General features: G+C 47.1%; 1 protein-coding gene across 1 annotated transcript; it reads right to left on the bottom strand.

Moving 5' to 3' along the window:
- Window positions 1-26,802: 26,802 nt before the first annotated feature.
- On the bottom strand, window positions 26,803-61,916 carry LOC123250909 (inner centromere protein). Its single transcript, XM_044680008.1, has 18 exons — window positions 61,846-61,916; window positions 55,855-55,999; window positions 53,009-53,122; window positions 51,621-52,390; window positions 39,497-39,545; window positions 37,800-37,842; window positions 37,502-37,610; window positions 37,228-37,279; window positions 36,538-36,658; window positions 36,315-36,449; window positions 32,583-32,692; window positions 31,952-32,069; window positions 31,695-31,817; window positions 30,529-30,710; window positions 28,025-28,103; window positions 27,774-27,890; window positions 27,398-27,548; window positions 26,803-27,306 (listed from the first exon to the last, which is right to left on the bottom strand). The coding sequence occupies exons 2-18, from the start codon at window positions 55,989-55,991 to the stop codon at window positions 27,092-27,094; spliced, it is 2,625 nt and encodes an 874-aa protein (XP_044535943.1). The 5' UTR covers window positions 55,992-55,999; window positions 61,846-61,916; the 3' UTR covers window positions 26,803-27,091.
- Between the last annotated feature and the right edge of the window lie 9,220 nt (window positions 61,917-71,136).

Here is a 71,136-nt window from a genome sequence, read left to right as displayed (position 1 = left end):
TTTTAGCCTCGTCATCTGGATTTTGGGGAACCCCAGGTTTGCCCGAGTCCCCTAAGAACTGCCCAGAGGGAAGTTCCAGACTCATCTGTTTCAGACTGAACAATAGACCTTAAAGTACTTCGTGATCCCAGTTTAGGTGGAACTCGTGGGCAGAATCAAACGTTAAATACCCTTTTTGTCTTAGAAGTTTGTCCCATGGTATCAGAGTCCTCCCAGGTAGCCCAGCCCTAGGCTGGACCCTTTCCTTTTGTATCCATGGTAAAGGATAATCCTACCTTGGACATCTCATTTCCTTGTAGCTATGGCAAAGCCAACCAATCATACTTCCCTTCCTTAGATCCCCAAAAGGTATATAAACCCCCAAGTTCTATTATTCTTTGGAGAATCGCCCAGCCCGTCGATCCTCTCAGAGACGCTGTCCCCAGAGCCCCAGGATTCGGTGCGTGGCTCTGTGCCACTATGGACCCGTCTCTTTCCTTTAGAACTACTTTAGTAGTTCTGTGTTCTTCCAGCCTCAAACCAAGAGGACCCGGAGGAGTTGGGCCAGGAACTAGAGCTAGGGCGGCCAGAACATTGCACTGTCCCCTTCCTCCGGTTTGACAATGAGGAACACAATGCACAGGTTCAGTGGCATCCCCATCCCACAGGCTATCGTGGAAAGGTCCTGGGTGGATCCTCCGGGCTTTAGAGAACAATTGAGTGGGATGCTGTCAGAGTCATGCAGATCTTCCACTCTCTCACCCTCTTGGTGATTTCTCGATTCCATTAACTCCCATCAAAGCTTAGACACGGTCAACCAAAAACGAGGACAGATTCAGGGATGAATTGCATTTGCTTTATTGAGGAGAAGCTTTGGAGGGGTCCCGAGGGTCACAGGCAACATGAGGGTCTACGTTCTACAGCGAGTGGGCCCTCGGTTGACAAGAAGGCCATTTGGCTCCAGGAACTTCCTAGCCATAGGCGAGAGAAGATTTTCCGATATTCTTCCATATTTCCTGAAAAAGAGAAATCTGTGAGTGCGGCCCTGCTCTTTATTGGGGAATTTAGTCAGTACAAACTCTTACATCCCTGGTGCTCTAGCCGGGCCACAGAAAATAGGGATTCCGGCAGCCAGCTCTGATCCAGGGAGAGAAGAAAGCGAGGAGAATTGGGCAAAATCCTTAAGCGTCGTGAGAATCCTCCGCCTCTTCTGGAAGCCCATTATGATGGCTACTCATCAGACAGGGAGAAAGAGGGGGCCAGGCTGAGCCCCGGCCCGGGAAGGGAACATGGCTCAGAAACCCAGTCTGAGGAGAGGAGCCGGGCTCAGGGCTCTTATCCCACTGCAGGAGAGAGCCTGGCTCAGCTGTGAATCCAAGCAAAGGAGCCTGGATCGGTTCTCTATACAAGACTGATCTAGGAGTCTGGGATATCTAGTTTTTTATTCCTGGGGCCTGAAGTGGGGCTCAAAATAACAGATAAGAAGATAACCCCAAGGGGACGCAGACGCTAAAGGATCACCCCAGTGCCAATATCAATAAGATGGAAATCGGTCTTGATCAATAACACGTGTAAAGGCCAGTGGAATTGCGCAGTGGCTACGGGAGGGGGGATAGGAGGAGGGGAGGGAAAGAGCATGAAGCATGTAACTGTGGGAAAATGTTCTTAATTAATTGAATACAATTTAAAAAAGAAAAGAACCCCAAGGGACTCAAGATAAAAAATGTTACCCCCAGCCAAAGGAGGAACTATTTATTAGTCTGATTATAGATCAAAACAGGTCATCTTCCACTGTCTTTTCTTCATGAGTTTTTAATTCTGTATGTCATCTGTGTCACAGCATGGGAATATGGAAATACTCACTGCATGAAAACACTGTATCAGACTATTTACCACCCCAGAGAGGGAGAAAGGAAGAAAATCTGAATCCCCCAAAATGTCAGAAAACAATTATCAGGGGGCAGCTGGGTAGCTCAGTGGATGGAGAGCCAGGCCTAGAGACGGGAGGTCCTGGGTTCAAATCTGGCCTCAGACACTTCCCAGCTGTGTGACCCTGGGCAAGTCACTTGACCCCCATGGCCCACCCTTACCACTCTTTCACTAAGGAGCCAATACACAGAAGTTAAGGGTTTAAAAAAAAAAAAGAAAAGAAAAGAAAACAATGACCAAAGTTTGTTTCTATGTGCAATTGAAAAAAAAATCTAAATCAAATAAAAAAAACAACAGATAAGTATGAGCAGAAAACATTTACCATGAACTCATTCAGGAATTTAATTTGTTCACCATTTAGTTGTTTCACACATTCCTTCTTTTCCAACACAACCCGAATTATTTCTTTCAGAAAAATAATGTTATCTATGATGAACTTCTTAAAGGGGTCCAGGGGAATAGCTAGAACACACAAAGAGAAAAGATGACAGAGAAAGGGTCTGCTTTGAATCATTGTATAACCTCTCGTTGCTGACTTCAAATCCTTTCCCCATCCTTGATAGAATTCCTGAGTGAAGACCCTCCAGCACAGAGACCAAAGGCTGAAGGAACTCGAAAGTATTTGGCACTTATTTTAGGAGTGGGTCTGCCTGGAGAGGCGAGGGAATAACGGACTACAGGGCTTCCTGTGGATTCTTCATGCCTTATGCTTTGAGGTCTTTGAAGCAGAGTGACCTGTAGCAGGAAATACCCCGAGATCTAAAGTGAATGGGTGATTTCTCTTCTCTGAGGGGTTTCCTGGTTCCAGGGGGACACGAGTGGGGAGCGTGGCTCTCCCCAGGAGGCAGAAGTTACTGGTCACTTACCTTCACACCAGAAAACCACCACAATAGCCAGCAGAAGAACAGCATGCAAAGGTCTCATGGTAGGAATGTTAGGTTCCAAGGCACTTGGCTTCAGGAAGCTGGGAATGCTTTAGGACTCTCAGATTTCACGGGGCTATTTGTGCCCTGCAAGGCTGCCCAGTCCCTCCCCAAGAAGGAATCATGTGATGTTATGATACAGCATTTCATACACCCCCATTCTACCTGCCCCAAATCTAACCCCTGACATCTTCCAATGAAATGCGCCCTTCAGACTCTCGGCTCCCTCGGGGCCTTCAGGCTAGCTTGGAACCTCTCCATCTCTTCTTCCAGAGACTTCCTCATTTGAGTGTGTCTCCTCTGGACTTGAAATCCAGGCGGAAATCAGTTCAAACCCAAGTTATTCCTTCCACTATGAGGAGTCCTGCAAATTTCTCTGGCTTGGAGGTTTGAGGAGCAGTGGGGCCTGACAAAGGGGGATTTGGGGGATCTGCCTATGCTGATACTTCAAGGTTTGGGACCCCTGAAGCAAAGAAGACTTCACTGGAGCAAACTAAAAGTCCCAATTTGTCCTGCTACTCCATTTACTAACTTTACTAACTTGCATTTGCAAAATGTCCTTAGACGCTCTCCACATTCAGAGGAAGAACTGTGGGAGTGGAAACACAGAAGAAAAACAACTGCTTGAACACATGGGTTGATGGGGATATTATTGGGGATGTAGACTCTAAATGACCACCCCAGTGCAACACTCAATAATATGGAAATAGATCTTGATCAATGATATGTGTAAAACCCGGTGGAATTGCACGTTGGCTATGGGGAGGGGAGAGGAGGCTTGGGGGAGAGTGAAAGAACATGAATCATGTAACCATGGAAAAATATTCTAAATTTGAAAAAATGTTTTTAAATGTCCTTAGAGACTTCTGAATCTCCATCCAACATGGTATTGAAGTTTAGTTCTTATTCCAAAAAAAAATATTCTTCTCCTTTGTGTCAGATTACCACAGATACCATAGCGATATCACAGTGGCAGATTACCAGGGATTTGCTCTCGATTACATATATTAGTGACTTTCTGGCTGATTCTTTTATTTAATGAGATTCAGAAAGACCTCACAGGATCCTGCCTCAAGTAGCATTCTTCATTGGGTACGTCGGTATCAAGAAATAACAAACGTGGTTATGCCTTCAACAGTGTTCGTAGGATCATATATCCAAGAGTTGGAAGAGGACCTAAAGAGTGTGAAATCCAATCCTCTAGTTCTAGGAACTAGCTCAATCAATTATTTTTTTCATGATTCTTTTAGTGTTTATAGGTACTTCGGGAGGAGTGGGACATCTCTTTTCCAGAATTCAGAGAACTGCACCTGCTCGATCTTTTCTTCTTCTTGAAAAGTCCCTAATCTTTTATCCAATTAGAAATCAGATTACCTATTGTATTGTTTCCTTTTGACTAATTGGCCATATTAGATGAATTGTTTTTCACTTGTAAAAGTCTGTCTCCCCCTATATTCAAAGTCCTGCTTGTAAGTTGAGGAAAGGGCTTAGTCCTGATTGGTCAAGCAATTGGCATTCATTGCTTAATAAATTGACATGCTCAAAAGATCAAACCTTTGTTTCATCAGCCATTTTATCTTTTGCTTTTCACAAAAGAAACTTCATCCTCAAGCTGCAGAGCATTGTGAGCATTCTTATAACCTCGTGTCCTGTTATGGTGGAAAGGAAGGAAGATAGGGACAAAGAATGAGGAAGAATGGAATAGATGGAAATGTACAGCTAGTAGCTATGACATTGAATGTAAATGGGATGAATTCACCCATGGGAAGAAAATGGATAGCAGAAAAGATTTAAAAACAAAAAACAAACAAACAAAAAAAAAAAAACAGGACCTGACAACTCATTGTTTACAAGAAACACACTGAAAATGAGAGCCACAAAGCTGATCCAGAAAAAGCAGGAAGAGCAGTCATGATCTCTTACAGAGTTGGGGCTAAAATGTATATAATTGGAGATGATAAAGAGATAACTGTATTATGTTGGGGATGGGGTATGGTACTATGGATAACAGAGTATTGTCAATATTGGGCCTGTGTGCACTGAGTATTATAGCATCCAAATCTTTAAAGAAAAAACTAAATGAGATACAGGTGGAAATAGAAAATAAAATAACAATAGCAGGGGACTTTAATTTTCCCTTCTTAGAACTTGATAAATCTAACCAAAAATAAATAAGAAAGAAGTTAAATAGATGAATAGAATTTTAAATAAGTTCATATAACAGATATCTAGAGAGTATCCACACACCTACATGAAGTTAGTAGTAGATCTAAGCCTAATCATATGCAATGTTTCTAGTGAGACAACAATAGTTTAGAGAGCATGAATATTCTGAAAACATCTTACTTTAACACTTAGTATTACCTAAGAATGTAATCCTGCATTCTTGGGGAATTATGGCATTGACACAACCATTCCACTGATTATGACCAAGTGGGAAAGACTTAGCTTTGGAAAAAGTATGCTTTGGCAACAGAATGTGTCTGCTGCCTAAGGATCTAAATATAATTAAATCTGATTTTGGTAATGTGTGGTAACTGAGAACCAGATGAGTTAAGTAATCAAATTAAGTGTTATTAGGAATGTGGAGAAATAGGACTAATATGACATTGCTAGAGAAGCTGTGAATTTTTTTTTTTTTTAGAAAACAAGATGAAAATATACATTAAGAGCTGTTAAGCTGTTCATGCTCATTGATCTAGGGATTCTATTTCTCGGATTAGGCCCTAAGGGCATTATCAAGAAGGTAAAAAGCTATGTATGCATGAAAATATTCATGGAAGCTTTGTAATGACAAAATAACTGGAAATAACACAAATGCAATGATGAGGATAAATGGCTTTATAGATTGCAATATTTGAACGTAAGGGGTTGTATTATGTTGTTAAAATGACAAATATTGGAAATGTAAAGAAAATAAGGGAAATGTATAAAAGATGAAAAGAGAACAAGAATAACATACATTAAAGAAAATAACATTCATAAAATCATAAGAAAAAATATCAAAGTAAAACAAATCTGAAGGGAATTCAAAAGGAGAGGATGTTTATATTAGCCCACAAGGAGAATTTACACGTTTTAGAACAAGTTGTAAACAATGTGGAATTTGTGGTCTAGCACATAATTTTTTTATGCATTTGGTTATTTAAATGTTTTTTGATGGTGGTGATGGTGGTGTTTATGAAGTATATAATTTGAAAATTTTGAAAAAAAAATTTAAATAATGTCATGTCACTCTTCTGGATTCCAAGACCCTGAGCTTAGGTTCTCAGATTCACCAAGCTTGCCTTCCTGACCCAATCTTCATACCTGGAGCCTATTGGCATCCAAGGCTTCCCTGTTCTCCCTTTCGGACAGTGGCTGATTTAATGTCTATGACACATTTCTCTCCAAACACCGAGGGTCTAAAGTTTTATTCCATTCAGACCAGGGGAGATGAGATCATAGATGCTTAGAGGTATGACTCTACATCTAGAAGGGATTCTTTGAGATTATTAAGTCCAATTCCTTCGTTTTACCAGAGAAGAAACCGAGACCTTGAGATGTTAAAGGATCCACATAAATCACAGTAATATTATGTTACAGAATTGGAATTTGAACCCTTTTCCTCTAAATTTAAATTCTTTCCACTATACCAATGGTTCTCAAACTTTTTTTGTCTCAGGATGCTATACACTAAAATTATTGAGGACTCCCCCAAAGAGCTTTTGTTTATATGAATTCTATCTACTGATATTTACTGCCTTAGAAATTAAAATGACAATATTATTATTAAAATAATCTTGACCTCAAGGAGTCACTGAAAGGGTCTTGGGAACGTTCAGGGGTCTCCAGATCACACTTTGAGCATCGTAGCACTGTATCAACACATAGAATTTTCTAACCTGACATCAGAATTGTCATCCAATAAATCAATGCCAGGCTCAGTGCTCTCAGCCCAGAAAAGGGTTCTGCCTCATCTTGCTAATCCTTAGCTGTCTGATGTCAGGTTAGAAAATTCTACTGTGTCTGACGCAGAGAAGGGATCCTGGTTCAGCTTGGTCCTTTAAAGCAAGGGATCTAATTCATCTCTCACTTAGTCAAGGGAGCTTCAGCCCTCTGACCCAGCCAAAGAACAAGAAGGCTGCTCCAGCAATGCAAGAAGTCCAGTTTTGGGGGTCTTGAGTTGAGCTAAAAAGTAAGATAACTAGGAGTGAAAGACTACTTAAAACAAAAACTTGAAAAGTAATGCAGAAACGTCACCCAGTTTTTCATTTGCTCTTTCACGCACTCTTCTCTTTATCCTAAGATGAAAGGCGTACTTCTGTGTATCATCACTGGATGTGGAGAACAAGCATTTATTATCTGGAATACACACAAAAGAAATACCACAAAGGGAGGGTCTGCTTTTGGATAAGTCCCACATGTTCCCCCTGGCCTCCTCCTTGGCATATTTCCCAAAGAAAAACACACAGAAAGAGAGGGGAGAGGAAGGAAGGGCCAAGGGGAGCAATAATGCTGTTTGGTGTGTTTCTGCCTCAGTAGTGGGGGAAGATGGGAAACCCCTTTTAAAGCAACGACTATGCACCAAGTACTATACTAAGCATTTCATAAATATCATCTCATCTCATTAGATCCTCACCACAACCCTAAGAAGTATTTATTATTATCCTATTTTACAATTGAAGAAACTGAGGCAAACAAAGGTGGAGTGACTGCCTCAGCATCACACAACTCATAAGAGTCTGAAGCCAAATTTGAACTCAAGGCTTCCTCACTCTAGTCTCAGACACCTACTAATTGTGTGACCCTGAGCCAGTTATTTATTTCACCTCTGTTTGCCTCAGTTTCCTTAAATGGAAAATGTTCCTTTCCTAGTATGGCTGCTGATATACCAAAGAATAACTCATTTAGAGAAGCATTTCCTACCCGATGTAGGTATCAAAATGGGTAAGAGAACTTGACCAATTCTTATTATTTTAAGGAAAAAGACATATGAAGTCAGCCATTCAGAGGGCTTTTTACCTGCCCTATGCGTCCATGCCTTAAGCTTTGAGCTCTTGGTCAGATGACAAGCTGCCTAGCCTCATGTTTCCTACTCTAATTTTCCCATTTCTTGGTGGAAATGGATGGATTCCTCACTCCTCCTCCCAAGGAGTCTCAGCCAGTGCAAGGCGGTCACCTACCCTCATAGCAGAAAGTGACCAGCAGAAGGGCAGCCAGTGGTGGAGATGGTTGGTTCCTGAGGTTCTTCGACTGCATTGGGACTAGTCAAGTCCACAGGGCTATTTGTGGCCCACAAGTTTTCCCAGTCCCTCCCCAAAAGTCAATCGAGTGATGTCATCACAAAACCTGGCACACCGTCCGCTCCTACCCTTGTCCCAAAATCCACCCTTGGCATCTCCCTACGAAACTCCTTTCTTTCCAGGGCCTCCAGGCTGGATTGGACTCCCTCCATGTTCCGTGGCACCTCTTCACAGGAGGTGTGTCTCCGTAAGGCACAGATGCTTGGCTAAAGTCCTCGGGAGCCCCACATCGGTGAGCTCCGACCCTTTCTTTCTCTTGGTGGTCTGCGGTGGTGGGGGGGAGGCAGGTGCCTCGGATGCTTCTTCAGAATCTGAGAGCCTGGAGGCAGAACGTGCCAGGGCTACGACAAGAGTTCTAGCTGCTGACTTCAGGTTCTAAGCACTTTACAAGGGACATTAACTGGGAGGGATCACCGCCTGCTCCAGCTCTTCTGACCCTACCAGCCCAGGCCATCTGAGCCGTCACTCTGGTACCTTCTGTCTGATCCTTCCATCCACAGAAATCACAGAAGGTTCTTGGGCAGGGCGGCTTTCTTTTGGGGATACACGAAGGTGGAAACCAAAAAGCATGGGCACAGCTGCCAGGGGATTCTCTTGAGAGACTAGGATGATTGAGAGGCATGATGGATAGAAGGGAGGACTTGCATTCAGGAGGGACATGGGTTTGAATGTCAATGCTAACATTAGCTATATAGGGATAACAATATATGGCTACCCCATGGAATTTTGGGGGGGGGATTCAAATGAGATAAGTACTTTCTAAATATTAAAGTACTATATAAAAGGACAGTTAGGTAGCACAATAGACAGAGTGCTAAGCCTGGAGTCAGAAAGATCTGAATTCCAATTTAGTCTCAGATACTCATTAGCTGTGTGATCCTGAGTAAGTCATTTAACCCTGTTTGCCTCAATTTTCTCATCTGTATAATGAGCTGGAGAAGGAAATGTCAAACCACTCTAGTATCTTTATCAAAAAGATTTTAAACAGGGTCACAAGAAGTCAAACCTAACTGAAAAATGATTGAACAATAACAAATGGTATAAACACCAGCCATTATTGTTGTTATCATTATTAGCTCCTTGTGCCATGGGCACCTTTATACCTACTTTGTCAAAAGGGAATCTGGGAGCAGCTAGATGGCTCAATGAATAGAGAGCCAGGCCTAGAGATGGGAGGTCCTGAGTTCAAATTTGGCCTCAAATCAGATTTCTTATCTGTGTGACCCTGGGCAAGTCACTTGATCCCAATTGCCTAGTCCTTATCCCCTCTTCTGCCTTGGAACCTATACTTAGGATTGATTCTAAAACAGAAGGTAAGGGTTTTTTTTTTAAAAAAGACAATCTGTTGTGTGACCCCCATTGCCCACCCTTACTACTCTTCCACCCATGAGACAATACACAGGGTTTAAACAAACAAACAAAAAGATAATCTGCAGGAATAGAGTTAAGGACTCAATCCCATTATACACCCTATAGGTCAAAGAATCCCCAACTCCCAAGTTTACAGTGTGAAATTTCATGCATTCCAGTGGTTTGAAAAAAATCAATGAGAAAGATAAAAATCTGGGGAAGAAAATCAATTAAAAAAACGTTTATTAAACATATATATATATATATATATATATTTATATACAAAGTGCCAGGCATTGTGCTAGTTGTACAAACACACAAAATATATCTGCCCTAAGGAACTTTCATTCTGTCAGGCATATACAAAATAGATACAAGATAATTTTTTTTTTGGAAGAAAAGTCCTAGCAGCCTACCAGGGTGAGGTGAGGAGGTGGAATGAGTAACTGTCTCATGTGTAAGGATGATTCTAGGCTGAAATTGGATTGCATCCTCTGGGACCTCTGGTGGGGGATGGGCAGTCTTCAGGTCAGCAGCTGTTAAGCTCTCACAAAAGGCTGGAGAGTCAGATCCTTACAGAGGGGACACAGTAGATGGTGTCACAGAGGGAAACTAATATAATCTCTTTCAACCTGATGGTTTGGTTGGGAGAAGGTATTCTTCCACTAGAAAGGATGTTACTGGCAAACAGGATGTGATTCCCTGACAAGGATATATATGGAAATCTATAGGATTCCCAATAATGAAGATCCCCCAACACTAACTGTCAATTCTTGGTGTGAAGGAAGGATTCTGTCAAGGTTAAGAGATGTTATGGCCTCTTCAATTATATAATCCAAAGGCTATTGAAACAGTAAAGAAACTTCTTTTAATTAATCAGGGAAGGTATATTGAATATATGATTGAAAGGTTGGGTAAGAGGGATGAAGGAATCTGTTAACTAATAAAGACGGACCAGAGGCTGGCCTCACCCCCAACAAGGCGAGGCCTCTTCACTGCATTCCTCTCTCTCTCTAACTTCTGCCTCAAGTATCAACTAAATAAATTAATGAACAAGGTTAGCAGGATGATATCAAATGTTGATTGAAGGTCTTCTGAAGTGATTTGGTGATGTTAATCTTGGTTTTTGGTGAATAGGATTTATAACTGCTGCAGAGATCAGGCTAATATGGGGACTGACTAAAACAGCTAGAATTAGAACAGCAAGAATAGGCTAAAGGTGCTCCTGATATGGATCAGTTAGGGTTCAATGGAGAATCTTGCCCAGACCTCCCACCACCCTTTGACCCAAACTCAGAATGAGCTTGGGGATCACTTCCTTATATAGTCCAGTTCTAATTGCCCCCCCAACTGCCTTCAGTTTCTTGGGGTTCCAAATCTGAACCCTCATTTGCTTCTCTCTTGCAGTAAAGCTTACACGTGACAAATGTTCTACTAGGACTGAGTCTTGGGGAAAGTGGGGAATCTGAGAATCTAATCTCTAGTTTCTGCCCCATATTCTGGCTTCAGTGACTAGGAGGGAAAGCTAGAAGGCATTTCCTTATAGACTGGGATAGTAGATAAAGCACTAGCCTTGGGGTCAGGGAAATTGCTGTTGAACCCATGCTCTCATGGCCAAGGACAACTAACTCAACAAGCACTGATTCATTATCTGTTACTTTCCAGGCACCCTACTAGCTTCTGGGGATACAAAGAGAAAAACAACCTAGTTCCTGCCTTCAAGAAGTTTACATTCTACTTGGCAGAAACAATATATACAAATAGATTTGTTCAGTTCTTCAGTCATGTCCAACTCTTCATGATCCCCATTTGGGGTTTTCTTGGCAAAGACACTGAAGCAGTTTTCCATTTCCTTCTCCAGCTCATTTTACACGTGAGGAAACTGAGGCAAGCAGGTTACAAATTCTAAATATATTCTTCATTTTAATCCAAGGTGAGAGAGAGAAGAGAGGAGAGGGAGAAAAGAGAAAGAGAAGAGAGGAGAGAGAGAGAGAGAGAGAGAGAGAGAGAGAGAGAGAGAGAGAGAGAGAGAGAGAGAGAGAGACAAGAAAAAGAGAAGAAAGATAGAGAGGAGAGGAAAGGAGAGAGAAAGAGCATATTAACAGTGGGGAGGGGTCATGTAGGGGGTGGCATCTAACCTTTATTTTGAAAGAATCTAAGGATTCTTTGAGCCACAGGTGAAGAGGAAGAGGATTCCAGGAATGGACAACACCCTCTACAAAGGCATCAAATTGGGTTATGGAATGTCTTGTACCAGGAACAACAAATAGACCAGTTTAGCTGGAAGGTAGATGTGCCCAGGGGCAACAAAGTGAGGTCAGCCTGGAAAGGTTGATGGGATCCAGATAGTGAAGGACTTTAAATGCCAGACAGAGGTATTTGTTTTTTCTCCTAGTTGTACAAGCTTCTTGAGCAGAGAAGTAACGTGGCCAGACATGGATTTATCAAAATTGATCAATTAACAGCCTCCCTTATACTATAAGATCCCCCAGAGCAGAGACTGTCTTTTGTTTTGTTCTGGTTTTACCTTCCTTTGTGTCTTTGATCTGGTCCAGTCCAATACTGGTCAGTGTCCAGTATACATTAGGTATTTAATACATGCTTGTTGACTGACAGCTTTAGGAATTATCTTTTTGTTGATGGTATAGGGAATAAGTTAGAGAAGGTAGAAGACAGGTGGCAGGGAGACTGATTAGGAGACAACTGGATAATAAATCCACTTATTGAACCTCTCTATGCCTCAGTTGTCTCATCTATAAAATAGGTATAATTGGGGTTTAGCATATTCCCAGACTACTACCGATACATTTCAGCTCTCTAATACCTTGGAGAGTCTTTGAATCATGTGTAGACATTCTGTTACTGGTTTCAATCTACTAAGTAGTGAAAGACAACCTAGCTGGCAATGTTGCTGGAACTTGGGATTCCTTCAAAAGGTGCTGGTCAATTAGAGCCTTATTTGTTCTCCCTGACTGTTCTTTCTTGGTCCATCTCTGTCTCTTTCTGCCTCTGTCTCTCCTACTATCTCTTTCTGCCACTCTTTGTCTCTTCCTCTCTTTCTCTTTTTCACTGGTGAACTAGTGAACTCCCATGTCATAAGGTCTTGGACCTTCTCTCTCTAAGACAAGACCATGCATACAGGTCTTTGTTCTTTGCCTGCCTCGGTGTTTTTTTCCATTTAGGTGTAGATTAATTTGAGGTGCCAATCTTGTAGGTTTTGAAAGGTCAAGAGAATGAGACTTTGATAAGTCTTTTTTAATTGATTTTATTTTATTTAAAAATTTTTCCATGGTTCCATGATTCTTGTTGTCTCTCTCTCCTCTTCCCTCCTCCCTCCTGGAGTTGACAAGCAATTTCACTGGGTTATACATATATTATCACTCAAATCCTATTTCCATATTATTCATTTTTTTATAATAATCTTTTCAAACCAAAACCCCCAATCATATACCCATATGAACAAGTGATAAATCATGTTTTCTTCTGGATTTCTCCTCCTACAGTTCTTTCTCTAGATGTGGATAGCATTCTTTCGCATAAGTCCCTCAGGATTTTCCTGTATCATTGTGTTGTATTTAGTAGCAAAGTCAATTACATTTGATCATCCCACAGTGTTTCAGTTTCTTTGTAAAATGTTCTTCTGGTTCTACTTATTTCACTCTGCATCAGTTCATGGAAGTCTTTCCATTTCTTATAGAAATCAAGCAGTTCATTCCTTATAGTACAATAGTATTCCATTGTAAGAGGGGAGACTAGATATTTAAGGTATGGCCAAAGAAATCGATTAACTCGACTTCAAAATAAAATAGACCCAAGTCAGGATGACTTTTATGGTGGTTTATTTACAATTAGGAAGGTTGACAGTAGGAAAATTAAGAGAGAGAAACTCTGGCCCAGACCAGAGGCCTGAAGCAGGTAGGAATTTAGAGGCCCCAGCAGAGGGGCACAGAGTGAATTAAACCAGGCTTCTAGCCACAAGGCCTCCTCTAAGAAGAGAGGCCTCCCTGAGGCTGGAGCCTCCAGAAATGCCAAAGGAAAAAGGAAAGAGAGTCAGCCTAAAGTACCCACGTGACAATTCAAAGGGAAGCAGTCTGAGGTCTCACCAGAGATTCTTCTACACTGAGTTCAAAGCGCCAACAGCTTTCCACAGGAAGTTACCATCATATTTAAAAGGGCAGCTTTCGTCACTTCCTGCGTCCATCTCCAATTTCAAGTGGACAAATGACAACCTTGACACTGTTTGTTTTTTATTTGTTACTATCATGTGTGGGTAACAGACCTCCCCCTCCCCACTTAATTCTAAGTTGGGTGGAGTGACATTTTTTCTGGTGTCGAGAATCTAAACAAGTGAATGAGGGTGAGCTGATTCTATTCACACACCATCACCGTCATATGCCACAAATTGTTCAACCATTCCCCAATCAAGGGATATCCCCTCATTTTCCAATTTTTTGCCACCACAAAGAGCACAGCTATAAATATTTTTGTACAAACAGAACCTCTCTCTCTCTCTTTCTCTCTCTTCCTCTCTCTTTCTCTCTTCCTCTCTCTCTCTCTCTTCCTCTCTCTCTCTTCCTCTCTCTTTTTCTCTCTCTCTTCCTCTCTCTCGCTCTTCCTCCCTCCCTCCCTCCCTCTCTCTCTCTCTCTCTTTCTCTCTCTTCCTCTCTCTCTCTCTTCCTCTCTCTTTTTCTCTCTCTCTTCCTCTCTCTCTTCCTCTCTCTCGCTCTTCCTCCCTCCCTCCCTCTCTCTCTCTCTCTCGCTCTCTCTCTCTCTTTCTCTCTTCCTCTCTCTCTCTTTCTCTCTTCCTCTCTCTCTCTTCCTCTCTCTCTTCCTCTCTCTCTCTCTTCCTCTCTCTCTCTTCCTCTCTCTCTCTCTCTCTCTCTCTCTCTCTCTCTCTCTCTCTCTCTCTCTCTCTTCCTCTCTCTCTCTCTTCCTCTCTCTCTCTTCCCCTCTCTCTCTCTCTCTCTCTCTCTCTCTCTCTCTCTCTCTCTCTCTCTCTCTTCCTCTCTCTCTCTCTTCCTTTCTCTTTATCTCTTTGGGATACAGACCCAGTAGTGATATTTCTGGATCAAATAACATGTATTCTTTTAAAGCCCTTTGGGCATAATTGCAAAATGCCTTCCAGAATGGTTGGATCAATTCACAATTCTACTAGCAATGCATTAGTGTCCCAATTTTGCCACATCCCTTCCAACATCTGTTATTTTCCTTTACTGTCATATTGGCCCCTCTGCTAGGGGTGAGGTGGTATATCAGAGTTGTTTTGATTTGCATTTGTCTAATCAGGAGGGATTTAGAACATTTTTTTATGTGATTACTATTAGTTTTGGTTTCTTCATCTTAAAACTGCCTATTCCTATCCCTTGAAGATTCTTGGAAGTAGTCTTGAAGGAGTCACGTCCAGCTTCAGTGTTCTGAAGACTGAGGACCAGAAGCAGCTGGACAAGGATTCGTGTGGCAGGAACACATTTGAACGTGAACTTGGTGGGACCAAAGCTATATCTAAACTGTATTCCGAGCAATCTCACACTCCTACAGACCAAGAGTGTGTCTCTAAGCTGTTGGTAGGAAATAAGTACCTTTATTCTTACCATACCTTCCAAATAAATAGTCCTCCGCCAAAACTAATCAATGGTAGGTGGTTAGAGTGAATGGGGGCAGCAATCTTTGGTGACCAACAATGGGGAGAACACATGGGGATGGAGGTTCGACCCAACAGCTTTTGAGAAAGATGCCCTAAGTCCTCAGGCAGGACTCTAGAACCTTTGTCGCCCCCAGAGTTCTAGAGTCGGGCCTGAGGGGTTGAGGCATTTGTTTCTGAGAGTGAGCTAGAGACCTTGTTCTACTTGTCCTTTGTAAACCCTAAAATGGCACTGGAATATGAGAAGATGAATGGCTCTGCCCTCCAGAGGGTTGAGAGGAGGTTCTTCACTAGCCTGTCTTTTCTCTTTGCAAACTCAAGGAAGAAAAGTTTCCTCCTCAAGTCAAGTTTCATCACCCTTTCCTACCCCTTCCAATCACTCCTCACTGCTGAGACCACAAGTCTTAAGCTTGAAGGGGATCTCTGACAATTCTTGGAGTCAGAGAATCATTGGAAGAGACTTTAGAGACCATCTTGTACCATCCCCATCCATCACTCATTTTATAGATGAGGAAACAAGACCTAGAAAATGTATGTTACCTGTCCAAAACCAGGACACACGCAGTGGGGCAAAGATTTGAATTCAGGTCTATTCACTGTAAAGGGTAGCCAGGTGCTGCAGATAGAGGGTCAAGCCTGGAGTCAGGAAGACCTGAGTTCAAATCTGGTCTGAGGCATTTGCTAGCTGTGTGACCCTGAGCAAGTCCCTTAACTTGGTTTGCCTCAGTTTCTTCATCTTTAAAATGAGCTGGAGAAGGAAATGGCAAACCGCGCCAGTATCGCTGCCAAGAAAACCCCGAATGGGGTCATAAAGAGCTGGACACGACTGAATAACAATATGCCTTTGGAAGATCCTCTTTTTCTAAATCGAGCCTTAAAAGTATAAGAGATTCTCTAGATCTCTGTGAGGTGAAATCGTCCATGGCACAGAGTTTCAACTCGGAGTCATTGGCTCAGGTTTGGGCGCCTCCCACTGAAGCAGAAGAGATCCTGGGGGGGAGGGGGGGGAATAATCTCTCAAGATTATTATTATAGAGGGCAGCTGGGTAGCTCAGTGGATTGAGAGCCAGGCCTAGAGACGGGAGGTCCTGGGTTCAAATCCAGCCTCAGACACTTCCCAGCTGTGTGACCCTGGGCAAGTCACTTGACCCCCATTGCCTACCCTTACCAATCTTCCACCTATAAGTCAATACACAGAAGTTAAGGGTTTAAAAAATTAAAAAAAAAAAAAAGATTATTATTATATCGCAAGAGATGTGACTGACTTTGATGCATCAGAGTGGGGAGCCCCAGGAGCTAAAGAGGGCTATTTCTTGTCGTTTCCCTCCACGCACTTGGAAACGGCCCAGACTAGCCGAGGTCAAGTTTATGGCTGTTCTCTCTAGGCAATCAGGCTTCACTGAGCACACAGAGAGAGTCAACAGTTGAAATGTTAAGTACTTATAGAAACCTCTTTGTGTACAAAGGCTTCCCCATAATCCAGGAGTGTCCTAATTACGAAGGATTTAATCCATTTACTGAAGATTTACAAGACTCCAAGACAAACAAGCTGACTCCCTTCTTCTTTCCCCAGGGGAATGGGGGGCATTTCCTTACAAACAGCCTAACTCCTCTCTGGCTCAAGCTGTCCTTCTGCACAGGGAGGGGCCCCCAGAAAGCTCCCCGCTCTGCAGGGCTCTTCTGGGGGAGCCCATCCTCTCTTTTCTAATGTCTCCAATCAATTGGGAACTAGCTCTCCTTCATCAGATTGGTACACGGGGGCCAGAGCCCTTGGCAAAGTGGAGAAAGAGATCTTCTAAACAAATGCTAAGGGGCAGCTGGGTAGCTCAGTGGACTGAGAGTCAGGTCTAGAGACTGGAGGTCCTGGGTTCAAAGCCAGCCTCAGACACTTCCCAGCTGGGTGACCCTGGGCAAGTCACTTGACCCCCATTGCCCAGCCCTGACCACTCTTCCACCTAGGAGCCAATACACAGAAGTTAAGGGTTTAAAAAAAAAGAGAAAACAAATGCTAAAATAGGAGAGTTCGACTAGATATTCTCATCTCTGACCATCTATGTTTTAAGGCCCTTTTCCTCTAGGACATTCTGTGTTCTAGGTTAGACAATGTCTTTCAGTTTTTGGAATTCTGCATCCTATTCTTTGGTTGTTAGGCCCACCTACTGGCTTCTTTCTGTCCTAATAACCCTAAGACAGAAGAGCAAGGGCTAGGCAAATGGGGTTAAATGACTCGTCCAGGTCATATAGCTAGGAAAAGTCTGAGGTCAGATCTGAGACATCATCTCTTAACACCTTGATTTTAAAGATGGGGAACTGATGTCAAGAGAGAGAAAATGAGCTGCTTAATATAATACAGTTAGCAAGTAGCAGATCTCTGTTTTGAACCCAGGACTTCTTGCCTCAGGACCCTCAAATATGATTCATACTACCATAGCTCAGTGTTTCTGTCATGTTACTCCTTCCTGCTTCTTCCCTCTGTCCAAGTTCTACTAATACCTGAAGTCAAGAACCACAGAATATCAGAATCAGAAGGAGCCTTAGTGGTAATCGAATCTAATGATTAGCTGAACAAGACTTTCCTCCATACTCAATGAGTAGCCATCGGGCGTTCTCCCAAAGCTCTCTAGTGAGTGGGAACCCATTCATTCTTAAAGCAGCCCATTGCATTTTCTGGAATTCTAGAATTCATCATGGTTAGGAAGCTGTTCCTCTTGTCAAACCAAAATCTGTCTTTCTACATCTCCCATACATTGAACAACTGACTCCTTCCATGTTTCTGTTCTTTCAGTAGTTGAAGGCATCTGTCATATTCCTCAGTTCTTTTCTCGTCCAGGGTAAGCAGGCTCCCACTTCCTTCAGCTTATCCTTGTATGGCATGTTCTCCAATTCTCTCACTCCCCTGGTGGCCCTCTTGTGGTTCTACCTAGTGTATCCTCTTCAGAACCTGGAACTGACCATGGTACTCTAGCTGCGGCTTGACCATGGCAGAGTGTGGTAGAACTACTTCCTTCCATTGGTTGCGATGACTTTTCTCAGAGTGCCATCTATAGGATATTCTCTTTTGGGACCGCCACGTCATCTTTTGGACTGAGATCGAGCCCACTAGAACCTTCAGATATCTTCTCGTCTCAATCAGTCGATATGTCAGAGCTGGACATGAGGTTAAAACAAAATATGGCAGAAGTTCCTTAGAACATAGAACCCAGTGCTAGGGCTGGAGAGACCTTAGAAGATCATAGAATTTAGAAAGTCAGGGTCAAAGAGGGTGAAGGAGTCAGAAGAAGGAGTAGCACTCACTACAGTGGGAAAATGGAGCCCAAATCCACTGATGTGTTTGTTTATGGCTGAACCATGTTCCATTCTTGGTTATTGAGCATAAAACAGGCAAAACCAAAGCCAGATGTTCTGTGAGTCTGTTCAGGGCTTGCCCCACCCCCAAATGACAAATTCCAATGTAGTTTCCTTGCCTGGGAAGATCAGACTAGACCGGGCATGGACGACAAGTAATAACTGCCAGCCCTGACGACCATCCAGTGTAGGGTGAGAACTCTGAGACTGGGAAAGGAGATGCATAGCTGAGCATTATGGTCACTGCTCTGGACACAGCCCAGGTGGAGAGTGGAGAGACAAGGTCATACTGGGACTAATTATTAATTCTATTCTAAGGTTCCTTCTGTTTCTAAAATTCTATTCCCCATGGTCTATGAAAAACCCAAAGAGCCCAGCTTGTGGGACAAAAATCCACTATTTGACAAAAACTGCTGGGAAAATTGGAAAACAATATAGGAGAGATTAGGTTTAGATCAACATCTCACACCCTACACCAAGATAAATTCAGAATGGGTGAATGACTTGAATATAAAGAAGGAAACTATAAGCAAATTTGGTGAGCATGGAATAGTATACTTGTCAGATCTCTGGGAAAGGAAAGATTTTAAAACCAAGCAAGAGTTAGAGAAAATTACAAAATGTAAAATAAGTCATTTTGATTACATTAAATTAAAAGGGTTTTGTACAAACAATATCAATGCAACCAAAATTAGAAGGGAATCAACAAATTGGAAAAAAAAATCTTTATAACAAAAAACTATGACAAAGGTCTAATTACTCAAATATATACGGAGCTAAATCAATTGTACAAAAAAAATCAAGCCATTCCTCAGTTAATAAATGGACAAGGGACATGAATAGGCAATTTTCAGACAAAGAAATAAAAACTCAATAAGCACATGAAAAAGTGTTCTAAATCTCTTATTATTACAGAAATGCAAATCAAAACAACTCAGAGGTACCACCTCATGTTATAAAGAAAGAGGGGGTCCTAGGGAGATATAAATATCTAGTGAGGTGGATTTATCTCTATTCTCCCTAGGTGCAGATGATGGGGGAACACCAACCCAATCACCCTTTCTAGTTGTTATAATTTCACCTTTCAATAACAGTTGCCCAGGGAAGGACCCTGAAAGGTTAAGTGGATAGGTAACCCTTTCAGGTCCAACCTGGGGTTGGATAAATTATTAACACAGGGCTCTGATTAGCCTTGGATCATGTTTGTTATCTGACTGTGTTAGCTCCCTCCCCAAGGGTCCTGATATAAAGACTAATCAGGAAGGTACTTATTAAACACTCTTTATCTATGATCTATAATTAGGGAAAGGATAATAAGGATAAGGATTAGGGATTGGAGACCCTGTCAATCTGATATCTATAATTGATTAACACTTAAGACTGGAGGCTATTGATTTAGTAGAAGCTGGAGCTTTGTTCTTCACAACCCCTCTGGCCTAGCCTGGCCACTGCCAAGCCAGAGAAATATTGGCTGCTCTTGATACAGCTGTATTGGTGATTTTATTCTCTCAGCTTTCTCACTATCAGTGTTTGGTGATGTATTAGCTCTCACAGCATTCAGGAAATATTCAAATCTCACCAACCCTCTTCTTCATAGAGCTCCCAGCCTCCCTTAACCACCCAGGGACCCAGAGACCTAAAGAGCTAGGAAAATTCAGAGACCTAAAGATCTAAGGGACCAAAATCCAAAAGACCAAAAAGACCCCTCCAGGTCAACTGACTTTTATTTATACACCCAGGCCAACCGACTTTTGCCCCCTGGCTCACAGCATCTAGGAACATTCCAGTCTCTCCAACTGCCTCCCTTGTTAATCAAGGTGACATCCAACATTTCTCAGGATATGAATATAACACTCATACCTTGAAGATTAGCTAACATGACAGCAAAGGAAAGCAATAAATGTTGGAGATGTGGCAAAATTGGGACATTCATGCATTGCTGGTGGAGTTGTGAATTGGTCCAACCATTCTGGATGGCAATTTAGAACTATGCCCAAAGGACTTTAAAAAACTATCTGCCCTTTGATCCAGCCATACCACTGCTGGATTGTACCCCAAAGAGATCATGGGGAAAAAGATATGTATAAAAATATTTATAGGCATGCTCTTTGTGGTGGCAAAAAAACTGGAAAACGAGAGGATGCCCTTCAATTGGAGGATGACTGAACAAATTGTGGTATATGCTGGTGATGGAATACTATTGTGCTCAAAGGAATAATAAACTGGAGGAATTCCATGTGAACTGAAAAGACCTCCAGGAATTGATGCAGAGTGAAAGGAGCAGAACAGGTGAACATTATACACAGAGATGGATACACTGTGGTAAAATCGAATGTAATGGACTTCTCTATCAGCAACAATGCAATGGTCCAGGACAACTATGAGGGACTTCTGAGAAAGAACGCTATTCACATTCAGAGGAAGAACTGTGGGAGCAGAAACACAGAAGAAAAACAACTGCTTGAACACATGGGTTGATGGCAATATGATTGGGGACGTAGATTCTTAATGACCACCCCAGTGCAACTATCAATAATATGGAAATAGGTCTTGATCTATGACACATGTAAAACCCAGTGGAAAGGCACATTGACTACAGGGAGGGAGTGGTTTAGAGGAGAGAGAAAGAACATGAATCATGTAACCATGGAAATTTTTTCTAAAAAATAAAATAAAAAATAAATTTAAAATTCTATTTCCCATGACCCTTAACTGCTCTGGTATTCTATATTGGGTCTCCTAAGCCCCTTTCCAGGTCTAATATCCTATGTTCTAAGGCCCTTTTTAACCATCAAATTTTATGTTCTGTGTTCTTAATACTAAAGTAACTCCTATCACTCAGATTTATGACAACATAATTTGGTCCATGGTTAAGGGACAAGAGGGGAAACCTCGGGTACAGGGTTTATCCAGAGCACTTGCTCTCTCCATTGGAAAGAACCTGTTTGAAGAGGTTTTCTGCATTCTCCAGGGGATCAGGGGAATATCTGAGTCACCACTGGGTTCAATATACCAATCGGTAAGCATTTATTATGCTCTTACTGTGTGCCAGAGACTGTGTTAAACACTGTGGATACAAAGAAAAATAGATACACATAGCCTCTTGTTCTTGTCCTCAAGGAGCTTTCATTTAAATGGGGGAGCCAATATATAAATAAAATTATTTTAAGCAAAAAAACAGAGGGAAGAGAAGAAAGGAAGCCATAGAGGAAGAGGCAGCTGGAGAGACTGGGAAAGGCTTCCTGTAGGTGGTGATGCTTAAACTGAGGAAGCCAGGAGTCCTAAGAGGCAGAAACCAAGAGGGGGAACATTGCAAGAACACTGGGTGAAAACAGAGAAGTGGAAGATAAACTTCCATGTTTGAAGAACAGTAAATGGGCCAATAAGAGATATCAGCCTTGACAGAACATTAAAGGCAGACAGGCAGCTTGGTGGCACAATGGATAGAGTACCAGGCTTGGAATCAGGAAGACTCATATTCATGAGTTCAAATTTAGCTTCAGACACTTCCTAGGCAAGTCACTTTGCTGCATTTGCCTTAGTTTCCTCATGTAAAATGAGCTGGAGGAGGAAATGGCAAATCACTTCAGTAACTTTGCCAAGAAAACCCCCAATGGGGTCATATAGAGTTGAAAATGACTGAATAATAACAGTAATAAAAGGGCAGTAAAACATTACAGAACACATGAAAAACCTGGAGCACAGAAAATAGAAGGTCCAAAGCTTGGGAAAAGAGTAAATCCGGGACGGTCACTTAAGTGGTTTACAAACATATTAAGGCATTCCTGATGGTGCCTTTCTTTCCCAGAAATGTTAACAAAGAAGGAGTTTGGCAAAAACTTGGGGAAATACAGAGAAGCTATATGTAAGCAATATAGACCATGAAGACATCCGTGGTTCATTTTTCTTAAAAAAGAATTCTAGGGGCAGCTGGGTAGCTCAGTGGATTGAGAGCCAGGCCTAGAGACAGGAGGTCCTAGGTTCAAATCCGGCCTCAGACACTTCCCAGCTGTGTGACCCTGGGCAAGTCACTTGGCCCCCATTGCCTACCCTTACCACTCTTCCACCTATAAGTCAATACACAGAAGTTAAAAGGTTTAAAATAAAAAAAAAAATCTAAAAAAAAATTAAAAAAAAAAAAGAATTCTAGGGGGCAGCTGGGTAGCTCAGTGGACTGAGAGCCAGGCTTAGACGAGAGGTCCTGGGTTCAAATCTGGCCTCAGACACTTCCCAGCTGTGTGACCCTGGGCAAGTCACTTGACCCCCATTGCCCACCCTTACCACTCTTCCACCTGTGAGCCAATACACAGTATTGACTCCAAGACAGAAGATAAGGGTTAAAAAAAAAAAAAAAAGAATTCTATCTGCCATTTTATGGCATACTTGGAAGTCAGAAGCTTCTGAGACTTGAAAATACTGCTGGAGAGGGGGTTCCTGCCCAATGGCTTCAATGGGACCTGAGGGAGGTAGGGGTAGGGGGAAGTTGTGGTTCTGATCTTGGGGAGCTAGAATGTTCAGAACAGGGATCTGAAGGCAGGAACCTGGAGCACCTTGGAACCAGTGGGACTGGACTGGGCAGTGGAATTTGGACCTCAGCAAGAATATACTAATCCAGTAGTTCCTGCAAAATTGCACACTACCCAAATACAATGAGAATAAGTGGGCTGTAGTCCTAAACCTGGGCTTTCCCCTTTCCTCAGATTGCTTACTGAACCAATCTCAATGATGTACAAATCTGTAATCCCTTCCTTTATTTCTTCGTTTCCTGTCCCAATCTATTGGCTAAGAGATGTGTGAAAGGGTGGGGGAAGAGAGTAATGGCTCCCTCAATAACCATTTATTAGGCACCTACTATGTGCCAGGCACTAGGTTAAATGCTGAGGACACAAATAAAAAGAAAAAAAGGCAATAGATTGGACAAAGCACCTTCTTTAGAGTTTTGATATTCAGAACTTCTCTACGATTTCTATTTTGCTGTTTTGGGAGTTTGCCGTTTATTAACTTCATTTTCCCAAGTCCTACAGCCTCTAAAATTTAAGCCAACCATCTGAGCTTTATGAAGAAGGCTGGGCCAAGAGGGCGGAAGTTTTGGGATGGGGGCTCATGAACAGCGTATTCTTAGATATAGATTGAACCTAACAGCTGCACCAGGTGCCAGGAGCTGGCAGGGAGGCAGTAGTCTCAAAGTGCTCAAACGCTCCCTCTGGCGGACATTTGTGATACTGAAGCCTTTTGGAAAGCTGGAGCTCAGAGCAGGAGGACCAGTTAGGTCAAGCATGTTACCACCCATCCCTGCTAGGGCGCCATCTGCTGATCTGATGAGAAAACCATCTTTGCCTTCATCCCGGTACCTGATAAAGATGTAACACAGCCAAGGGCAGAGTTAAAGGGTGCCCCACTGGAGATGCCCTTCCAAATTTAGCCTGAATCCTCAGTGGCTAATGTTGGCAATCAATTGGCCAGTTCCAAATCCATCTAACAGAATTACAGACAGGACCAAAACGATTGAACAATCGCAAAAAATTTAAAGACAGAAAAAAAAAATCCTGTAGGAAAGTGAATGATGGAGTCCAAAAAGGTTTTTCTTAGGAAAATGTCTTGAAGATGATGCTTTTTTTTTTTTTTTTAAATCAATTCTAAGAGAATGGCCAGGACTGGTCAATTGAGGTAACTGACTCGATGAAGGGCAGTTTTCTCTTTTGTCATCCCCTTGAAGAGATTGGTGATAGCACTTGTAGGGGCCTGACAAATGTTCTAATAACTGACCCTCTGAAAAATTTTCTGTGATACATTTTTTAATTTAATCTCTGTTAGCTTTTTCTCAATTTATTAAATCTAGAAATCAACAAAACAAAAAATTATTCCCGGATTTTAATCATCTGACAATTTAGAGGAGCAAATATTCACATTGATATTTTATAATTTCCATATGTAATTATTATATATTATGTGATAATATATTACATGTATAATAATGTAATATATATTATTCTATATAGTCAATTCTCCTGAACTGATTGAGCTAGCTCCAGCACATTCCTGGCATATGACCTATCCTTCTCCAGTGAGAGAATTTAGATATTCATTGAAGGGAGGAGAGCCCCTTCTTTACTCCATGTGGGAGGAAACAAGATAAGCTATTCTGTCACATTAAACAAAACTTTTTTATTATGGTTTCCCCCCCCCCCCTTGTTAAACAGTGATGCTGTATGAACTGTATGAAGTAGCTTAAGGAAGGACAGTTTGGGGAGTTAAAGGAGAAAGAGATTTTGGTTCACCTGTACAGGCTTTGGCAGCACAATGGAGCATCATCATTCTTTCTCTCTTAGCCTATCTTGTCATAGAATTTGGATCAAGGGAAAATCTATATGCTAAAATGGGATCCAAAAGATTTCCATTTATGGACTCATTTCTCTTGGTCTCTTTGGATCTGGGTTCACTCTATACGGAGCAAAAGATGAAACGACTGAGGAAACAGAAGTACGGTCTTCTGAACATAGTATTTGCCAAGCTGTGCATGGCAATTGCCCAACAAATCGGGACCGACTGCCTTCCTCAACTTGGAGCTGGACCCCGGATACAGGAAGAGGCAGACTTTGTACATGAAAAACAATCTGATAAGACCAATTAATTAAAAGGAAACGATACATTAGGTCATCTGAATTCTAATTGGAGGAAAGATGAACTTTCCAAGTTGGGAGGGAGAGAATGAACAGGTGTAATTCCCTGAAGTCAGAAACTCCTCCCCAAGGATCTGTAAACCATCAAAGAACATGGAAGCAATAACCGATTGATCAACCCGGGGCCAGTTTTCATAGAGGACAAATGGGTTGCATCAGGTGTACAATTATGAGAAAACTCCTTGCATCAGTCTCAGGCTCTGGCTGGGTCCCTGGTGAAGTCACTGGACCACAGCCACAGGGGGCCCCGTCTCCCCGCCAGGAAGAGCTGGGCTCAAACAAAGTAATAAGGGTTTCTCCCAATTCTCGTGACTGAATACATTTTCTCTCAAGTGGGAAGTTGGAAGAGAGGGACTGAGAGGCAGCTCCAGAACTGAGTCACAAGAGGAGTCGGTGTGCGCCACTAACTGTCCACAATGAAGTCCCTCGATTTTCTCACCAGTGATCCCCAACTATTGATACCAGATCACTAGGACGTGGGTCCTTCAGGCTGACGAGAGTGTGAAGGTAAAGCTTTGGTCCTTCCATTTATCTGGGAAGGCTCCCGTTTCCGCAGATGGTCTCTGAGGCTCACATCCATCTTCCTCACTTCAGAGAAGCCCATGATCTGGGGCTTACGGTAGTCGGAGGCGGTGGTCATGGCAATCCAGACTCAGTTCTAGTCTCAGCTCTTTATTTCCCCTCATCCCATATGGCCAATCTGTTGCCAAATCTTGCTAATTCTACCTTCACATCTCTCATAGCATCTTTCTACCTACACGGCGACCACCTGGTACATGATCTTTGGTCTCCCTGCCTCAATTCACTCCCCTTTCCAGTCTATCCTCTACTAAGCTGTCAAATGATCTTCCTAAAGTGTAAATTTTATCATGGCATCCCCTGCTCAATAAACTACCATGACTCCCTATTACCTTCTATTGTCTTTCTACCCTCAAGGCATAGCACAGGGGACAGCTGGGTAGCTCAGTGGATTGAGAACCAGACCTAGAGATGGGAGGTTCTAGGTTCAAATCTAGCCTCAGGCACTTCCCAGCTGTGTGACCCTGGGCAAGTCACTTGACCCCCATTGCCTAGACCTTACCACTCTTCTGCCTTGGAGCCATGGCTCCAAGAGCCTGGTAAGGATCTTAAGCCTTAAGAGCTCCTTGGAGCCAAGGTAAGGGTTTTAAAACAAACAGTGTGCACATGTCCAAGCCGAGGAACCATGAACAATGGTCACCTGGAATGAGGACTGAGAAGCCGCGTGGACCACCCCACCCCCCGGGCCATGAGGGCTCCCAGAAGGCCCAAACAGGGAGGAGCCTGAGAATGCAGAGCATGGATGGTAGGGGGCCCCAGGATGGGGAATGAGGGAGAGGAGATTGGGGAGCCTAGGATGGGGAATGGGGGAGGGGAGATCAGGGGCCCCAGGATATGAAGTGTCAGAGCCGGGGGGATTGGGGACCCCAAGACGGGGAATGCCAGAGCTGGGGGACGTGGAAAAGCAGAGCCAGATGAGTCCTCAGACAAAGATGCCTGAGACCCGTCTGCTGTGACCCGGCTGTTCCCAGGGCAGGGGGTCTCCCCTTGGCCCCCCGTTGCCCTCAGTGGCCACTGGCCTCTCCCTGGGCACTGCTGAGGGGGCAGGCCAGGCTCGTGGCGGTGCCCCGCCAGTAAGAATGCACGGCACGCCACAGGGAATACATTTTATTGATCTGCCCTTAAAATGCGGGGCTCGACGTCCTCTCAAACTAGCTGCCTATGTACAAGCCGGGGGCCGCCGGCTCTCCGGGGGGCCGTGACCGTCGCCCCCCCACGGCATCTCGGGGTTTCAGTCTCTGCTGACCCCAGGCCCGGCGCCCGCTGCGGCCAGGCAGCCCCGGCTCGAGAGGCCTCCGGCTCCCCTTGGCTAAAAACCCCCCATTTCTTAGAGAAAACACACCGTCCAGTCCGGAGAGCCGCAGCCGGTCCAGGGGAGGCTCAGGGCTTCTTCAGGCCGTAGGAGGCGCCCGTGAAGGGCCGCGATCCGGGGAGGGGCGGCGAGTGCCAGACGGCCGAGCTGGTGCGCTTGTGGTAGCGCGGTTTGCTCTTGTTGAAGATGTCCTCGAGCCGCGGGCTGAGGATGGTGCCGAAGAGCTGGTCGATGTCGGGGGGGTTGTAGTACTGGCGGATGACGGCCTGGCTCAGCTGGCTCCCTGGGGCGGGAGAGTGGGGTCACGCGTGTGTCCCCCCCCGGAACCCCGCCGCCCCCTCTCCGCCGCCCCCCCCATCCAGGCCGGCCCTCACCATTGGCCCAGGCGGGAATGGGCTTCCGGGGCTGCGTCTCGTCGTCCGTGGAGTCGTCGCTGTTCAGGTCCATCCCGTAGTTGTCCGGATTGATCTTGGGGCCCCCCCGGGGGCCCTGCGGGGTCATTTCGTATGAGTTGCAAACTGGAGACTTAAGAGGAAACAGACGCCGTCACCCCGTCACCCCGGCGCCACAGGGAAGCCCCCCGGATCCGGCTCGACCCCCCCCCGCCCCGAGGTGCGGAGAGGCCACGAGCCAGCCTCGTGTCTGGCGTGAGGCTGCCGAGGGCCTCCCACGCCGGGAGCCAAACCCTGGGCCTGCGCCGAGGGAAGCGAGGCCCGGCTCGGGGCTCTGCGGCCTCCGGGACAGTCTCACCTGCACGTCCACCGTCACGTTCAGGAACTTGTTGGCGGCGGCGGCGGCCTCCCTGGCCTTCCTCTCCTGCTCCTCCTGCAGCTTCCTGCGCGCCAGCTCCTGGCGCTGATGCTCCTCCTGGGGCCGACACGGGACGTGTGAACCGGGGAGGCGGGACACCCCCACCCGAGGGCCCCCCGGGGACGGCCCCCTTGGGACGGGCGGGCTCTGAGGCTGGGGGGGGCCCAGGCCGTGCTGGCGCGGAGCCTCACCTTCTTCCTCTTCTCCTCCAGCTCCCGCTGCAGCCGCTCCTTCTGCAGCCTCAAGGCTCGCTCCTTCTCCAGCCGCTCTCTGGAAGTCAAGAGCCCGAGCTGTCGCCGGCAGGCAGGGGCCCGAGTCCCCCTCCCTCGGCTCCCGTGCCTGACGGGCCGCTCTCTACCTGCTGGCAGGTCAGGAAGGCAGGCCAAGGACCGGGGCTCCCAGAGCCGGGGGCAGGGCCCGGCCCGGTTTTGTCCTCGTGCCAGCACGGTGCACGCAGGACGACGGCCTGAACCACGTTTTCTGTTCTATCTTCCCCCAAGACTTTCTCCACACTCTTCCGCCAAGTCCGAGGCCCCGCGGACTCCCCCAGCTGGGGCACGTGGCGACAGAGGGGGGCCGGCAGTCACCCCACTGTGGGACCGTGCGCAGGCGCTACGTGAGACGCCCAAATGCACTCCCAGGCCTGCAGGTGACCGAGAGGATCTGGGGGAAGCTGCCCCCTCTCAGCGCCACGTCCCTCCTCCGTCCCCTCCACCATCAAAATGTTCACAGGCTTTGTGTCAGCCCCTGTTCAGAGCCGTCCCTCCCCACACGTTACAGGGTCAGTCTGGAGACCGGCCTAAAAACCAAGAATGATAGTCCTGCAGGGGGGAAAAATGGGCTTTTAATGATCAAAAAAGCTCAGAGCTGAGCGGAAAGTCTGAGTGCCAGCGAAGGAGAGCTGAGAGAAACAGGCCGGAAACGAGCCGTTACAGCCTCTCTTGCCCGTGTACGGTCACACTCAAAGACTGAGACCAACGGCCAGCCGGAAGAATCAAAAGCAGACGACGGGGGGCAGCTGGGTAGCTCAGTGGATGGAGAGTCGGGCCTAGAGACAGGAAGTCCTGGGTTCAAATCTGGCCTCAGACACTTCCCAGCCGTGTGACCCTGGGCAAGTCACTTGACCCCCATGCCCCCCCCCTTACCACTCTTCCACCTAGGAGCCAATACACAGAAGTTAAGGGTTAAAAAAAAAAAAAAAAAAAAAGGGCAGACGATGGGGCACCCCTGGAGGCCACCCACCGAAAGCACTTCATTAAGCCAGTAGAGCAAAGGCGGCAAAAATGGGCTCAGAGCCTGCACAGGCTAACATTGCCAGCCCAAGTGTCTCTGGAAAAGGAAGCCAAGAAGCCCCTTTTTGGGTCAGTTGGGGCTGGCCGGCTTCTCACCAAGTGGCCGGATGCCAGTTAAAAACAGAAAGTGGGGGGGGCAGCTGGGTGGGTCAGTGGATTGAGAGCCAGGCCTAGAGACAGGAGGTCCTGGGTTCAAATCTGGCCTCAGACACTTCCCAGCTGGGTGACCCTGGGCAAGTCACTTGACCCTCATTGCCTACCCTTCCCACTCTTCTGCCTTGGAGCCAATACACAGTATTGACTCCAAGATGGAAGGTGAGGGCCTAAAAAAAAAATAAATGAATGAAAATAAAAATAAAAACAGAAAGTGATCTGTAAAATCTCAGGGAAGACCATGCGAGGGGGCCCAGGAGCTCACAGAAACCCGGGGGGAGCCGGAGCATCCCGAGAGCACCTGAGGCTGAAGTAAGCGCACCAAACGGAATAAGAACCAGAAAAGGTCCGGCCGCTTCTCCAGTGAGCTCCGGACCCCACTGCGCTACCCGAGGAAGCAGAAATGGTCCTGAGCCACACGGAGGCAAAGATGCCGAGGGAAGACCTGGAACCACATACTGCCTCTGCCCAAATGGCCAAAGCAAAAAACTGGAAACAAAGAGGAAAGACCGCCTGGGGAACGGCTAACCAGCTGTGAGCGCCGGGGGTGAGGGATTCTTTGTATACGGCAAGAAACAGCAAATGAAAGAGAAATATGGAAATGGGTGCTGCTACCACACTGTAAAAACCCGTTCACCCTGGTTACCATCTGGGGAGGGGAGAAAATGTGGGCTGCAAAAGTAACCATTCTTAGAGAACGTTTCTACGTGTAATTAGAAAAAAGGGACAAAAAAGGGAAACAACAAATGAAATATTTGAAGAAACGTGGAAAGACTTCTAATGGAATGTGGCACAGAGTGAAGGAAGTCCAGGAGAATGGACAATGCACTCGTCGTCACTCACCCACTTCCCTTTTCACTGTCGAGATGGAGGGCCAGGAAGGTGGTCCGTGGCCCCCACCCCATGGGGTCAGTTTGGCCTACCTTTCCTTTACACAAAGAATTCAATGGGACAAGGGAGGGGAACACGTCTTAAAACCTACTTTTAGAAAATATAAAATGACAATAAAGACTTGCTTGAGTTTGAATCCTGCTCCCAAGGAACTTGTGTGAGCCTCAGTTTCCTAATCTGAAGATGGGGATAACACCTACAAATGCCTGCCTCTCAGAACTGTCTCACTCATTTGCATGGACTCTTACACACACACAAATGGGCACCAATCAGCCTGCTGGAGGCAAGCACCAGGAGTCATCTGTCCATCTGTCTATCCCTCCTTCTGCTCTGGGGGGACCTTTGTGGCCTGCCCTCACCTGTCAGCCTGCAGCCTCTCTTGCTCCCTCTTTCTCTCCAGCTCTCTCTCAAGGGCCAGCTGTTGCTCACGCTGCTTCTGCTGTTCCATGATCCTCCTGGCCTCGGCCAATTTCCGTAGCCTCTCCTGTTCTTCCTCCTTCTTTCTCTGTAGCTGCTCCTGGTATCTCCGCTCTTCCTCCTCCTGGAGAACAGGAAAGAGAAAGAGCTCAGGGGGCCTTCAGCCAGTCAGGGAGGGCAGGTTAGGCTTCGAGTGAAATGGGCAGAGCAATGTTCTCGGAAAAGACAGGCAACTTGGGAGCAGCCAAGTGGCTCAGTGGAAAGAGAGCCAGGCCTAGAGGTAGGAGGATCTCAGTCACTTCCTAGCTGGGTGACCCTGGGCAAGTCACTTAACTCCCCACTGCCTAGCCTTCACCACTCTTTTGCCTAGGATTGATTCTAAAAGGGAAGATAAGGGTTTAAAAAATAATAATAAAAAAGGAAGAAACAGACAAAACACTAATCAGGCAGAGGGATGGACTGGGTCTAAATCTACCCTTAGCAAGCATTTACTGGGCTAAATTCCCTCTGTAAAATGAGGGAGTTGTTCTCAGTGGCCTTGAAGGCCCCTTCTAGTTCTAAATCAATGATTCCATTGTATTCTGGAGATGAACAACAGGCTACCCACATGAATTCCAACAAGGGACAAGGCAAACTGTCCACAGGTTTAGCTATTGAATTTTTTGGACTAAGGAAAGATTGGGCTTAGATGTCCGGAAAGGCACAGGCCAGTGAGGAAGAATTCCCATCCCAGAGAGAAGGTGTGAAGGGTGAAGAACTGGGATGATCACGTCCAGCCAAGAGTCTTTCTTAATCCCTCCCCGCTTTGCAGGGTGGGGGCTGATGCCAAGGAAGACGATGTTGGTAAGAGCATTTCTATGGCTCTTAACCAGGTTATCTCACCTGCTCTTTTATAACAATTCTGGAAGCACATGGAATTTTACGGAAGAGAAAACTGAGGCAGACAGTAGTTAAGCGACTTGCCCAACTGAATGTTGAGGCTAGATCTGAACTCGAGGCCCAGCAGTGCTCCTGCTGCCCCATGAGGAAGGGGCTGACATAGTCCTTGGTGCCTAGTGCTTCTAGCCTTCCGTCCATCAGTCCATCCATCTATCCTTCCTCCTCTTACCTGCTGGAGCTTCTTCTGCCTTCTGACTTCTTCCTCCTGCTTTCGCCTTGTCTCTGCCTCCTCCAGCTTTTTGGCTGCTGCCTTCTTCCTGGCCTTCTCCTCCGCCAGTCGCTCTTCCTTTGCCTGGGACCCCGGCCAAACTCCCAGTCAGGTTGAGCCAGGACTCAGAAAGGGAACCCCCCCACCTACCCTGGTGGGGAGGAGACACCCGTGTCCATCCCCTCTGGTGGCTCCCTAGGGGCCCTGCCACTGCTGACCTTCTCGTTCTTCTCTAGCTGGGCCAGCTTCTGCTCAATGCGCTTCTTCTTCTCTACTTCCAGCTGTTCCGCCCGCTCCCGGGCCTGCAGAACCTTCCGAAGGCGCTCTTCCCGCTTCCTGGGGCCACAGGGACCAAAGGGCGGGTCACCAGGCAGGGAGCCCCCTCGCCTCCTCCGGAGGTGCACACTGACTACTACAGGCGGGCCCAGATCTCCAGAGAGGGGGACACTGACAATATAGTACAAGGAGGCAGGGCCAGACCAGCCAGCGGGCAGGCAGACACTCCCATCTCCTCCTCCACTCCAGAGGGACTGGCTGACTAATGAGGAAGGGGCAGGATGGGGCAAGGCTGGGGATGGCCCAGGGAACACACCTTCAGAGGACTACACTGACACTATACTGCAGGGAGGGGGGGCCAGGCCAGGTAGACACACCTCCAGAGAGGGACATTGACAATATATTGCAGGGAGGCGGGGCCAGGCCAGGGGGTGGAGCCAGAAGATACACCTCCAGAGAGGACATTGACAATATATCATAGGGGGTGAGGCCAGGCCAGGAGGCGGGGGCAGACACACCTCCAGAGGCCCACTTTGACTATTTAGAAGGGGGCGGGGCCAGGTGGAAACTCACAATTTCACCTCCTCCAGGCGCCTGCGCTTGTCCTCCTCCACCTTCTGCTTCCTCAGCAGCTCAGCCTCCTCCTTCTTCTTCAGGTTTTCCAGTCGCTGCCGCTCCTTCTCCTGTGGGGCACGAAGGGCCAGGCCATGGGTGGGGGCCCAGGCAGGCCAGCTCCCAGAGGTGTGGCTGGCCAGTGTGGGCTCCCAGGGCTGCCTCTGCCCCGAATTATCCCACCCTGAGACCCCAGATTCCTTGTCTGCACAGTCCTTGCACCATCTCTGGGCAGCACTCCAGGCTTGGGGCTGCTCTCACCCCCTCAGCTTCTCTCCAGGGGCTTAGTGGGCCCAGTTCCAAGTGGGGAAGAGAACCCCCTCCATCTCTGAGGTGAGGCCCAGATGGGATGAGGCTGGACCAAGGCCACACATGCCTGATGCAGAAGGCCCAGGAGTTGAGGGCAGCCCCACGTAGGCTGTAGCCAAACGGTCCATGCCAGTGAATGATGCAGCTTGCCGGCCCAAGAGTGAAGCAGCCCCAGTGCTGGGCAAGGAGAGAAGGGCCAGGAGGCAGCTGGAACCCAGAAGCTCTCACACCCCTGGGACTGTCCAGAAAGGTGGCTGTGGTCCTGGCCAGGGCAGTGCTAGGAAGGCCTGCAGACAGGCTGGACCTGAAAATCTGCCCTAGGAAAGCTGGCGTAAGGAACCCCAGGAGAAGAGAGAAGAGCAGAGGTTTCAGTCCTGGGATGGTGGTCGCTCTCTACTTGGTCTCAGAGGGCATGACCAGGATGGGTCAAAGTTAGGAACACCAAACGGAACTTTCTAAATTTCTCTGTGATACACATTTACTTGGGCTCCACTGTGTGTAAGCATCATGCTGACAATGAGAGCTAGCCCTCCTTTTATAAACAAGCTGTTCAGAAGTGAAATGAGCCATCTTGTGAAGTAGTGAACTCCCTGCTGTTCTAAGGAATTCAAGTAAAGGCTAGACAGATGCCACATGTCAAGAAGCTGCAGAGGCAATTCCTGCCTCTGACAGGGCACGGGGCCAGAGAACCTCTGGCTCTGGGGATTGCCCTGCATTCTGCAGGAGCTGGGCCCCTCTGGTTGGCACAGACATCAGCCAAGGGATTGCTACCTTCACAATGGCACAGAGGAAGGTGAGGCTTTCCACAAAGCCACCAACTTCCTAAAGTCCCCAGGGCTTCCAGTGGGGCAAAAAGCAAGCCTCCAAGTGGGCTGCTGCTCCCAAGGGGTAATTCCCTCCCCAGGTGGATCTTCCCCATTTCTCTGGTAAAAAACCTCCTCTGGGAAGGGCTGTGGCCCTGGGAACTTGATTTGCTTCCACCAAGCTGGGGGACCGGCCCTGCCTGGCCTGCTGGGGAAAAGCTGGCTTGCCTTGATCCTGCTGGCATCAGCAAGATGGAGTGGAGAAAAGCAGGAGGGGCTCAATGGTTTAAAGAAGTCTGACAAGTGGGAGAACAGCTTTGGATGGGGCACTGGCAAGGCTGTTCTTTTCTTTTTAAAAAAATTCTCGTTTGCTCAATTTTCACAAAATCTATTCTAAAAAACCTTCAAATTTAGAAAACAAAAATGGGGGGAAAGGATTTGCTTTCTACAAGGGCAGGAAGGAGGGGGTCATCAGGCCCTCTGAGAGTTCCCAGTGTGGAATCTCCCTTCACCAGTATGTATCAAGGACATTTCTCTGAGAGTCTCAGAAAGCTTCCCAGGGCACTGGGGTTCCCATGATCTGCCCAAGTCACGCAATAAGCATGGTCCTATCAGATGAGGCTTGAGCTCAGGGCTTCCTCTACTGCCCATTCTGGGTGCCCTGGAAAATAGAAGAGGGGGAGGACCCCTGAAGGACCAGCTCCATGCAATTCAACAACATCTAGAAAACTCCTCTGACCCACTCCCATCCCATAGGAGACGGCATGGGGCAAATGGCCTTCTCTAGAAAGCTGAGGCCTTCAGACACTGGAGGATGCTCTTATGTCAGCTCCGATGTCCAAGTGTAAAGTTCAGTGGGTTGTGATAGGCACGAGGCTTTCCTGGAGCAGACTCAGGTCACCCCCTAGCCATGACTACCGGTCTGCTCTTCCCAAGCCAGAGAATCCCCAGTTCCCAGGAGGACGAAAAGCCAGCTTCTTTGGACTCCTTTAGGAAGAGAAAAGGGTGTCCCCCTGGAGGAATAGTCCAAGGTAGAATCGGCTCTCTACTCTGGGTATTAGGGAATTGGCCAACAAGGCCAGTAGGAGGCTCACCCAAGTGCCCAGGGGAAAGCTGTTCATGCCAGGCCCCAGATAGCAAACTTCCAGCCTCAGGCTACAGGGATCCGCTTCCCTGGGGGTGCTTGCTGGGTCCAGTAGCCAGTGAGTGAGAAGAGCACAGGGCAATGGGGGGAATGCAAAGACCCAAACACGAAGTGATGGAGACAGCCGGGCCGCCCGCCCTCACCTCCCCTGGGCTCTCTCCCCAGTTATGACTACAAAGAGGCTAGTCAAACTTTCCTGATTCCCAGAGGCTGCTGACATTCATTATGCCATTCTAGGCCCAAGACGTCAATTCCAATTGAATTTCCTTTTTTTAGAAAACAGAACAAAAAACCCCTCGCCTTCTGTTTAAGAATTGATACTAGCTATTGGTTCCAAAGCAGAAGAGTGGTAGGGCTAAGCAATGGGGGTTCAGTGACTTGCCCAGGGTCACACAGCTAGGAAGTATCTGAGGCCAGATTGGAACCCAGGACCTCCCAATTCGAGGCCAGGCTCTCAATTCACTGAGGCACTGAGTTGCCCAATTGAATTCTAATACCAGAGTCCCTTTGCCTTCATCAACCCAGGTTGGTCTCATGGGCTCCACCCCAATTTCATTGCAATAAAGAAGATCAATTTAAAAGTTGTCTCCCTGACTAAGGAGGAGCTCAGAGACTCTGGGAATTAGGAACGTCACACAGCTTCTTCTACTAACACTAGACGACAAAGTCAGACTAAGATCTAGAGGGAAGCACTGTCGGCCAACGGCCAGGCTGAGGTCCAGAAGGAAGGTGGGGGCGTCCCAGGGCCAGTGTGTGTGTCTTTCTCAGGATGGCGGGCCTCGAGATCGAGTGGGGGGAGGCTACGGGCTGTGGTCACCGACAGTGCGAGGGCGTCCTGGGCATCTCGCCTCTGTGGAAGGTCAAGTCCTGTGAAGGCTCGCCGTGTGACCCCGAAGCAGAGGCTGGACCTTCCAGGAGGCCCTTGGGCGGGGCACACTCAGGGTTAGTGTTTCAACAAGGGATCCTGGCTGCCGGGGGAGGCGGTGGTTCAGTAGGGAGGGTGACGGGGGCTACGGCACTAGGACGGGGAATGGATTACTTACGACAAAACTGCCCTGTGGGGAGGAGAAAGGGGGAAGCCTCACATTAACACCTTCGGCCGCCAGCAGAGAAGCCTCCACAGACCCCCAGCAGGCTCCCACATGTGCACGTACACATCCATGTGTGTACACACGCATGTACATGTGTGCACATAAAGCCCACCCAAAGGCCTGCAGCCCTGACACTGAGGGTCTTTCTCTCGCCCTCACCCCCCCAGGCCAGGCTCCCTTGGTTGCTAGGAGCGTCCTGCAGGCGGCCAAGAGGGAACGGGAAACGTGGCTGAGGGCGCCCAAGTGGAGGCCCCACACTCTGGCTCACCGCCGCTCCGGGGGGGCTGCCAGAGGCCTCGTCCTTCCCGGGCGTGTCCCTCCCGGCCCCCTCGGCCCGGCCGCTAACCTTGGCATCCATGTGCATTGGAGTGTTGCGTTTAATGAACGACTTCATGACGCTGGTGCGGCCGGCGGAGGTCGGAGTCATGAGCATCTGGTTCTTCTGGACGGTGTGCAGGAAGGTCCGCAGGGGCCTCACCACCTGCCAGGGCAGGGAGAGGAGGATGGAGGCCCGGGCACCGGGACGGCACAGCCCCCGCACCCTGGGGAGAGCGCGCCAAGCCCCTTACCTTGCTGGGCGGGCAGACGGGGGACGAAGTCTTGTTTTTGGGAGGAGTGAGCGCCTCGTCTTCCAGGTGATCCCCATTCTCATCGAGCTCACTCACGGCCTGCTTATAGCTCCTCTTACGCCTGCGACGGACGGAAGAAACAATGCCCATGCGGGGCTGTGCAGGAATGATGACCGCCCCTGCCCCGGCTCAGAGTGGCCCCAACGGGGGCATCCACGGCCTCCCCTCACACTGCGTCCTGGGCTGGGGACACTCTCCAGGCTCCGCTCACCCAGGCCGGGGGGAGAACCGATGAAACAGTCTCTGCCTGCCCTCCTGGGGGAAAGGGAACGGCAGGCCAGGAGAAGCCCAAGTGTGCTGAGAGATCCGAATCCTTTGTGTCCCCCTCGCTCGCCTCAAAGGTCCCCCCTTTCCTGGAGGCCCAGCGGGTCCTTCGATGCAGGAAGGCCTCATCTCTGGGGGCCTGTCTGAGCTCCCCAAGGGCAGCCCACGCCACGGAACACGGTAGTTTGGGGTTCGACGGAATATGAAGCCCTGCCTGCGTCGTGCTCTCTGGGCCCCTGACCACCATCCTTCGTGGGTCGCCCAGGTGGCCGGCATCTCACCAGCTCCTGCCCCAGAATCCTACAAGTCATCTCCCCGCCGTGTGCTTCCCTGCCCCCAGCTCGGCCTGGCCCCTGGAGGTCCTACCTGACGCTCTGCGGCGGCTCCCTGGGCTCTTCCGCTTGCTCCGTTTTGGTCTCTGGGGGAGAAATAACTGAGTGAGTCTGCGGGTGGGACGGTTCCCTCATCACATCCCCACCACCCTGAGAGGCCCCAGGATGGGGATCCCCGGGCCCATTTTTCAGAGAGGCCGAGGGGCCAAAGCTTGGGAACCAAAGGTGGCCTAGTGCAATTGCCTCCCAAGAGTCTCTGGACCAGAGTTCTGGCTTTTTACACTCCGTCGCCCCAGGGAAGGCCTTACCGCTGTCACCATTTCCTTGGCTTCCAGGCTCTGGCTGGGCCTTTGGAGTGCTGATGGCAATCTTGTTAGCATTCCGAGGGCGCAGCGTTCTCCTGGTGCCCTCTGACGTCTGCGGGAGAGGGCAGAAGGGTCAGATTTGTTCTGGCCCAGGCCCCAAGCCTCTCCCACCTCCCCCATGAGGCAGCAGCACCAGGACTGAGGCACAGGGTGAGGGAATGACCTCTGGGGGTAAATCCAAGAGCGTATATGGCCAGGCACCCTTTTGCTGCCCTCCCCCACACCCCCAGAGTCTGCCTACCTCCTGCTCAGCTTCCTTCACATGCTCTGTGTCCTCTTCAGAGCTGAAAGGAAGCAGAAAAAGCTTGAGAAAGATAGTCAGTCTGGCCCCCAGCCACCAGGAGGGGGCTCTAGGAAGGTCGCATCTTCCCATCACCAGGAAGCCCCATTGTCTCTATCCAGGCAGAGCTCATTCCCCATGGCCAGGGCCAGGCAAGGGGTAAGAGGCAGGGGAGGACCCCTAAGCTGAGGCACGGGGATGGGCGACAGAACTGTGTCCGGAGCGGGCAGTGTCGTGGGCCGCTGGGCTGGACCAGGGAGGAATGCGCAGAAAACCTGCTGGGGGCCCTGAGCCAGATGGGGCCGATCCGCCTAAAAGGAGCATCCAGAGTTTGGGTTTTAGCCTGGAGGCACTAAGGGACCTCTGGAGCAGAGAGCAGCCTGGCTATAAGAAGGGCCCAGAGACCAAGGAGGAGGCTGCTGTCATGGTGGCCACGTCAGAGGAGCAATGTCTGAGGCTAGACAGGGAGAGCCGGCAGCTCCCTGGAAGGCTGGCTCTGCCTGCCACCAAGCAGAGGGACTGTGCCTGTCTGGGACAGCCAGGCGGGCTTTTTGACAGCCGCCATCCATGGCTGAACAAGCAAGAAAGCCCCAAGGGACAGGCTCTTGTCCTGTATTGCCAGACACTCCCAGAAACTGTGGGGGAGCAGGAAAGGTCTGGGTCCTGGAATCAAAGGACCCGAGTTCAAGTCTGAGATGTGCTGCCTCTGGGCTACTCACCCTCTACTCCCCTTAAGCCTTGGTCTCCTTCTTGTAAAGGGAGGGAGTTCATAGGACGATCAAGGCCTTGGTGCTGACAGGGACCTTGGAGGCCATTGAGTCCCGGCCTCTCCTTGTAAAGATGAGGAAATGGAGGCCCAGATACACTACAAGACTCTCTGGAGGTCCCACAGGCATCCAGAAACAGAGCCATGACACGAGCCCCAGGGCCGACGCTGCCTGCTGACTTGGGCCCTGCCTGCTGGGCCAGGCTGCCTCTAACCTCCTCCAAATGAACACGTCAGGACTTGGGGAAGCCTTTCTTTGGTCAGGCTCAGGGGGGCGGGCACTACCCGAGTACCTCTGGGCAGCCACGTCTACTCTGGAAGTATAACCCCACACACGGGGTCGGGCCTTCCTCCCAGAAGCCAAGCTCCCGGCAATATTCGTTCTACCCACTGTAGGGGGGACAGGGGTGCGTTTCAGTGCCGGAGGAGGTGGCCAAGACGAAGGGCTCAGGAGCACCAGACCCTTGTAGAAAAGCCGCCTCCCTCCTCCCCTTGGTTCCAGAGGATGGGATCTTAGAGGCCTCCCATTTCCCACAGCGCCTTGCTCGCCTCTCCTCAACAAGGAATGTCAGGATGGATGACAATTAACCATTCATAGAATGGTCAGAAGCATGGGAAAGGGTCGTGCTAGGGAGTGAGCCGTGGCCACAAGTACATGCTCTCGGCTCGGATGCAGTCTGTGGGGGGCACACCGAGAGGAAAATGGGCCCCCAGCAGCTGCACCCGGGCCCAGCGAGCTCGGGCTTCTCCTTCAAGGGCCCGGAACTGCTGGTGACGACACCTTTCTGCCCCCAACCCTAGGGGACGTCAGGAGGAGGAGGGACCCCATCCGGACCGATCCCCAAGTCCCCAGAGCACGGTGTGTGGACAAAGGCGTCCGTGTCTCTCTCACCTGGCTTTCCCAGGCACCTCCTTCATAAGCCTCTCCAGGTAGCTGTGGCCTGAAAGGAAGAACCAACAACAAAGCCAAAAGTCAGAGAACAGCAGAGGGTCCCTCGAGGGACCTGAAAGACTTGGGTTCAATCCTACTTGACGACAGTTGTTTGGCCATGACCAAGTTACCCCACCCCCTCTGAACTTCAGTTTCCCCATCTGTAAAGTGGAGATAATGGGGAGGTGGTACTGGGAGGGTCAAATGAGATTTGTATGTAAAGCACCCTAAAGGTTGATAGAGTCTATTAGTCATAACCCCAATTCTCACTCCATCAAGTCCAGCAGCCTCTACAGCCTTGGACAGCAGGGATCCGGAGAGCCGCTCCCCCCAGGGTCACGTTCCATTCTCCATGCTAACCTCTTGAAGCTCATGAGACTGTGAGCTCTTGTGGAGAGAGCTCTGCTTTGGGAGGCAAAGGAACCGGGTGAAAACTCCAGGTCCACCTGACCTGGCTGGGGAAGCTTGCTTGAGCAAGGCCTCTCCTAACAACAGGCCTCGGTTCCCATCTCCAAGAGGCAGAACTGCCTAAATCCTGGCTCTCAAACAGAGGAAGATGGCATCCTTGTTAGGCGGGTCACAAACCACATGGGGCTACTCTCTTTTTTTTTAATCCTCACCTTCTACCTTAGAACCAACACCAAGTATGGATTCTAAGGCACAAGAGCAGTAAGGACTAGGTAACTGAGGTTAAGTCCGGGGAGACACAGCTAAGAAGTATCTAAAACCAGATTTGAACTCAAGTCCTCTCGACTCCAAGCCTGATACCTATCCACTGTGCCACCTAGCTGCTCCAGGACGGGGCCCACTTTTGCCACCTTAACCAGTCATTGAGCTGTGAATTCCTGGCTCTCTGGGCCAAAAAAGGGAGGAAAATAGCCTGAGACAATGCTAAAGGTCCTTCTTGGGTCTCTGGCTCTTCTAACATCAGATTACAAGAGTCAAAGGCCACAGGGAGCTACAGCCAGGACCGGAGCCCCCTGCCAACTTAGGGGAAGGAAGATCCACAGAAGAAGATGCAGTTCTTCTTGTCATATTCTGAAAGTTCATAGTATCTGACCAAGCTCCCCCAGGACAAGGCAATGAGAAGGAAGAAACATGGAAAGGCAAGGCAAGAACCCCAGCTAGGACCCCAGATTTCAAGCTGGAAGGACCCTCAGACACTGTCTGCCCTAGACTATTCCCCCTGCCTCCCTTAAGGGCCTAGACATAGCTGGGGCCTTAAAATCCATCTAGTCTAGCCTTCCCATTTTAGAGATGGGAAAACTAAGGTCTGCATTGGAAAAAGGACACAGCCCAGGCCTCTCTCTATTTTCTTTTGCTATTTCTCCCAGATCACTGACTTACCTGTTCAGCTCTAGAAATCCAGAAACTGGAGGGAATCAACTTGATGCCTCTCACCTCAAAACCAACCTCCACAGTCTAACAGGGCCAGTCCTGAGCGCTGCAGAAAAGCCTCCTTGTCAATAGAGGATGCTCCCTGGGTCTGAGCATCTGCCAACCCTTCAGAAAACTGAACGTGCAAAGGAGTAGCTTGGGCTTTGCTTTCACTGAATTTCTCACTCCAGGGAGCTTTTGGGGCTGCATCTTCTCCACTACATTGGGCCAAAGCCACACAACACCAGGGTTCTGGGTGTCCCCAGTCTGATACACTCCCCCTACCTCCTTCTCCTGCTCTCTCCAATGCCACGACTGCTCAAATAGTGAGTTTCTACTTACACAGCAGAGGCCCAACCCTAATCCCCAGGAGATTTCCAAGGGCCTCGAAACATGGGCCTCATGGCTTCCTCCACTATGTTCTGGGCAAAGAAGCACTTAGGGAAGAGTCAAATGGACCCAGGACTAACCCTCCACACACTAGGTCTCAGAACAATGTCGAGTTTCCTTCTCTGTAGGCCTTTTAAATCCAACCTGGTTCTTAACATTTGCTCCTAAAAATCACTTTATCGCAAGGAGGACCTGCCCATCTCAGTCAGGCCATCAGCATCTAATTTCTAACAATGGGCGTGGTGGCACACCGCTGCCAGCTTTCTGACCTTGGGCCCTTTCTTTTGGGCCATGGCTGCAAGCTCTCCACTGAGAGGGAGTGATGTTAGCCCCGAGAATCTCCAAGGGCCCTTCTGGTTCTACCAAGGCTCCTTCTAAGCCATCTCACGATGCTCCTGAAACATGCTACAGTGATCGATTTGGTCCCTTTGAAGTCAAGAATGAGAGGTGCCATCTCTGCAGCCTGAGCACAGTGGACCCCCATAGAACGCTGTTCAGAGCTGAAGGAAGGTGAGGAGGGCACTCTAGGGAGGGCCCACAAGGGGAAACAGGCACAAGTCCTCTGACACCTGCTTTAAAAGTACCTTCTGGCTCTTTAAGTCAAAAACCACGAGACTCCCACTCGCTCCAAGTGAACCTACCAAGCCAGCCAGGGGTACCAGAGCTGAGTGACCAAGAAGGAGGAAGGGGTAAGCACGGGGGCCTGGCCCAAAAACCCTGCCTTTCATTCTGATTTCTAACAGCCAGGCTTGCACTCACTCAGAGAAAATCCATCAGGACAAACAGCTCCTTCTCCGGGGAGCCAAATCTGGGAATGAAGTAAAATGTGAGACCACGACTAGCTCTCGTGCTCTCCCCTCTGGGGCTTCACCCTGACCATGGCTATGGGGATCGCAGTAGGGGTCCTGCTCTCCCAGCTCTAACAGGGCTGCTTCCCCGAGACCACCCCAGAAAGGAGGAGGGACAGCCAGCTGGTTATACCCAGCACAAGACACTGAACAGACATCACCTACAAAGGCTCCTTTTATCTCCACTAGGTACTCAGAGAGGCCAACATGGGCAGTGGAATGGCCTCAAAACTGGAGGCGAAGAGAGTGGGGTTCAAATCCTGGCTCTCATGTGTCTAAGCGGTGTGACTTGTCTGAGACTCAGCTTCTTCAGCAGTAGAATGGGCCTAATAATGGCATGCTCTGGAGGACCCTTACAACACTCTGACAGGATTGCTGTGGCCTTCTTTATTTCTTATTATACCTGCAGGAAGGTTTCCCTAACCCCTAGAGGTAAGCTCCTTGAGGACAGGGATGGTTTCATGTTGTATCTCTATCCTCAGCACCTGGCACAGCTCACAGCAGGTGTTTAATAAATGTCTGTTGGCTTCGACTGAATCACAGCTGAGCATCACTGAAGGCTTCCTTATCTGGACCTATGAAGGTGCCAGGGGCAGTGTGGGAAACCAGTATGGGCTGAAGAGCTGCCTGGCCCCAACCCCAACCAAGCAGACCACAGCACCCTTTTCTCTGATGCTCTCTTGGAGAAGCCTCTAAGGTGCCAAGGGGAAAAAACACTTGGCCCATGCCCAGGTCCCACATCTGTGTGTCACAGGCAGAATCTGAACACGGGCCCTTCCAACTCCAAAGCCAGCCTAACCTGCTTTGCTACAGCCCATAATTCACATTTCTGCAGCTCCTAACTAAGAGCAAAGTGCTCTCCCCCAACATCCTATGAGCTATGTCAGATGAGAGGACTAAGGCCCAGACATCAACCCAAATCTCTCCTGAATGCCCTCCTGTCTGTGCCAAAGGGAGGGCCTGAGGGCAGGGGCTACCTGCTCTGCCCCATCTCTCCCTTCATTCTTTGATGCCTTAACTCTACTCACCTTCCAGTTTCTGCCACAGGCAACAATGAGTGAGAGTGCTTGTGGCCTGGGTTCTCTTTAAGGCACAGGGGTGGGATTTTACTGTTCTTTTTTTTTTCCTTTAAAAGAATCCTTTAGAATTATAGATGGTTTTCAGGGACAGGGCAAGGGACACAGGGAGGTTTAAGAAATGTAAAAACAAGAAAAAAATTCAACAAAAAGTATCATTAAATGGTCGCCAGGAAGTCCTTGAATCTAAAATCTGGTATTTGCTGGGACTGAGGCAAAAAGAGTGAAGTGACTTGCCCAGGGTCACAGAGCTAGGAAATATCTAAGGCTGGATGTAGAGTCTTTTAAGTCTCAGGTTCCTCATCTGTAAAATGGGCATAATAAGAGCCCCTACCTGCCAGGGTTATTGTGAGGATCAAAGGACATAATCTGAGTCATGGGCCCAGCAAACAAAGGGTTCTGTAAAGAGTAGTGGCTCTCATTCAGATTATTCTCCAAACCTAACCAGGGGAGGGTAGAGCCCCTACTTCCCAGGAAGCCCATCTGTCTGTACCACTACTGGACAGCTCCCTTCACAAGCCTAAACCCAGGAATCAGATCCTCTTCTCCAAAAACTCTCAGCTGGGGTCCTGGGGCCCTGGGGCCCTGGTTCCAAGGCCTCCTCAGGCCTAGTTTTGGCCAACCACCTTACTTCGGCTGATGAAGGAGGCCAAGCCCAGGACCAACAAAAGGAGTCAACCAAGGGAAAGCCAAGCTCATGAGAATGCAGTGCCTCATTTGGGGAGGAGCTGAGGGATCTGAGGACTTTCCTCGGTAAACCCATTCTAGTCACCAAGCAGATGGCACCAAGCTCATGGGCAATGCTCCCTTTCTATGTCTACAACATCTCCTTAGGTCACCACCTGGTGATGAGCTGGCCTGGTGCACTGGTCTTTCTGCCCTTCTCCAAATCAGCCTCCACACAGACCATTTTCCTAAAGCCACAGGTCTGACTACATCATCCCACTGTACTTAATAAGCTCCAGTGGACCTCCAGAAAAACCTTCTTTTGTTCTAGACCCCTCAGGCAATCTCCTGGTGAAGCCTATGGACTTCTTCTCAGAATGTTTTTAAAAGAACAAAATACATAAAATTACAAAAGAAACTAATTATGTTGAAATATACTTAAGACAAAATATATTTTTTACAAACTTCATGGGCACCAGATGAAGAAGTCCTGCTTTAGGAACAAAAATAAACTCTTCTGTTTGGCCATTAAAGCTTGTCCCACACACCCCAGGAACAGTTATTGGTGTCGACTTTATATTTAACCTTACTAAGCATGCTGTTTTATCCCAATTAAGTGTCTGCATTCATGTGTCTCCTTTCATGTTTATGGAACCATGGCTTATTTAGGATGCCCAGAGGTTGGAAGCTGCTGATGCGACCAAATTATCTGAAAATATTTCTGAGTGACATCATGAGATGTGACGTAGGAAATGGACTTTCCTTCCTCCCTTAGCAAATGGAGGAGTAAGATAGAAGGCATGTAAAGTACCAAGAGTATCACAGCATGAAAAAGTACCACTATGAGATCTTGGACAATGATGATAAGTTATATTTGACAAACCCCAGGGAAGAACATTTTATCTGAATTACTGAATTCCACCCACCCCAAGCCACAACAAGATATTTTATTTACTAGAAGCAGGAAAAATAGAAACTTTTAAGTATTTCAGAGACTCAGACTGAAATGATCCTTTGGTAAGGTAGGAAAAGTTTGAGCCAAATCTGGGAATCATCTATAATATCTCAAGAAGTTGAGGGAGAGGGTGGTTTCCAATGGAAATAGTCTGGGAAGTGTGTGTTTTCAGAAATGGCTTTTAGGTGGTTTTATAATTTGTTCTATGTTTGAGCTCTTTTTTTTTTTTTTTTTTTTTTTTAAACCCTTAACTTCTGTGTATTAGTTTCTTGGTAGAAGAGTGGTAAGGGTAGGCAATGGGGGTCAAGTGACTTGCCCAAGGTCACACAGCTGGGAAGTGTCTGAGGCCAGATTTGAACCTAGGACCTCCCGTCTCTAAGCCTGGCTCTCAATCCACTGAGCTACCCAGCTGCCCCTGTTTGAGCTCTTTTTGCTTTAAACTTTTAATTTGATCCTAGTAAAGCCTTAAGTTTCTGTGTGTGGTTGTCAATCGAGGTTTGAACAGTCAACCGATAGAGTTCATCTGACAGAAGGGAGGCTTCAGTCATATCAAATTTTTAATTAATTTCTCTGTTGGGTGCAATTCTGAGCAAAAGTTAATAAGTTTGTTGACTGTTGGAAAGCACAAAAGAAACCTACTAAGCAAGTTCTGACTGGCAGATACTTGTTACGTGTCCACTGTGTATAATTTTAACTTCAAAAGTTGTCTGGCAGGAGCCAACCCTAAACACTGTTTACGCTCCCAGATGATTTAGCTAACACATAACCTTTCATAAATGCCCTGTTCTCCTTCTCAAATCTAAGTTTGGGTGAAATCGGGAGATTCCTTTATTGGAAAATAGTTCCTTTCCCTGACCACAGCTGGAGAGGTCAATTCACCAGTGCTGGTGGCGCACCATTCTGTCTCAGCAAGGGAAAAAAGATTGTACTCTGGGTCCAAGTTATCTTGATTCTCATTTGTCATATTTAGGGGAAACAAAAACTGTCAAGCAAGACATAACAACTAACAATGTTGCACTTTCTGTATATGAAATCAATATTTAAATAACTTATTTTTCTCCATTGCTGTTCTTAAACAATATAAGTAAGATACTAGTACCAATACGTTCTTACAATTTGCTTCAGCCCAAGAAAGCAGTGGATTGTTTAAAAAAAAAGTGTAAAAAGTTATTGTGCTGTTTTATTTAGCAAAAAAAAAAAAAGTGGGCAAAAAGGTTTTCCTGTATATCAAAACTTGTCTATAATTGTCATTTCTGTTGATAGAAAAAAAGTAAACAAATTTCTTCAACTGGAAAAAAAAAAGGAAAAGATAAAAAGCTTGTCCCAGCCTAGCTCCTTCCTACTCCCCAGTCTTCAAAGACATCTGACAAACTCAAATAGAAACAGATCCCTGACCAAGGTACCATCTCACACCTGTTAGACTGGCTAAAATGATAGAAGAGAAAAAGGATAAATGTTGGAGGGAATCTGGAAAAATTGGGATACTGATACATTGTTGGTGGAATTGTGAACTGATCCAACCAAAGAGTCATCAAACTCCATATACCCTCTGACCAATATTCAGTCTATTTCCCAAGGTGATCAAGGAAAAAGGAAAAGAACCTTTGTTCTAAAATATGAATAACAGCTCTTTGTGGTGGCAAAGAGTGCCCATCTGTTGGGGAATGGCTGAATAAGTTGTGCAACATGATTGTGGTGGAATACTACTATGACATAAGAAATGTGGAGCAGGTTGTTTTGGGAAGACTTACATGAAATAATGAAAAGTGAAACGAGCAGAACCAAGAGAACATCATCAATGGTAAAGACAATATTGTTTGAAGAGTAACTGTGAGCAATGACTAAGCTATGCTGAGTTACACCAACATTCAACTCAACTCTGAAGGACTTATGAGGGAAGATACCTTCCACACCCCCAGAGAAAGAGCTGATAGAAGGAAATTGTATTGTATGGTCCCACATATATGTCGATCTCACGTGTTGACCCTGTCTGGTGCAGGGCTGGGAGGGATGGAGGAAGACAACTCAGAACTCACAATCTAACCAACAAATAAATAAATAAATAAAAGAGAAAGGAAACGGATCCCTGCAGGCCACATACAGACTTGGAAAACCATGCATGAACATTATCGATGTTGGTGTACTTTATTTATCTTGTTGCATATTTCCTAAATGCATTTGAATCTATTTGGGGCTAAATGTGGGTGGCTCACATGGCTAGTCTGACTCCTCTGTTCTAAGATAGCTGCCATCCAAGCCACACTCCCCAGGCTGGTCACAAGTGTCTATCTTTAGGCCTCACACAAGAAAAACCCCAGTCCTGCTGCCACCTGTCCCCAAGGCCTGGGACACTCTCTCTTCCTTCTCAGCTCCCACTCCAGTGGCAAGCCTTCATCCTGAAGCCTACTTTGCAGCTGTATATATTGATATCTATTAATCTAGGTACTGTATCACCCACCAGTGGAAGTTTCTCAAGGGCAGGGGCTACTTGCAAGATTTGGGCTCGCTGGTCTCTAGGTGATACTCAGTGCTCAGCAGTGTCTGCCCACAGAAAGAGCTTCAGAAATGTTGGCTGATGGACTGGCTGGTTGGTTGCCAGGTCAGGCAGGCCAGCATATGGAATACCCCAGGGAGACCCTGAGATTTTGTCAAGAGTCCTGGAAGGGGCCAGCAGCCCTACAATGGGACTGCTCACAATCCCTTCTCCACATTTCTCTCTTCTTCAGAGCCCAGTTGTGAGCTTACCCAAGCTGTGCCATCACTTTAGTGGTAACTAAGTGGTTAATAGTCTTCCTTGAAAGACATAAGAGTGCTGGGCACAGAACTGGTCATTATTATTGTCATGTCTGACTATACATGACCCCATCTGGGGTTTTCTTGGCAGATATTGGACTAGACTGCCATTTCCTTCTCCAGCTCATTTGACAGATGAGGAAACTGAGGCAAACTGGGTGAAGTAACTTGCCCAGGGCCACACAGTTAGTTAGTGTCTGAGGCCAGATTTAAACTCACAAAGATGAATTTTCCTGACTCAGGCCAGGTGCTCTATCCACTGTACCACCTAGTGTTCATGGAGCTGAAACTCAGGTTCAAACCCTGGCTCTGTCATTCACTCCCCATATGACTTGGGCATCACTTAAGCCCCCATTTGTTGAGTAAAGGGATGGCCTGGAGGGGCTCTAGGGTCTATTTCCTGTTCTGAGTCTATGATCCTTGATGCTAACCTCCATTTTCACAATCATGGCACCAAGGGATCCTTTCACAAGTCTATCCCACATCTTCAGGATGAAGGTAAGGAGGTAAAAGGCTGGAAAGCCAGGGAAGGATGGCCTTCAATCCTGCTTCGTACATCTCCTAGGACAACTAGACCCTTCCCCTCTCTAGGTCTCAGTTTCTTCCTCTGTAAAATGAGTGGGCTAGGAACTAAGACAGCAGATATGGGGCAGTCATACAGCTGAAATTTCCTAACATTCCCCTCTGACAACTTTAAAACAACATCTAAATCAAATTTTGGAGCAGCAGAGCCAACGAAAGGTCAGAAGGACATCTTTCTGGCCTAAGAAAATAAGAAGTTGGCAGAAGCAATCTGTGACACCAGAGTAGAGGTCTGTCCAAAGCCCACATACACCAAAGCAGCAACAGCAGCTTCAGAAGCTCTCAGTCCAGAGAAGGTAAGGGGTTCAGACAAATGGTGAGAAAAAGAGATTACAGGGGACCCCTTGCTGGCCTTGGGTACAGCTGGCACTAACTCCCCATGGCTACTTTATTGCCCATTGCAGTTGTAGGCCGCAGTTCCAGGGTGGAGAGGAGTGTTGGGAGTTGATCACAAGGGAGCAGGGGCTCTGGTCATAGCTCCAAAGGAAAGAGAACATGGGTACTTGCAGCTACAAGGATAAGACCAGGTAAAGACCAGAGTTCAGCCCAGGAGAGCACTGACCATGCCTCTCCCAGGATCATAACTACCTTGGAAGCACCAAAAACTTGCAGACTGACCCCCGGAACTAGCTCTGAAAACAGCTGCACAAAAAAAAAAAAAAAATCTGAAGCCTGGCACAGTGCCTTCCTGCCCCAAAGGGAGCAGGCCCAACTTTAACATAATATTCAGTGAAGAAACAGACTGGGAAAATGAGCACCCAACAACGATGACAAAAAACCTTGACCATAAAAAGCTACAACAGTGGTAGGGAAGACCAAAATATAAATGCAAAAGAAGACAACAATGTGAAAACAGCTATGAAAAAAAGCTCAAAGAAAAATGCTAATTGGATCTAAACCCCAAGAAAATGCCTGAGATTAAAAAAGAGAAGTTGTGGAAAATTGGGAAATGAAATGAAAGTGAGGCAAGAAAATTATGAAAAGAGAATTAACAGCATGGTAAAAGAGGTGCCAAAAAAATACTGAAGAAAACAACAACAACAAAAAAAAAAACAGAATTGGCCAAGTGGAAAAAGATACGTAAAATCTCATCAAAGAAAGTCATTTCTTAAAAATTAGAATTGAGAAAGCAGATGTTAATGATTCCATGAGACATCAAGAAACAATGAAATAAAATCAAAAGAATAAAAAAAAACAGAAGAAATGGAAATATCTCATTGGAAAAACAACTGATGTGGAAAAGAGACTGAAGAGATAATTTTGGAATTACTGGACTACCTGAAAGCCATGATCCAAAAAAAATTTTTTTAAAAAATAGCCTAGGTATTTCAATAAATCATGGAGGAAAACTCCCTTGATATCCTTGAACCAAAAGGCAAAATAGAAATTGAAAGAATCCACTGCTCACCTCCTGAAAGAGATCTCAAAATGAAAACTCCCACTAATATTATAGTCAAATTCCAGAGGTCCCACATCAAAGAGAAAATATTTCAAGTAGCCAGAAAGAAACAATTCAGGGGGCAGCTGCGGGGCACAGTGGATGGAGGGCCAGGCCCAGAGATGGGACATCCTGGGTTCAAATCTGGCCTCAGACACTTCCTGCCTGGGTGACCCTGGGCAAGTCACTTAACTCCCACTGCCTAGCTCTTATCATTCTTCTGTCTTGGAACCAATACACAATATTGATTCTAAGATATAAGGCAGAGGTCTTATATCTTATATGGCTCTCTATATCCGACTCTTCCTGCAGGAGCCATAAAGTCGACTTTTTTCAGGTGCCGTTACAGGAGCGGCACTGTGAGCACTGTACGGCTCTCAGGAAATTACATTTTAAAAAATATGGCGTTTATGGCTCTCACGGCCAAAAAGGTTGCCGACCCCTGATGTAAGGTAAGGGTTTAAAAATTTTTAAAAAAGAAAAAAGAAAAAAGAAAAGAAACAATTCAAATATTGTAACGCCAATATCAGGATCACCCAAGATTAAAGAAGCAAAAGACTTGGGATATGATACTCTAGAAGACAAAGGAGATAGAATTACAACCAAAAATAACCTATCTAGAAAAAACTAGGTATCCTTGGCAGAGGTGGAGTAGGAGGGAAGGATGATGGATATTTCACAAAAAAGAGGCCTTTCAAGCATTACTGATGAAAAGACAGGAGCTGAATAGAAAACTGACATGAAACACAAGACTCAAGAGTAATCCTAAGGGATTCAATAAAATTAAACTATTCCTATTCTTATATGGGAAGATACAGGTAATTCCTAAAAAATGTCATCATTTTTAGGACATTTAAAAGGAGTTTACACAGACAGAGATGGACATGGTTATGAGTTGATCATACTAGAATGATCTCCAAAAAAAATGAAGAGGTGAGAAAGAGGGATCCATTGGGAGAAGAGGGAAATTTTCTCACATTAAAGAGGCCTGCAAGGAAGAGTTTTCACAATTCATCCCTTATCTCTCTCTCTCTCTCTTTGATATTCCATGATGAGAATGAGAATGATACAAATAGTTAGGAGCAAGGATTTTTCCTCAGCCTCCCAAAGGGCACATCCATGACCTCAGGCAACTCCTGAAGACCAGACACCACCCAAGAGGCACCGACCTGACCGGCACTAGAGAAGCCTTTCCTTGCCTTGTAGTTCTCCAGGCCAGGGACATCACAGGTCCCAGCCTGGCCCCTAAAAATACCCAGCATTTCTGTAGCTTTTCTAAGGCTTATGAAGAGCTCTTCCATCCAGGATTCTCTCTGGATTCTCATGACCCTGGCTGGGGGGTGGGGAAGGACAGTACTATATTATTCTCATTTCACAGATGGGGAAACCAAAGCCAAGAAAGGTCACCCAGCTGATGAGTATTCAAGTCAGGACTCAAACTCTGAGCTGACTTCCTTCCCGGTCAAGGCTCCATCCACCACCCTACCAAGCTAATGACAAGCTCCTCAGGTCTGAATCAGGCTCCTTGGATCCCAAGAAAGATGGGCTGCCAGGCCCAGCACAAAAACTTTGCAGTTTGGAGACTCTTTGGGGGTGGGGGGATGGGGGCACATTCTCTGTTGGCCCAGCCTATAAAAGGCAACATGGACTAGGGCAGAGACCAGGAGCCAGAGGTCACAGACCCAGCTCTGGTCCCTTCTTGGACACTCCTGAAGGCCATTCACCTTTCTTCCCAGAAACTTTCATTATCTGTCACATCAAGGGGCCAGCTCAGACAACCCCCCAAGAATAAGGAATGGCAAGGGGCCTCGCTCCTTCTCTTCCCCCTTCCAGGAACCCTTCCTCAATCCTAGAATTCCCTTCCAGTACAACACCCCCCCACAGGATCGCCTCCATCTAAGCCTGGGGACTGAAGAGAGCAGAGACCAAGTGTGGGTGCAGGGAATGCCCAACAACTTACAGATGATGCGGCCAGTGGCTGCTGGCTCCTGAGCCACTTCCTGAGCCACTTTCCTGGAGGACCTTCGAGAAGAGCTAATCCTCTTAGGAACCATGGAGTACTTATGGAGTAAGGAGACCCTGTGGGCCTTGGAGGATTTGCGCACAAGGCTCCTTCGCACGGAGCGTCGGTCACAGCGGGAGCCTGTTGGGGTCCGAGGGCTCTCTGGCAAGCCTGAGAGCAGATTGCCCCCTGGCTCGGGCTGTGTTCCTGGAGAAGAGGGCGCTCCATCTAGTTCTGTGGTCTCAGTCTTCATGGGGGACACGTCCTCAAGAGATGCTGGACGGGCAATGCGGAGTTTGGCCACAGAGCGAGTGGGCCCCTCTGCCTTGGCCTGGGGAACCTTGTTCGACACTGGCTCAGGCAAGTTCTTGGCAAGCTTCTCTGGTGTCCCCTCATCCTCAGAGTCAAGGTTGATCACAAAGGAGGGCTTCTGGTCGGCCATCCTGGTCTTGCTGACCCGCAGACACTTCTCGGCACTCTGCTGTTCGCTGACGCTGATCTCCACGAAGGGCATGCGCCCAGCCACTGGTGGCAGGCTAGGGGGCTTTTTGGTGAGCATAGTGGGGGACTCAGGAAGTGAGGTGGCAGCTGCTGCTGGGGTCCGGATCCCACGGGGCGGGATGGAGCCATTCTCGGCCACCACCAGGACCAGCTTCTCCAACTTGTCTTTACTCCGGAGTAGCCGCGAGTTGTATCGACTGTTCCTTCGACTCGCCCGTCGGGACAACCTACGAGAGACAGGCCACAGCCTCAGGTAGGGGCTGTCTTGTGGGACTATAAGTATTTTTAAGCCCTGGCTATGTGCCAGGCACTGTGCTAAACCCTATGCAGGCTAGGGCAAAAATCTGTTCCCTGCCCTCTAGGAATTCACAGAAGAAACAGCACCAGGCCTGGACTCAGGAAGGCTTACTAGTTAGATGACCTTGGGCAAGTCACTGCACCTGTTTGCCTCAGTTTCCTCATATATAAAAAGGTGAGGCTTGGACTTGATGAGCTCCAAACGTATGGCCCTAGGCCCTCCTGGGTTCTTGGGGTCTACACCCATCCTGCCAGCCCTCCACTTTTTTCTTGTTCAGGTTTCCTCCTCATTTCCCAAGGTACCAAGCACAGGGGAAACATTCTTGAGCCCCAGGGCAGTTGTCTTAATGGAGGGATGCCCTGAGAGGCCTTCAAGCTCTCCTTGTCTTTTTACAGATGAGGAACCCAGAGGCCTGGATTGCTACACTACTTGCCCAGGGGTCATGGCTGGGAATCTCCAACCCCAAACCCAGACCTCTCTGCTGGACCAGAGACCTCTATCTCTACCTGGCCCACCTGGCCCTGGCTCTGGTCTGCCATCCATTTACCTTTTCCTGGTTGGAGGCCTATTCTCATCCTGAATGGAGGAAAACCGTTTCTTCTTCTGGCGGTTCCTCTGAGATGGAGTTTTGGGCATCAGCTCAGGTTCCACACTGAAATCACTGAGGGGCAAAGCAGAGAAAGAAAGAGTTGAGATTGCTCTGTCGAGCACCAAGGAGGTAGGCTAGTCACCAATCCAACAATAACCTGTGCAGCCTGGAAGATCCACCTTGGGCTTCCCTGCTCAGAAGAAATGGGACCAAATGGGTTGCTGGGTCTCCTCCTTCCCCTCTCCCTCTCTTAGGCTCAGACTTATCAGGTGTTCTGCCTGGCCCAACTCTTTAGCTTTACAGCATCCAGAGAATGCTGGCCTGGACCCGATCTTGAAGATCCTTCTATGGTCAAATCCAACATCTTCTGAGGCCCAAAGGTTGCCTGATCTGCCCAAGCTCTCCCATCTCCAGCCCAAGCCGCCAATAGTCTGGAGTCTCAAAATCTGTTTTTTGGTTCTCAGGGCACATTCTTCCACAGATGCAGTCACACATAGGGCAGCCAAGTGGCCTTGGATGTTGGCACAGGAGTCAGAAAGCTCTTAAATACTTTACCCCTCTGGATAATCCAGCTCGAGCACAGCTGGCTGGGGACTGTGCCTAAGCCGGACCAGAGAGGTCTGTGCCATTTGAACTGTATTAGGTACCAAGATAACAAAACCTAATAGAATAATCACCTCTCTAGAGAGAGCAGGGATCTGAGGGGTCCTGGCAGCAGCATTAGGATTCAAGGAAGGCAGAGGCCCTAGGTTCAAATTCCACCTTGGATGCTGACAACTGGAGTGCCCTCATCTGCAGAATGAGGGGATCAGCCTAGAGGGCCTTAGACATCCCTTGCAGCCCCAGAGCTATGAATCCCATGAGCCTCACCCAGTATTCTGAGGGACAAGAAGTAACCTAAGGACAAGGAAGGCTGAGGCTGAAGGGCCTAGGGAAGAACCCTGGGGGACCGAGTGGCCTGCAAATTCAGTGAATCCAATGTGCTCCAGGGAAGCCAGTTTCTGAAGCTAATGGGTTCTATGAAGGCAGTGTCCAGAACCAGGGAAGTCCTTAGCCTTCAAAACACAAGAACATCCCCACAGAGAAGAGCGTCTCCTTCTCTGTACATTGTACAATGCCTGGCACAGAGTTCAAATTTTACAAATACATCCTAGTTGAATTATGACTTGGAAGATTATTCAATTCCAGGCACAGCTGGGAAAAGACCAAGGAGACAAAAGGTCCAGAGCCATGACCCATAAACAGTGGAGCCTTCCAAGGGCCCAGACCACAGAACAATGCCAAGAGACAGAAGCTTCCAGAAGGCATCTCAGTATAAGGAAGATTTCTTGACCAAAATGTTCGAAAGCAAAAGGAGAGCGAGGGACCCTCTAGCTTGGCTTCCAGAAGCTCCTGGTTCCTTTGGAGGTTTCCAAATCCAAAATCCATAGGAAGGATTCTTGGTTGGCCTCCAAAGGGTCTGTATGACCAGGAAATGCCCTGATTTTCCCTCCCCCCGCCTTCCTTCTCAGTGCTGCTAATGAGCAGTAGAGAGTCAGAACCGATCTCCTCCTCCACCCTCCCCCATCATCAGGTTTTGTTCAGAGGGGTCCCTGGGTCAGAATGAAAAGGGGCAAGCTTAGTTGGTAGGGTTCTGAGCCAGGAGAAGGAAGAGAAAAAGAGAAAGGTCATTCCTAGCAGAAGGGGGAGGGAAGGAAGGAAGGGCTTTACAGTTTCTTTTTTCTGGGTGTTATATTGTCCATTAAACTAGAAGCTCCTTGAGGGTAAAGAGCATGTCTTACACTTAAATTAGGATCAAGGGCTTTAGAGATGATAGTAACTTTAGGGACCCCCTCACTTTATACTGCTGCTGCCCAAGGTCTCACAGTTGGTCAGTCAAGATTTACACAAAGGTCCTCAAATCTCAAGAGTCCTGCCACTGCCCTATAGTCACCCCATTAGGCCCAGACCGTGCTCTGTGGGTACTATGTGGCCTGTGCCCACTGACTAACTGGTGGCCTGAACAGGAACTGGTCCTAACCAGTTATGGGCTAGTTCATTGCCACCAACCTGGCCACTGGCCCCCTGAACTATATTGAGTTCAAGGGGCACTTGCAGACCTGAGGCTCCTGTGGTATGACTGGGAAAGGCCCAGGTGCTTACAAAGCTATGCCTGAGAATATGGAAACAGCCCAGGAATTTTCAGCCTGGAGGATAGACTCCCTTATGGTACACTAGCACAGTGAAGGCCAAGGATGGCAGATCTGGAGGAAACAGGGAGAAATGGATTTAGGGTGATAGTTGAGTGACCGTGGCAGAACCAGTCATCTGCAGGTGGACCCACCACCAAGTGAAGAAATTCTTCTTCAACTTAGTAGCTCCAGGCTCAGGAGTGATAGATACCTGGGCCTAATGAGAAGTTAAATGACTTAATTCAGGGACACTCAGTCAGGGAATGTAAGAAGCATAACCTGAACTCACGGCTCCCAGATTCCAGGGGGAAGGAGGGAAGGAAAGAAGGAAGATAGGAAAGAGAAGGGGAAGTAGAACTGTGCCCCCCTCTCCAAGTTGGCAGCACTTCGGGTAAGCAGGGCAAGGAACCAGACAAACAAGCTTTTCTTTGTTTGTTTGCTATTTCTTGGTTCCACCTTGCTGAGGAACAAGGTTTTCTCTGTTTCCCCCTATTTAAATGTTAGTTTTTACTGTTGCTCATTCATTTCATGGTTGGATTTAAGTTTCTGAATGCCAAGGCTAGCAAAGAAGAGCCCAGTGTCCCCCACTTTTGCTGCTGATCACATGTGGGCTCCCCTCATCCCCAAATTTACCTAGAGAACATCTTTATGGCCTCCTCCTTGATCTCCTGCAGCCACACCATGTCCTTGTTGTCCACATTGCACATAAACTCCCTCAGTTTGTTGCTGCATACCTCCAAGATGTTGGCAGACCCTGTCATGGTCACCATGGTTCCACCTGTAAGAGCAGAGGAGAAAGGGAGGCAAGAAGAAACACAATTAGAATGTTCAGAATCTTAGACCCAGGTCACCTGCAGAGGAAAACAATCTAGGCTGGTTGCAGAGGGGAAGGGGACCCAGGCCCAGTCTCAAAGGCCACACCTAGACTTCCACCCTGGACCCACTACCCATTGGCAGCATATTGGGATGCTAAGAATTCCTGGCATTCACCTCAGCAGCAATTATGATATCCTGCTCTGTGTGCATGCTGATGTCAAGGCTCAACCCATCAGTGAATTTCTTTTTCCATTTAGAGACCCGGGTCTGCTCCTTGGCCCAGGCCACATGGTCTTCCACAGACCAGAGATCTCAGAAAGGCTGAATATTTCTGAGATGGAATTATCTAAGCATTCTATTTCCTCTTTCATTAATCTGGACAATTTAGATTTTTGTAAATATTCATCCATTTCACCTAGATAGATTTATTATCATTTAATGAGCAAAACAGCTCCCAATGATTGCTTTAATTTCCTCTTCACTGGAGGTGAATTCACCCTTCTTCATTTTTGATACTGGTAATTTGATTTTCTTTCTTTTTTAAAATCAAATTAACCAATGCTCTAGTTTGTTTTTCTTAAGACCAATTCCTAGTCTTATTATTAGTTCAAGAGTTCTCTTACTTTCAATTTTACTTTCAATTTTACTAATTTCACCTTTGATTTTTAGGCTTTCCCAATTTAGTTATTAAGGATTTTTAATTTGTTCTTTTTCTAGTTTTTTTAGTTGCAAGCCCAATTCATTGATCTGCTTTTTCTCTATTTTATTGATATAAGCATTCAGAGATATACATTTTCCCTTAAGTACTACTTTTGCTATATCCCATAAATTTTGATATGTTGTCTCCTCATTGTCATTCAATGATTTCTATATTTTGTTCTTTGACCCCACCTCTTTTGAATAATTAGATTATTTAATTTCCAATTAAATTTTAATTAGTCTTTTCACAAGCCCCTTAACTGGTTATACTTTTTATTGCACTATGATCTGAAAAGGATGAATTATTTCTGCTTTTCTGCATTTGGTTATAAAGTTTTTATGCCTTAGTACATGGTCAATTTTTGTGTATGTGCCATGTACTGCAGAAAAGGTATATTCCTTTTTATCCCCATTCAATTTTCTCCAGAGAGCCATTAAATCTAACTTTTCTAAAATTTTACTTACTTCCTTTACTTTTTTCTTGTTTATTTTTTGTAAGTTTATCCAGTTTTGGTTTTTTTTGTTAAACTTTTACCTTCCATTCTAAGGCAGAAGAGCAGTAAGAGCTAGGAAATGGGAATTAAGTGACTTGCCCCCAATATTCTAATCAACTGCCTCTCTTGGAAATTAATTCTATTCAATTCAACCCTCAAGATTTAGAGCTAGAAAGGAGGTAGGCCATTGTCCAGCCTGTACCCCACAGAAAGAAACTGAGGTCCAGAGAGGGATAGGGCAGCTAACATGTAGCAACTCAATGGGAGGATCTAGGGCAAAGGCAGAAAAAGCAGCAAAGATTCCTGTCTGATGACTCATGCCAATACAGGCCCTGACTTGAGGTCATCAGGTCTCAGCAGTAAAGAGCCCTTAATTCCAAAAGGTAACAGGGCAACCAGGCATAAACTGGGGAGTGTAGAGCTGCTAACAGCCAGCTACTAGCCCCACAAACCCAACCCATGGCCAACAGAGAACAAAACCCTTGGCTGGAAAGGGTATTTGAAATCTCAGCTCCATTATTGTTGTTACTACTACTACTACTACTACTACTACTACTACTACTACTACTACTACTACTACTACTACTACTACTACTAATAATAATAATAATAATAATAATAATGATAATAAAGTGCTTTAAGTTTTGCAGGATGCTTTATGTATATTCTCTCATTTGATTCTCAGAATTCTGGGAGGGAGGTGTACTATTATTATCCCCATTTTATAACTAAGGAAACTGAGGCAGACAGAGGTTCAGTGACTGGTGTAGGGTGACACAGTTAGTAAGTGTCTTAAGACCAGATTTGAACTCACGTTTTCCTGACTCTAGGCCCAAAGCTCTATCTACTGTGCCATCAACTAAGGAAATACAGCACTGGGTCCCCTAAGGGGAGATAGCACCAACATGGAACCCAAAGTCTCCCCAACTGAGTGCCACCAAGTGGGGCCAGTTCAGTATCAGATGCCCCAGCAAAGCTGACACAGTGCCAGTATTAAATAACCAAGGACCTACTATGTACGAGGTCTAGAAGTAAAAAGAAACAAAATTGCAAAATCATGGCCTTCCCAGAGTTCATGGTCTAACTGGGGAGTTCTGGCACAAGTATGCACAAGTCATTGTGATTCAAACAAGAGTGTAAGGAACCAGGCCAAGCCCTTGAGGGAGATTTAGGGAAGCAGAGATTCCTTTCAGTCTTTGGAATCTCCTCTCAAACTGCTCCTCTTCTGGCCCCTAAGATAAGTAGGCTGTCCAAGTTGATTTGGACTTGGCATCCCCCAAGGATCCCATACAATCATGACAACAGATGCTCCCACTCACCCCAGACCCAAGAATGTCCCTGTCCCACTCATGCATACCAATGGGTCTTCGGCCACATGAGGGATACCTCATTATACCTCTGACTCCCAGGCCCCATTTTTTGGCCATTTCGTGGCCACTTAAGCCAAAACAAGGAACTTTCAAAGCCAACTGTCCCTTTAGGAGTCAAGTAGACTGTTAGGGTTCCAGAATTCCATGGTAGTTGGTTAGAGAAAGATTATTAGAGACTAGGGAGAGAAAGATGTGCTCAATTGAACATGTTGGGTGCACCATGAATGGACTGCAAGTGACAAAAGTGCTGGCCCAGGACTTGGAGGACAGAGGCATTGAATATGGCTTGTTCTGCTACTTACTGCCTATGAGACCTCAGGCAAGTCATTTCCCTATCCCTGGGCTTCAAAATTTCCTCTAATGTAAAATAGGGGGGGAATAGATCCCTTCTAATCATCCTTTCCTGTCTTAAAGCTCAGATCCTCATTTCTTTTTCTTCAAAGCCCTCTATTCTGAATACTGCCCCACAAGCCCAAATGTTTTTCCTTCAGTTCCCAAATGGATTGAAATGAAATGTACATTCTAAGACTAGGCAAGGTAAAAGTAATGGTGCCTTTGAGAAAGTTGGTCAGGAGATCTTTGAAGTAGAAAAAAATGTCTGGGAAATTTCTTATTAAATTCCTTAAAATCAGCAGCTCTAGAGAACAGGCAATGTGTCCTGGTGGGGAAGGGTTGATCTCAGAATCTGGACAGATGACCAGGTAGAGTCTAAACTCTCACACATTCTGGCTGTGTAACTCTGGGCTAGTCACTATTCATTGCTCTGGGTAACTCTCTCAGAACTCAGAGATGATTATAGCAAAAGGGAGGGGCCTCATCCAGAAGTTTCCCATACCAATTAAGGAACTCAAAGGTCTAATCCCTATCCCTACAGACAACCATGCAATCAATGTCCCAGAGATGTTAACAGTGGGAGGAAATACTGGCATGGAGGTTTGATTTCATGGTATTAAGAGAAAGATACAACCAACCTCTAGGTGGGGGAAAGGAAAAAGGGGACCCAAAGCCCAGGGGGGAGGAGAGGGAGAGAAGTAGACATATTCATTGAGTGAGCCCAGTGCCGTGGGCCACTACAATACTTAAAAGACTTCACAATTCCAGTTACATGCCATGCCCAATCTGGGCTACAACAAAGATATGACAGTGTCTTTCTCATAGGAAGAGGCATTGGTTTCTAAGTGTGGGCTGTTGCATTGCTGTAGTTCCACTTGATGTCAGTCTGGTTTGTTTAACTTTTTCCCTTAACATATCAGATTTCAGAGTTGAAGCTTTGGAGGAGGAAGTGTGAACAGTACTAAGAAATTAACATCGTGCAAAAAAAAGTGAATAAAACAAAGATTTTTGTAAAAAATAATGGTTGGGAAAAAATGAGTCATTGGAGCAAGATCCTCCTTCTCCAAAGTCTTTCACTTGGCTTTAATTAACAAGTTCATCCACATTGAAAGGCTTTGCTCCCTCTACCCTCCCCTCCCCCAAATCCAATCAGCCTGATGATAGGCAAAACATCGTCCTAAAAGATCCTAAACTAATTGATAAACTAATCTTGCTTCTGAACCATTATAAAGAAGTCTGTGTTCTTGGTTACCTTAAGTCCTGGAGTAACCAGGGCGATGCCTTATCTTTATTATTATGCCTTTATCTTCCTCCCAGTACAGGGTCCATAGTAGGCATTCAACAAAAGCAAGGATGATGATGGATGGGTTTTGAATATTCCATCCATACAGAATGGCAGCTTGCAAATATTTGAACTCTTCCTTCTGATCCTAAACTTGCAGACAGGTTTTTGGTACCTTCTGCATATAGAGTACCAACTACTGGACCAGGAGGAAGGAAGGGAAGCAGGAAGTCAGGCCAAAGGGATTTCCTCCTTCCACTCAAGGTTTCCCACTACTCCATCACTTCTCCTCTCCTCCAAGTGTCTTCTGCAACAAACTATGCCAAAAGGCACATACCCCAAATGAGTTGAGCCTCTCACACCCAAAAAAAAGCCATCTAACTAGATTGAAAGAATTGAGGACAATGAGGGTTACAACCAAGGCTTGCTGGCAGGGTTAAGCAAAGGAGAGGGAAGAAGTAGACTTCAAAGAAACCCTTAATAAGAAACTTTTGAGGTGTGGCCCAGAGGAAAAGTCCCTGGATCTGGAATCAAGGGTCTGGGTTCAAATTCCAGCCCCAAACATGCTGTATAAACCTGTATCAATCACTGAAACTGAGATTAGATGAGACCTCTAAGGTCCAGGGAACACAAAATAACTTTGGAGAGTGTCTTGGCATGGCACAGTGGAGAGGAGGGAGGGCACTGGACCTGGGGTCAGAAAGCCCTGGATTCAAATCTCACAATGTTTACTAGCTGTGTGACTGAGGCCAGTCACTAATTTCTCTGTGCCTCAGTTTTCTCATTTACAAATAAGGGATCTGATCTTGATCACTAAGGCCCCTTCCAGGCCTAAATCCATGAACCCGGGATTCTGAAACAGTTTTCAGTAAGTTCCATAACAGCAGTGCTCATAACACCACCTCACAATTTAAGCAGAAAAGAGATTGGGGGGTCTCTGACTAAATCTCGAGGTCTGTGCACTTTGTGTTTTGTTGTTTTTTTTTAAACCTGGATCAGTATCTCCAGAGAATCCAGTATATTTCAATGAATGGATTTCATCTCCACAGGCTTCACCAGATCCACCCCAAGAGGAGACAATTAGGGTAGAGAAAGCCGCCCCCACCTCAGGGTCAAGCCCACCTGGCATCATTGACTTCCCATCATCCTAACAGGTGGCTGAGGCAGGAATGAGCAGCCAATAGGAGAGGAGAGGCCCTGGCGGGGAGCGGGCAAGCAGGCAGTCAACAAGTCTGCGTTAAAGCACCTACTAGGTGCTTTAACAGGTATCGGGCTGAGCACCCGGGACCACAAAGGAAATGCCCGACCCGCAGGACGCAAGCAGCCTTTTTAAAAGCTCCAGAGCCCTCAGAGGCGAAAGTCACGGACCCTCGACCACCCCTCCCCAGCTCCACCCTCAGCTTCCCCACCCGTGCAATAGGCGCAGTCCTCGTTCCCCCTCCCCCTCTTTTTACAGCTGGGGACATAGAGGGCGCACAAAGGAGGCGGGGCAGACTGCAGGCCTCCGACTGTCATCCCGGGGAGGGGTTTGGGGGGCCGGAGGCCTCCCCAGGATAGTCGCGCCTGGCGGATGCGCTCGAGGAAAGGGGTGGGGGATGGGGAGGAGGGAGCGGCGCAGCTTCCTCCTTACCTGGCTCGTTCCGCCCGGCCCGCTCGGTTTCGAGTCCCGCGGCCCCCAGCTGCAGCTCGAAGGCGCGGCCGGTCCGGACTCTGCGATCCCCGGCGCCGCCGGTGCAGACACAGATGCCCAAACCTTCTCTACTGCTGCGGGCCCGGAGGATGAAGCGCGGGGGAAAGCTACGATTTTCAAAACCGAAGACGTGGCCAATCGTAGGAGAGGGGAGGCGGGCCGTCGCCTGGAGGTTAGCCAATTGCCGTGCGTCTAGAGGCAAGTCGAGCGCCTATTGGCCAAGATGGTTGTCAGTCAATGAGCATCGGAGGCACGGTCAACGTAAAGACCTCTTGCTTCCGCTTTTGGTCCGAGAGGCGCTTCTGGAGGTGGGGGGAGGTGTGTGTGTGGGAGCGTCCAAATGCTCGGAGGGGTAGGAGAAAGACTACGAGTCCCTGCGTGTCGGCTACGAGTCACGCCCCCCACTCTTTGACTTGGACCGTTAGGTTTTTATTCACTTCCCCGAGTCCAGGTGGTCTGAAGCCTTCCCCTCGATGCCCCTTCCGGCGGGCAGGCCCCGTTTTGTTTTTCTCTTTGTATCTGCGGATGACCCAGTCTTGGGTGCTGGTGCAATTGTAAAGAGGCTGCCCACGTGATAGGTACACCCAGCGCCTCCTCTCCCTTCCACACTAATACCTGCGGCTGTGCCCTCCCTCTTCCCCTCCGCCTCCTCATCTCTAGGGCTTCCCCGGAGAAATTAGCGCGTATTTCAGTCCCCCGGATAGCTTTGATTAAGTCCTCACTGCGCGTCTGACCGTTCATTCTACTGGAAAAGATCGAAACAGCTGCGCAGAGAAATAAATACCGGGGGCCATGAGCAGAAAAGGCTTACTAAGTGTCTGTCTGTCTCTGTCTCTGTCTGTCTGTCTGTCTCTGTCTCTCTCCCTCTCCCCTCCCCCTCTCCATGTCTCTGTCTGTCTGTCTGATTCAGACAGAAGGGAAAGGTATGAACCAGCCAGTGAGGGAATCTGCTCTTTTGTTATTGTTCTGTCGGTTTTTTTCAGCATGTCCTACTCTTTGTGATCCCATTCGTGGTTTTCTTGGCAGAGATACTGCAGAGCTTTGCCATTTCCTTCTCCAGCTCATTTAACAGATGAGGAAACTGAGGCCAACAGGATCGAGTCATGTGTCCAAGGTCACACAGCTAGGAAGCATCTCAGGTCAGATCTGAACTCAGGAATCGCCTTCATGACTCCCAGTCCAACCTTCTGTCCCCTGCAGCCACTCCCCGGCTGCCCTGTAGAAATCTTCTGTGGCTAACAGGAAATTCAGCTTCCTGAACAGAACTTTTCAGGCCCCTGAGAGTATGGAGCCCACTTAGGATACATAAGTAAAGCATTTCCGAGGAGCCGAGGGAGGGATGGAGAAAGAGGGGGATGCAACAGGCAAAATGAAGACCAGAATAAGAAAACATTCCCTGATCAAGGCCACGAGAAGAGGGGAAGAGGCCTGAGACTTTTACAAGAGGAGAAGCAGTCCTTTTATTTATTTATTTTTTAACCCCTCACCTTCCATCTTAGAGTCAATACTGTGTATTCGATCCAAGGCAGAAGAGTGGTCAGGGCGAGGCAGTGGGGGTCAAGTGACTTGCCCAGGGTCACACAGCTGGGGAAGCAGTCCTTTTAGACAGTAAACGAGGAACATGAGCCTGGACAGACTTGGAGAGATTGTGGAGGACAGAAGGGCCCCGTGTGCTATGGTTCATGGAGTCACAGACACAACTGAACAACAAGCAGGTGATTGTTACAACATAGAAGCTATGTCCCTGTAGAAGGGCTGGGGACATTCTAATATTATTAGACCACCAGGTGAATGGGGGTGGTGAGAGAATTTTAAGTGGTTGTCCATTGAACTCATTTATATACTGAAGTGCATAAATCATCAGCAATTCATATATTAAAAATAAAGTTCAGGAACAAGAGATAGGAAGAGAAATACCATTTAAAAGAACTGCAGACAATATAAAATACTTGGGCAAACTCAGGAACTACATGAACATAATAAGAAAACACTTTTCACATAAATAATAAGTACAGTCAGAACTAAACACCTGGAAAAATATTAATTGCTTATGAGTAGGCTGAGATAATACATCCAAAAATGGTAATTCTCCCAAAATTAATTTATTAATTTAGTGCCATATCAATCAAATGACCCAAAAATTATTTTATAGAACTAAAAAAGGAGGTGACTATGAATGGGCTAGAGCTAATTCTATTTACACAAAAGACAATAGAAGGTAATAGGGAGTCATGGTAGTTTATAGAGCAGGGGATGCCATGATATTTGAGATTTGAATCCAGGGCTTTCTGACCCCAGGTCCAGTGCCCTCCCTCCTCTCCACTGTGCCATGTCAGGGTGGGAACACAAGACACTCTCCAAAGTTATTTTGTGTTCCCTGGACCTTAGAGGTCTCATCTAATCTCAGTTTCAGTGATTGATACAGGTTTATACAGCATGTGTTGGGGCTGGAATTTGAACCCAGACCCTTGATTCCAGATCCAGGGACTTTTCCTCTGAGCCACACCTCAAAAGTTTCTTGTTAAGGGTTTCTTTGAAGTCCACTTCTTCCCTCTCCTTTGCTTAACCCTGCCAATGAGGGTTGTAACCCTCATTGTCCTCAATTCTTTCAATCTAGTTAGATGACTTTGTTTTGGGTGTGAGAGGCTCAACTCATATGGGGTACGTGCCCTTTGGCAGAGTTTGTTGCAGAAGACACTTGGAGGAGAGGAGAAGTGATGGAGTAGTGGGAAACCTTGAGTGGAAGGAGGAAATCCCTTTGGCCTGACTTCCTGCTTCCCTTCCTTCCTCCTCCTCCAGGTGGGATTGAGGTACTCCCACGCCAACACCAAGGACTTGAACTCAGTGTAAGAATCGAAGTTGCGACGCTTGACATATGTTAAGACATAGGACTCTTCGAACTACACTGCCAGTCAGGTAGCGCAGGTTGGCTCTCATCTGGCTCACCCATATATTCCTGAGAATGAAGGGAATGACAGGCACTTCCCTTGCATATAATCTGGTCCTTTTTTCTCTCTTATAGAATGGCAACTTCCTGTAGTCTTAGCTGCAAATGGGTAAGTGCAGTATTACTGCATTGTGTCCTACAGACTAGTAGGATGGGAATTATATAAATTGGACCCTAATACAAGGGCCTGTTATAAATTTATTTTTGTTTATTCAAAAGTTTTATCTACGTAGCTTTTGACATTTTGATTTTGATTTTAATGTTTTCTTTTTCCAAAGTTTTAATTTTCTTCTATTTGATTTTTTATATACTTTTGTTGTTTCTTTTGAATTTACTCATACAACCCCATGACTCAATTATATATCTTGAGCTGATCTGGGTATTTCTAAATACCCACGTCAGGGGGGATTGTATTTTTATAAAATCCAAGATTTAATTATATTTTTATTATATCCAAGATTAAATTTTTTGATTTTGTTTGAGAAAAATTCTCAGGGAAAGAAACTTGCTGATTCCTTAATCCAGAGAATGAACTGTTTGCAGAGAGATGCCTGAAGAACCTACATTTAGTCAAGAGATCCAGAATGAACTTTGGGTTACAATTGATTGAACTGATGGAGTTTGTTGCATCGAGCGATCCAGAATGAACTTTGGGTATAAATGAATGGACTGATAGGTTTTGAACAGCTACTTTAATTGTACATGTTATGCCAATTGGTTTCTTGTCGATGTGCTTAGCAAAACATTGGTTTTGCTTTCTCTCTTTTCCATTTCCCTCCTACCTCTAACTATTGTAGTTAGAAGACCTTTGTGAGAGTATAAGGTGATAATGCAAAATGATCACGTGGGGTGACTAGGCACCCAATGATCGTCAGGGGGGATTGTGTAAATAGAATTAGCTCTAGTCCATTCATAGCCAAAACTCTACCTACTCAAGATGATGTCATTCCCACCTCCCTTAGTGGGGAGGGAGATGAGTTACCCACACATGACATTAAGTAACAAATCAAGAACAAGGGACGGCCCTTTGGGCAGTCCAAATCAGTATAGAGGCTGCCATTTGTCCACTTGAATTAGAGGTGGACCCCCAGGGAGTGATGAGAGACACTATCTCTCTTTAAGTATGTTGGTAACTTCCTGTTGAGGGAGTTCCCGATTTGAACTTGGTGCTGAGGGATCTCGGAGGAGACCTCAGGCAGCTTCTACTCTGTATTGTCACGTGGGTAAGTTAGGCTGACTTCCTTGGCCTACCTAGGCCTCTTCCAAATTCTGCCTTAAGTAGGCATTAGCCTATCTGGTTGCTGGGCCTTGTGGCTTGTAGCCTCATTTATTTAGCCTTCTAACCTTCTCTCTCCGTCCAGGCCTGCACTCTCCCTCACTCTATTTCCCTACCTTTTTCCCTCCTAACTGTAAATAAACTACCTTAAACCCAGTCCTGACTTGGGTCTAATTTAATTATGGAATCAATCTGAATTGTTGATTCCTGGTGGCCACACTTTAAATATATATCTATAAAAACCTAAAATTTCCCTCTTACAGCAGCCATACAGAACCAAAGCTCTGGGACTCTGGGAACAGTGTCTCTGGGAAACATACCACCAAAGATGATTTTCCAAAGAGCAATAGAACCTGGGGGTCTTATATGCCTTTTGGGGGAATAAAGAACAGGAGGTTTTGATTTATTCAATTTACAATGGACATGAGGAAATGTGGAGTCCAGGGCTAGATCATCAGGGAGAGACTAATGCTTTACAATGGATACAAAAAGATGATTATAGCCAGGTACTGGTCCACCTGGGAAAGGATCTCTGATACAATGGGGGAAACTTCTAAGACAAAAAGGGTGATTGAGGTTTGGGGTATTTCTGTCACTCCTGTTCAGGATACTTAATGGATGTTCGGTGGTCCATTCTTCAGTCTAAAACAAGGTCAGTCTGAGACTTCCCTTAAGGCAAGTTCCCTTGGCAGGAAGGGGCAAACCTGGGGTTTCCAAAAACACAGTTGACAAGTTTAAGTCATTCCCCAGTTGATAAATGGTTAAAAGACATAAACAGGCAGCTTTCAGATGAAGAAATCAGTCCTATAAAAATGTTCTAAATCACTAATGACCAGAAAAATGCAAATTAAAACAACTCTGGGGGTATCCCTCACATCTGTGAATATGACAGGAAAGAAAATGAAAAATTGGGATGTGGGAAAACTGAGACATCAATGAACTCTTTAGTGTAGTTGTGATCTGATCCAACCATTCTGGAACTATGATTCAAATGGCTATAAAACTTTATCTCCCCCCCCCCTTTTTTTAAACCCTTACCTTCTGTCTTGGAGTCAATACTGTGTATTGGTTCCAAGACAGAAGAGTGGTAAGGGCTAGGCAATGGGGGTCAAGTGACTTGCCCAGGGTCACCCAGCTGCCAGATTTGAACCTAGGACCACCTGTCTCTAGGGCTGCCTCTCAAACCACTCAGCTACCCAGCTGCCCCAAAATTCTATCCCTTTTGAACCAGCAATACCACTAGTAGGTCTGTTTCCCAAAGAGATTTTTTTTCTTGAAGTAAAAGGATCTATATGTACAAAAATACCAATAGCAGCTCTTTTTGTGGTGACAAAGAATTGGAAATTGCAGGGATGTTCATCCACTGGGGAACGGCTGAACAAATTATGGTATGTGATTGCTATAGAATAGTCTTGTGCTTTAAGAAATGATGATGAGAATGAGTTCAGAAAAACTTGGAAGGTGTTAACAGGGACTGATGATGCAAAATGAAGAGAGAAGAACCAGAAGAACATTGTACAAGATAACAGCCATACGGTATGATACTCAGCTGTGATGTATTCTCAGCAATGCAATGATCTACCTTAGGAGGTAAAATTCTAAATTGAGTTCCCAGAGGCAAATGAATGCTGTCTGTAAACCCCCAGATTACCAAAGGCAGCTGAGGAAGAAAGTGCTTGCTTTGGGCAGCTGGAAAGAGGGTGCAACTTGCAAAAAAATGTCCTCAGGTGTTGGGAAGAGAGTTAGCAACTCCTGGAGAGCCAAGGTCTTCCCCAACCCTGATCTAAGACAATTCCCAAGAAGGGCTCTCTCTAGAGAAGTGAGAGTTAGGAGAGAGTTTACAAACAAAGCCAGTCCGGTCCTCCCCACAGCTGCCCTCAGGCGGGATCTGGTATCCTACAGAAACCTAACTAAGAAGGCATGGTGCCAGGGATGGTCCCAGGACAAGGGCACATTTTCCTAGGGGATAGTTGGAGCTTCTTTTGTTCTTTCCAGTTGCTTGAGGTGGTTCACATTGACTGTGGAGTCAGGTCACTTCCCAGCACTTGGGCTCCCACCAGTAGGCCTTCCTAAAGCACCAGTGCAACCCGGTCATCCCCCTGGGCACCTCTTAACCTCTGAGCTCTCAAGGCTGCCTCCAGACAATATTGGGGTGTGTTGTAGAAAAGGCTGCATCCAGAATGGGAGGTGGGTTTCCTTCTCGTCTCCAGTTCCTCTGGAAAGTTCTCTAGTGGGAGACCCTTGAGGGTCCCTAAGACCGTTTTAGGGGGTCCACAAGGTCAGAACTATTTTCACAATAAAGCTATGCTGCTTTGATTTCTAAGAAATAATATATAATAAATTGATTTTCTAACAAACAAAAGCTCTTTGGGGTCCTCGGTGAATTTCAAGCGTATAAATGGGATCCACAGGCCAAAAGTGTGTGAGAACCCAGGAGGCCTACAAAGAGATGAAATCACCAGAGCTCTGGCCGGGTCAGCTCCCTCTAATTCTCACTCTGAATGGCTGAAGCTCCTGCCTGGACACTGGCTCCCACTGTCCAAGGACTCTTTAGGGGTAGCCAAGTTCTTTCCTCCCAAGAGGCAGGAAATATGAGGATGCACAACCCCACATTACAGATGGGGAAACTGAAGGGTGGAGAGGCTGACTTATTTATGCAGGAAGAGATTCAACCAGAGTTAGTTCCAGTGCTTTGCCTCTTCTAATGATTTCCTAGTTATCTGGCGGAGAGTTTGATTTGTTTGGGTTTGCCTGTTGTCTCCCCATTAGACTGGAAGCTCCTTGAGGGCAGGGGCTGTCTCTTTATCCACAGTTCTCAGCTATGGGCCCTGCATACAGCTGGCACCCAATAAATGCATATTGCCCCTCCATGGTTCACAGAAGGGCTGGTTCAAAGGCCAGGGGCGGGAAGGGGATTTGGGAGGGGTCATCCACAGCCAAGGCCAGAGAGGGTGAGCAACCTGCCAAAGGTCACACAGCAATAGGGTCAAAATTCACACCCAGAGCCTCAGCTTCCATATTCAGGCCTTTTTCTCCGTTTCAGACTTGCGTTCCCAGAAGCCCGGCAGCGCACTGCAGATAGCAAGTACTCTAAGAGCTCCTACATAAAAGCCGTGGGTCCTCCGAGAAGTCGAGCGGAAGGAGCAGAAGGGCCCCATCACAACCCGGACGGGCCCCTCTAGACACACAACTTCCGCTAAGGCCATCGCCATCTCTTTTCCACACCAGGCTTCCGCTCGCACCAACTATAAACATCCTAGGCTAGGAGGGGGCATGGCTCGTGGGGGCGGGCTGGGCTAGGCGGAGGCGCATGCGCAGTGTGGGGATTCTTGGACAGCGCTCGCTACGCAGGCGCAGCCAGACCCAGGCGCCATCTTGGTACGGACTAGTCCGCTGGCCCAACCCCCATGCCCAAGTCCGGGCTGTGCGGCGCAGGTCCTGGACGGAACCCTCCTACTTTCGGAGGCGGAGCCCGGGCTCTCGAGTCCCGCCAGGGACGTTACCTGCTGTATGACTTAGCCTGGCTTCAATTTCCCAGTGACCTTCCAGCTCCCTGCCTCGGGATCGCTAGAGCCCCTGGAGAGGTTCATGGGGGATCGGGGGATTCCTTAGACCCCATTGCGCCCATTTCGGCCGCCCCCCACCTCCCCCATTTTACAGATAGGAAAACAGAAGGCCAAGGCAGAAACAGACTCTTCCTCCAATGCTGGGCAGGAAGGGGAATGCTAATGGGTAGGAAGAGAGAGCTACAGCCTCCCAGATGTAGAGCCTCCTTTTACAGATTGGGAAACCGAGGCTCGGAGGCAACCAAAGATCACCCAGGCGGTAGTGGTTTGGTTTTTTTTCTTTTTTCTTTTTTTTTATTTTAAACCCTTAACTTCTGTGTATTGACTTATAGGTGGAAGAGAGGTAAGGGTAGGCAATGGGGGTCAAGTGACTTGCCCAGGGTCACACAGCTGGGAAGTGGCTGAGGCCATATTTGAACCCGGGACCTCCCGTCTCTAGGCCTGACTCTCACTCCACTGAGCTACCCAGCTACCCCAGTGGTTTGGTTTTAATCTGAAATGTTATTTTGGCCCAGATTTATGTCTTCCTCCCACCTTGTACTGACAAAGAAAGAAAACCCAAACCCCCATTAGTTAAAAACATGTTTGTTCCAACAAATCCAATTCCAGCCTGGACTGCTTGAATAAAAATCCTTTGGGTTGGCCCTCAGTGGGGGCTGGGGGTTTCCATAGAGAATCTGGAGCTCTTTGGGGAGAGGGTGGGGCATTGCATGGATCAAGAAGCCCCCAGACTTGTAGCCTAGAAAGATTTAATGAAGCCCAGTTTACTCAGCTTAAAGGGGAAAGCCCCAGGTTTGACCTTGTCCCACGAGAGTTCCTCCCGGAGGGAGAGGCTAACCTCACTAGTCTCAGACCGACAATAGATTTTTTTTTTTTTAACCCTTGTACTTCGGTGTATTGGCTCCAAGGCAGAAGATTGGTAAGGGTGGGCAATGGGGGTCAAGTGACTTGCCCAGGGTCACACAGCTGGGAAGTGGCTGAGGCCGGGTTTGAACCTAGGACCTCCTGTCTCTAGGCCTGACTCTCACTCCACTGAGCTACCCAGCTGCCCCTCCGACAATAGATTTTATTTGAGCTTGAGTGGGGATGCCCATTCCCATCAGGGCCAAGCCCAAGCCCAGTGACTCTTCCTGGACTCCAGAAGCCTCTCCTTCCGAGGATTGACCTCCCTTACCATATTGGCATGCTGCCTACTGCGCTATAGTCACTCAGCTTGGGCTTGGCCCTGATGGGAATGGTCGTCCCCACTCAAGCTCAAAATAAGGTCTACTATTAGCCTGAGACAAGTGAAGTTGGACTTTCCCTCAGGGAGGAACTCTTCTGTGACAATGTCAAACCTGGGGCTTTCACCTTTAAGCTGAGTAAACTGGGGTTCATTAAATCTAGGCTACAAGTTTGGGGGCTTCTAGACTCCATGTAGACACCCTCAACAGTTCAAAGTG

This window comes from Gracilinanus agilis, chromosome 6 (assembly GCF_016433145.1).
Source record: "Gracilinanus agilis isolate LMUSP501 chromosome 6, AgileGrace, whole genome shotgun sequence".
In the NCBI taxonomy this organism is placed as follows: Eukaryota; Metazoa; Chordata; class Mammalia; order Didelphimorphia; family Didelphidae; genus Gracilinanus; species Gracilinanus agilis.
This window is presented reverse-complemented; position numbering and strand designations above follow the sequence as displayed.

What these genes read in the sequence shown, in the direction of transcription:
- LOC123250909 (XM_044680008.1), bottom strand. Translation starts at nt 55,991, where the DNA reads ATGGTGACCATGACAGGGTCTGCCAACATCTTGGAGGTATGCAGCAAC. An exon ending in AGGCCTCCAACCAGGAAAAG is followed by an intron (nt 52,391 to 53,008) that starts GTAAATGGATGG and finishes TGTCTCTCGTAG; the next exon opens with GTTGTCCCGACGGGCGAGTC. An exon ending in ACGTGACGGTGGACGTGCAG is followed by an intron (nt 27,549 to 27,773) that starts GTGAGACTGTCC and finishes TTTCCTCTTAAG; the next exon opens with TCTCCAGTTTGCAACTCATA.